The sequence below is a fragment of the Helianthus annuus genome, chromosome 12 (genome assembly GCF_002127325.2).
Source record: "Helianthus annuus cultivar XRQ/B chromosome 12, HanXRQr2.0-SUNRISE, whole genome shotgun sequence".
NCBI lineage: Eukaryota > Viridiplantae > Streptophyta > Magnoliopsida > Asterales > Asteraceae > Helianthus > Helianthus annuus.
The window spans coordinates 6,283,968-6,356,056 of record NC_035444.2 but is presented as its reverse complement, the minus strand read 5'-3'; the positions used below and the strand labels follow the sequence as shown (position 1 = coordinate 6,356,056).

Below are 72,089 nucleotides of genomic sequence, written 5' to 3'. Positions count from 1 at the left end.
AATGAATATTGATTCTATGAGTGTTATTATGATTATATCTTGGTTTAGAAACAAACCCTAGTAGAAAATTTGATGAATTGTTGTCAAAACTAGGGATTTGATAATTACCCTATTATGTGCTAAATGGGTTTTTGTATGTTATGATGAACACTCGGATCGGAGTGTTAATTTGATGAATATTGATTGTTATGATATAAGCTCTTGATGTAGTCCATGAACACTAGATATAGAGGGTTGAAATTTGATATTAATCTTGCTAAAAATGACTAATTACGGACTAGTTAGCAAAAGTGTAGAATGATGCCCATTAGGTGTTTGTTAAAATGCCTAAATGAGAAGTAAAGTGTTGAAATTCAAGTGAAACGCGTAATTGACAAGCTTGACTAATTACATGAGACATGGGATAAAACGGGTTCTAATCATAATGTTGATTTGCCTTAATCGTGCATATTATATGATTAAATGTAGTTGACTTTAGAAAGTCAAACTAACTAGTGACGAAGTCGAATAAGTGGTTTCGGCTAAGAAAATAAGTAAAGTGGTATAGTCGTGATTGTTAATGACTAATCTAACCACCTTGTAAATGATAAACAATAGTTGGCGCTTAAACAAGCTAGGTGAAGCTTGGAGTGAAAGCGGGTCAAACGAGTCAAGCATAGAAGAAAAGCGTTGCTCGGATGCAAGGTAAGTGTAATTTACACACTTGTGTAGAATGCTTGTTATTTCGATACTTATGAACGTGAAAACAATAATATTGGAAATTTAAAAAATTGTCAAGTGTTGACTTATGTAAATCACGGTTAAAAAAGATACCCATGGCGTAAGCCGAAATGGGTTGAAACGGCAAGAAAAGAGTGTAAAAGAAAAAGGGTATGGTTATAAAACCCGGGATGGGATGATGTACAAATTGGAAATCAAAAACGGTGTTTTTGATTTAAATAGACAATGTTGGGCATATAGTCCAAACGGGTCGAATGGTGGTTGTCACACCCTCAAAATCCACACGCGGAGTATCACCGCTTGGGAGCGTGACTGACCAGGATCAAGCCACCAATCATATAGAACGATACATATAGTAAAAGTAATTGTCATTTAAACCAAACCAAATCCATATGAAGGGTGTTCCAAATCATAAGTAAGTTATCATTGTTTAGCGGAAGCGTATAACTAAAACCCATCGTAATAAAGTATCAAGTATCATAAGTGTTTAACAAGATAATCACGATCCAAGCCCACAACGACCTGCTCCTCCCTGTGCAAGCTCCATGTACCTAACGACCTGCAAGGCATGTAACAGAGGATCAACAACTAGTTGAGCGAGTTCACAGAAAGTAAACGCGTAATAGTAAGTCCGTATGTAACATGTGGCTCTACTGGGCCGATAGTGCGTTCTATTGGTGGGGGCTTCCCATGTTGTATAACCACTAGACTACTCGTAACCATATGTGTTCTTCACAATCCGAGAACAGTAGTAAGTATAAGTTCACGTAGGTCTTACGTGAGTATCCTTCACATCCGAGGATAGTAATTAAGTATAAGTATCCTTCACAACCGAGGATAGTAGTACGTATAAGTATCCTTCACAACCGAGGATAGTAGTATGTATAAGTATCCTTCACAACCGAGGATAGTAGTATGTATAAGTATCCTTCACAACCGAGGATAGTAGTATGTATAAGTATCCTTCACAACCGAGGATAGTAGTATGTATAAGTATCCTTCACAACCGAGGATAGTAGTAAGTATATGTGTACGTAGATTGCACGTATGTGTCCTGCACAACCGAGGACGATGGTATGGTAGTCTAGTAATAGTGTCAGTACGAATCTATTCAACCTTATTCCTTTAAAACCCATTCCCACGCCCCGGGAATCCCATGCCTTAGTAAGGGTGTGAACTCACCTTGGTTTGCTCGGTATGCTATGCTCTAGGGTTTATCAAATGTCTAAGTCCGTTACACACGACCTAGGATATGTTGCACATGATACGATGTAAGTGTTTGCATCAAATTAGGGTTTGCAAATCATTGACATTCAAGCAGCTGTGTCTTGTGTGTTTATTGTGTACATGATGATATCTCATAGAATGTTCACGCATGTAGAATCATACAGTTGCATTCAGTATCATACGATTATACACATATAGAATCCTACATCATGTAATCAGTTCATCGTATTCACATAATTCATGCGTCACGCCTTTGCTTTCACATCTCATTCTAACGTGAAGGTTAATCTAATTGTCACCGTTAAGTTACTCAGTACATTAGCAGCGTTGTTAAACTTCACAAGTTTAACGAAGTCAAGGATTTAACAAAGTGTCATACACAGCTTAACAGATTAATCATCATCAATCATGCAGTTCATTGTTTCAAATTGAACATCACACAACATCAGACAGGGCCTTGCCATTCCAAAACTCAGACAAGTGGGGGGGGGGGGGGTTTCCCCTGTTTAAAAGTCGGATAGCACATGAGGGTTTCAAAACTTGGACAACTTCCACACATGAAATTCGGACTAGGGGGTATGGGGGTTAAAAAGTCGGACCAAAGGTTGGGGGATTAAAACTCGGACTACCACTCCCCTATATGCAAAACTCGGACAACCCATCTTATATATTCAAAAACTCGGACCAGGAAGATGTAAAACAAACTCGGGCTAAGTGTGGCATGTAAGTAAGTCGGACTAGGGTTTCAATTGACAAAAAGGTCGGACCAATCACTTTAAACTCGGACCAATGCCCTCTCTTTTAATAAAATTCGGACCAATGAGAAGACAAGCAAAACTCAGACAACACGTATTCATTACAAAGAAACTCGGACATCATAATCATTGAAAGTTCGGACTTACATCTACAATAATAAAACTCGGACTCAAGGCTCCACACAAAACTCGGGCCTTTTTGTGGTGTTAAAGTTCGGACCAAGGCTCTTAAGCCTAAAACTCGGATGATGCAACATACAAGAGGTCGGACATTGTTTATATTAGAAAATCGGACCCTTTGCATTCATTAAAAAGGTCGGACCCCATCATGTATTGATTCCAAAGTTACTATCAATCATGCGAATGGAACAGTTACGTTATTTGTTTTCACGATCTGAAACCCTAACTCATACAGTTCATAGCAGAAATCAAATCACAGTTAACATTTCTAACATACCATGAATCTAAATCATCAGGCAATTGATTGTATGACTAATCAACATTATTATCACAATAATCAGGATACAAACAATAATCACAGAATATCATATAAGAACTAGGGTTTTCATAAACACACGATCAAGAATCAGGGATAGATAACAATCAAATAATCAACAAACCATTACCTTGTATTGATTCTACAGAAAGAGAGGAATCAAACTTGTGATGTCTTGCCAATGATTTGGTGATGATTGCTAGGAGATTAGAGATTGTAGTACGTGCTTTGGTTTTGTGAAAATGATTAGTGAACAAAGGATTAGGGTTAAGTATAGCTTAAGTTTCACTAATAGCTCTCTACACCCTTAATTAATATATATTACAATAGTACACCATCTCAAATAGTTTCACAGTTTCACCACCAAGTTTATGCATTTGACAAGTCTATCACAATTAACACATAACCATGCATAATCACACAATACGATTCATTGCATCAAAACGTATATAATTCCATAGCAATTAATTGTGCAAATAATCAACTAAACAATACAAGAACGTGCAATAAATGCGAAATAGAAATCTTGGAAATTCGAGTTGTCACATTATCCCCAACTTAAAAGAAATTTCGTCCCGAAATTTAGCATGTTGTTACTGAGGAAGCTAGGTAAGTTGTATCGTTTACTAGTTTTCCTGGGGTGTCACATCATCCCCCCGTTGATTTGGAATTTCGTCCCGAAATTCAGTAGTAGTAGCTTCAGCCTCAGTAGTGGTTGCATTGGTTTCGAATAATTGGGGGTACTTTTCTGTCATCTGGTCTTCGCGTTCCCAGGTGTACTCTGGGCCACGTTTGGAGTTCCAATGAACTCGAACAAGAGGGATTCTCTTGCTTTTGAGGACCTTAACATCCCGGTCCGTGATTTCAACTGGCTCCTCGACGAACTGCAACCGCTCGTCGATAGTGAGTTCCTTAGAAGGAACTATGAGGGTCTCATCTGACAGGCACTTCTTCAGATTCGACACGTGAAATACATTGTGAACTGCACCGAGTTCAGCTGGTAAGTTCAGTCTGTACGCTACTGGGCCTATTCTTTCAGTGATTTCGAACGGTCCAACATACCGTGGATTGAGTTTGCCTCGTTTAACAAATCGAACCACACCCTTCCAGGGTGAGACTTTAAGTAAAACCCGGTCCCCGACCTGAAATTCCAATGGCTTCCTACGCTTATCCGCGTAGGCTTTCTGACGGTCGCGTGCTGCCGCCATGCGTAAATTACGGTGCCACCGTAATTTACGGTGGAGGTCAGGTTGAAACTTTTGTTTTTGTTATCAATTGTTTCTCGGACTTGTCTAGACATGTTTTAAGTCCTGTATGACTAAAGCATTTCATGTTTACGAAATGTAGTACACCTTGGATGCCGGAAGACGATCAAGCTCAACGAAGAACCGAACACGTTATAGATACACGCTTCCGCACTTTGCCATGTTGTAAATCACCTAGGGTCAAAACCATTAAAACATTAGTTATGACTTTGATACATAAGGATTAAACTTATGATCACGTGATGTAGAATAACTCATGATTTGTAAAAGTTTTAATAAACCCGTATTTTTATAGCATGTGTAGTCTTAACTACACAGCTAATCGTTGGTAATTACATACAAAATCATTAATTAGTAACCAGGGTGTTACAATGAGGATGGGTTTAATGTCATCATCCGAGATAACTTCCGGGTGCCTGCTGAGGCTGCGTTGGCAGTTGACTTGCCGCGAGACAAAGGTACATTTAGGAATTCTCTTTACTTGTGATAACGAAAATGGTTTCACCGACCCACCTTTTGGATGGTTTCCATGCAGGTGATCTTGGGGCCTTAGGGGATCCTGACGCGAAGGGTGTGCCAAAGAAACAGGTGGTGAAAGGCGTGCGCTTTCGCCAGAAGAAAATACCAGAGGTTACTGTTGTGCCTCATCTGGTGCCGCAGGCGGCAGGTATCTCTCATTCTTCTTTCCGTAGACACATGGATTACGTGATAGTATCTGATACCCTTGAGGGTTTGGGTGCAGCTGTGGGTGGAACCGCTGCGGGTTCGCAGTCTGCCGGTGGGAAGAGGCAAGTAGAGGAGACGGCCGCTGGTGCCTGTGAACCGAAACGTCGGAGGTTGCAGTCTAAAAGGACTGGTCCGACACCAAAGAAACCTGCGGTTACTGTTGGTAAGTGTTTTGTAGCTTGTCTCAAGTGTTATGCACAACTTGTTTTTTGATAGCTATTGACTTTGTTTGGTAGAGCTTCAAGATAAAGATTTTTCTATCTTTGATGCTCCTTCGTCTCCCCCGCACACCACGGGTGCGGGTGCGGGGGTGTCTGAGGAACCTTCGGCGCCTTTTGTCAAGGTGGTGCCTGATTCTACCGTGCAAGCGGAGGGTACTGTGGAGAAGGTCGCGACCCAGATTTTCGATACCGTTGATTCCTCCAACAATCTGATCTCTCCCAATGAGGGTGATAATTTGGGTCTACGGTTTTCGGATTCTGGGAAACAAAAGTCTGATGCAGAGCCGCAAAAATCTGATGCTGAGCCGCAGACATCTTCTGCTGGTGAGAAGGTTACCGGTTCGTCTGCCGGTGGTGCGGGTTATGATGGGCCTCCAATTCAGCCTGGGGAGTCTGAATTGGAGTATTATTACCGCACCTATACCCAGGGTCGAAGTACCGTTTATCACCGACCCCCCTGGACTGTTATGCAGGGGGATGATATTTCCAACGACCCCTCTGCGTGCAAAGAGATTCTGGGTGGTCTGGGCACCGCATTTGAAGTTGACCGTGCCTGTTCTGCACCCCGTGAGCTACGCATCAACCAACTTTCTACCATGCTAGTAGGAAGCTCCATAGTGGCGAACGGCATTTTGGAAGATTACAAGGTGTTAGGCCGCAGAGAGGAGGAAACTGCTCGCTTGCGGGCCGAAGCAGAAGAGTTGGTCAAGGGTGCTCGTGCGGGTGCGGAGCAGCTTGAGAGGGATAGGGCTGCTTTTGAGAAGCAGAAACAGACGGCAGAGTGGGCTGCAACTGCTGAGTTAAAACAGGTTCGTACTCTTGCCAAGTTACTTTCTGAAGAGCGCAAGAGTTGGCAAGAATCTCTTTCTAGTGAGCGTAAGTCGTGGAAAGAATCTTGGGCCAAGGTGAATGAATCACTGTTTCGTGTTCGTCAGGAGTTGACGAATGCCAAAGCAGCGAACGCTGTTTTGGGCAAGGAGAAGGCTGCGGCTGAGGTGATTGCGGTTAAAGCGTAGCAGGCGGAGGCCCGGGCTGTAAAGGCGCTTGAAGAGGCCAAGGAAGCGGGGGCTCGTGCAAAGGCCCTTGAGGAGGCCAAAGAGAGTGAGAGTCGCTCTTCTAAGGCTCTTGAGGTGGCGAATGCTGAGCGCACCCGTTTGGATCAAGTTGTTGCCAGCCTTCAGGTATGATTTGTTATTTCTGTTTGTATATTTTGTTTCCGCCTTTTGAGAATGTTTACTGACTTTGTGAACTGTTGATTGCTCTTTAAAAGGCTGAAGTTCATACCCGGGAGGTCGCGGTTACTGACCTCACAGCCCGCGTTAGTGTTGCGGAAGAGCGGGCTAATGTTGCCGTTGAAGCCAGAGATGCTCTGACTTCTTCGCTCCAACAACTGGAGGCTGATCGTGAGTGGATGCGGAGTCAAGGCATTGCACATGTAAGTATTTTGTGACTTTGTATCAAAGGTTGACCATATGATGACCTTATTATCCTTTTGTTGCAGATTGTTCAGGCCATCATGGATGCTCCTGAAACCGCAACTGGTTTGGACTTGGTCAAGGAACGTGCCCGGGATGCCGGTTTTAAAGCTGGTTACAGCCGCTGTATCGGTCACATAAACGTCATGTCTGAAGGCGGTTTCACTGAAGAGCGATCCGGGTTTCGTGACGTGGACACCGAAGGGCGCCTTAACGCGGCTGTTGCCTCCTTCTATGATACGTCCCTCTCTTGTGTGGAGAAGTTGGACGAATGTTTAGAGGCTGCGGATTACGTTGACCGGTTGCAGATGCTGTATACCGATGGAGAAGAGGAAAATCTCGCTGGTGGTGGCCAAGATGGCGCGGGTACCAGTGGTACAAAATAGGGTTTAGGTTGGCTAGTGTGCCCCCTTTTTTTGTTTTCCTTTGTAAATGTTGGAAACTTTATGTAAATCCATTAAGCACCGCGTGGGTGTTTGAATTTTTTGAATATAAAGTTTTGTTGTTCAATTTGTACAAGTGTTTTTACTTCTTGCAAGTTTGAACGTATGTATGCGGAACTCTACCCATTGGTGAATGGGGTCAAGTATACTCCATACCTTTGTCGTATGAGTACGCGTCAATTCGTGTTTTGCCCCGTTAGGGTTCAGAATTGTGTAAGTTTTGTAAAAACTTGTATATCCGGAACTCTACCCATTTGTGAATGGGGTCAAGTATACTCCATACCTTTGTCGTATGAGTATGCGTCAATTCCATAGTTTACCTTTTTAGGGTTTAGGAATTGTGTAAGATTTGTAAAAACTTATCTACCCGGCCGGATAAAGAATATGACTGATCATCAAAACAACTTATCTACCCCACGGTGGGCGCCAATGATGAAACAATGGTTAACCGGGCAGGGTTAACTCATTGGTCTCGTCAAGAAGGGTTAATCCCTTCCTCCCGAGGATCGTTGACTGGATCACCGGTGGGTTGATCTCCTGCACAAGTAAACAAACCGTGACTCGTAACAAGGAGGATGGGGTGGGGGGTGCTCCTTGTTACCACTCTCCGGCGTGAGAATCAGTAATCTGCTTGGGAAGCAAAGTATGATAGTAGTAGTAGTAGTAGTGAGAGAGTTGTGAAGAGATACCTCAAACCTGGTTTGGGGTTGGTATTTATAGCCGAGGAGTGATGGAGGAGGATGAGGACAGACTGACGACGTGCTGCACCTTTGCAGGTGTGTCAGGCTTGTCGGGTGTGGAGGTTGCTCCACGTCAGTCTGTTGCTTACGTAGTCCTGACAGATGACTGTCATTGGCGCTACTTGCACTGGTGTGTCAGTCCCACTTGTTAGCACTTTTCCAACCATCCTTTTCCCTCTCTCATAATCATGACTGATCACCAAAACAACACTGGAGATAACCAAAATCCCACAAATCTAAGTCCGGTTGGGGTCAATCCCTCAACATCGCAACCCGGACACGTCGGCACATCAACGCAACGGGGTCCATCCCTAACGTTCGGACACGACTTATCACAATACGCATCTGTGATCCCCCCGAACATGGACCCCCACGCCTGGTATGACCAACAGGCCACCCTACTGGCCGCAACATACAACCGCGCTTGTGCGGAAGCGCAAATACAAGCTGGGCCGACCCCAGCACCGCACACCCCTGCCGATCGTATTTTACAATACGAAGGCAGGGCACATTCACGTCCAGCTTCGAGAAGCAGACGTGAAGACCGCGGATCATCCTACTGTTCGGTCCACACAATCAACGAGGACGATTCCGCATACGGGTCCCACACCAGGGGACCAGTGCATACTCGCCTAGGTCCTTACGTCGAGGACAGGCAACGATCCACATCCCGACATGGCTCTGGAATTCAGAGCCGGTTGGGCCTACAACCATACACCGAAGGGTATGGTCGTACCGACCCGGACGACCGTACATATTGTGGGGATTCGCATGACACCTGCAGCAGACCGGAAGGACGCAACTATGTTCCTCCCACTCACCCCCGCAGTACATACCTCCGTGCTGCAAAGCGCCCTGAGAATAAACCTTACAGACCAAAGGCTGCGGCCGAAAACTCTAAATTCGCCCCGCGAATAGCCCACGCCCATGTCACCACAACAAAATTCCCATTCAACGTTGGGAAATACAGTGGTCCATCCGACCCGGACGACCACATGAACATTTTCATAGGCGCAGGGTGCAATGGCCAGTGGGACGAACCCACTTGGTGTAATTTTTTCCCCCAGACCCTTACGGTTCTGGCCAGGGCTTGGTTCGATTCTTTGCCAGTGGCATCACTGGCCTCATTCGTGGACTTTCATGCAAAGTTCCTCGCTCATTTCAGCCAGCAACGACGTCACGCGCGTGACTCGTTGGACGTTATGAATATCTGGCGCAGAGACAACGAATCCCTAAAAGCATTCGTTGTCCGATACAATAAAGAGTGCCTAGAAATAGGCTACGTGGCAGATCAAATGGCACGGAACCATTTCATTAAGGCCGTGAAAGATAAGCAGATGGTTATGACCATCTCCGGCAAAGAAGGCTTGCCTAAAAAATGGGAAGATGTCATGGCCGCAGTCAAGACATATGCCCAGACACAGCGGTCCCTCGAGCCGCATATGGCAAAGGCAGAACACCAGGCCGAAACTTCCAACCAAGGGTCCAAGCGTAACAATAAACGCAACCGGGACGTAGGGAATAGCGATATTTCCAAACCATATGTCCCGCGGACCAACCCGTTTGACCTGAGGAAACGCAGTCCTCAACAGGACAACCGGACACCAAAGAAAGATTCTCGGGACCGCAACTGGACCGAGATCACCATGTCGCCAAGTGAGGTCCTTCTTACAGACCCGCAATTCTTGCGACCGGCCCAACCAATGAAGTCCAAGAAAAATCAGGACCTCACACTCTACTGTGAGTATCACAAGGACTCGGGCCACACCACCAACAACTGCATCAGTCTCCGGCTGGAGATTGAGCGGGCCTTAAAAGAGGGGAAGCTGCAACATCTTTTGCCAGGTGGACAAAAACCCACCAAGCGCATCACCCCTCATGGCGAAGGTACCTCCTCCGGGAAGAGAACCATGTACGTGGCTTCCACCCACATGATCAACGGAGGCAAAGGTAGGCCGCACAAAGCGGCGAGAAGGCCGGACAATGACTGGAAAGACGAGCAAGTCGTCTTCCCAAAAGTCCGAGGCGGACCGCGCGATAGGCGCGCCGTCGTTATTTCAGGCCAACTGGCACACTACTGCACCGAGCGTCTATTCATCGACCCGGGCAGTACTTCTGATATAATCTACGAACAATGTTTCAACCAGTTCGACCAGGAGGACAAAGATCGGTTGCAAGTAGTAGATTATCCATTGGCCGGGTTCGCAGGGGAAACCGTCTTTCCCCTAGGCCAGATCACTTTTCCTGTGCGTCTTACCAGCGGAAGGCACACAAGAACAGAAGAGGTAAACTTCATGGTTTTACCTCACACCTCCAGATATGACGTACTCCTTGGGAGAGAATCCCAAGGAGATTTCAATTTGATTACATTCGTCCCCCACTCTGCTGTCGGTTTCCCAACCGAATCGGGGGTCGCGATAATCTATGCCCGCAGAGACGTCATGATGACGGACGAAGTACGTCCGACCAAGGTCGCAAGGCCTACTCCCAATGACCAACCAGAAAAATGGGTTCTCAATGCGAGATACCCAGAACAAAAGGTCACATTGGGTCACGCCTTGTCCCCGACCACCAAAGCGCACCTGAAGCAGCTTCTCTTCAGGAACCAAGACATCTTCGCGTGGACACCCGCGGACATGACCGGGGTCCCACGTGATATAGCGTAACATCACTTGAATACCTTACCAGGTATTAAGCCGGTGATCCAAGGCCAACGCCACCTTGGGTCCGCTAAAAATCAGGCGATGCAAGAGCAGGTCGAAGAACTGCTCTCCGCAGGCATCCTGCGGGAAGTTAAATACCGGACTTGGTTATCCAACCCAGTCATGGTAGAAAAACCGTCCGGGGGCTGGCGCATGTGCGTCGATTACAAAGACCTTAACAAAGCCTGCCTCAAGGATTGTTACGCGCTTCCAGAAATCGACGAAAAAGTCGATAATCTCGCACCATTCAGATGGAAGTGCTTCCTCGATTGCTACAAAGGGTACCATCAGGTACAAATGGCAGTCAAGGATGAGGACAAAACGGCATTCCGCACTCCCACCGGGAATTACTGTTATACAAAAATGCCGTTTGGGTTGCGCAACGCGGGCGCAACTTATCAAAAGCTGATGAACGACACTTTCCGCGGCCAAATAAGCAAAAGTGTCGAAATCTACATGGACGACCTAGTCGTCATGAGCATGGAGGAAGATACCATGCTCACAGACATTGAAAGAACATTCCAGACTCTGCGAAGCGTTAACATAAAGCTCAATCCAGGGAAATGCTCGTTTAGAATGGAAGAAGGCAAATTCCTTGGGTTCATCGTGACTAAAGATGGATTCAAGGTAAATCCGGAGAAAGTTCAGGCGATTGAGCGCATGACATCGCCTTCATCGATGAAAGAGATGCAACGACTAGCCGGCAGGCTAGCAGCACTCAACAGATTCTTAGCCAACCATGCAGCTAAGTCTTATCCTTTCATCAAAACCCTGCAGAACTGTTTAAAGAAAGAACAATTCCAGTGGACCGCAGAGGCTGAAAACGCTTTCCGGGAAATGAAGGAGTGTTTGATACAACTCCCAACCTTAACCGCACCACGCAAGGATGAGCCACTCATATTATACCTATCCGCCGCGGACAATGCGGTGGGTGCGGTATTGATAGTGGAACGGGAGGGGGTTCAAACACCCATCTATTACATCAGCAAGATGCTCAACGACCCAGAGACAAGGTACTCAATAATGGAGAAGTTGGTGCTAGCATTGGTACACGCTTCAAGACGGTTGCGACGCTACTTCGCAAATCACGTCATCACAGTGCTAACCAATTACAGGATCGGCCCGATCCTATCCAAACCGGACATCTCTGGGAGATTAGCAAAATGGGCAATAGAGCTAGGCGCACACATGCTACACTACAAACCGCGCCCCGCAATTAAAGGCCAAGTCTTAGCTGATTTCGCCGCCGAAGTACCGGTGAATCGCATCCAAGAATGCGAAGAAGCACAAAATCCTGCACCAACGCCATCTTCCTCAGAAACATGGGCACTATTTACCGATGGTGTCTCCAACGAGGAAGGTGCGGGCGCAAGTCTGCGACTCGTCAGCCCTGACGGCCAAGAGCTTACATATGCAATCCGCCTCGATATCAAAAGCACAAACAACGAGGCAGAATATGAGGCCCTGTTAGCAGGACTACGCTTAGCAGTCAAACTCGGCGTGCAACACCTGGAAGCACACGTCGACTCTTTATTGGTTGCAGGACAAATACGCGGTGACTATGCCGCAAAAGGGGACATCATGATCCTCTACCTCGAGCAAGCCCTGCAACTCACATCCAAATTCGCTTCATTCAATATCCGACATATTAATCGAAGTGAAAACAAGTCAGCGGATGCACTATCAAAACTCGCATCCACCAGTTTCCAACACTTGGCAAAGGAGATACGCATCGAAATTCTGCAAAATCCTTCGGTACCCCTGCGCCAAGTCAACGTCATTCAATACGGTACAACATCATGGATGACACCTATAATCGCATATCTGTAATCAGGTGTGACTCCCGAAAGCAAGTCAGAGGCACGCAAGTTACAACACAAAGCGTGCCACTATCAAATGGGAGACGGTATCTTATACCGAAAATCATACCTAGGGCCGCTCCTGCGATGCGTCAACCCGCAGGATGCCCCATACCTCATCCGAGAGATACACGAGGGCATATGTGGCATACATGCCGGACCACGCATGGTAGTGGCCAAAATCATGAATGCCGGGTATTACTGGCCCGGCATGCACCTAGACGCCGTCAAAGAGTTGCGCAAATGCATCGACTGTCAACGTCATGCTCCAAAAACTTTGCGGCCAAAGAACAACTTAGTCCCCGTCACAACCGCATGGCCTTTTCAGAAATGGGCAATTGACGTTGTGGGACCTTTCCCTGACGCTCCGGGTGCGGTCAAATTTATCATAGTAGCGGTTGATTACTTCACAAAATGGGTAGAAGTAAAACCGCTCGCCTCAACCACTGCTATGATAACAAGAAAATTCATTTGGGAACACATCATCTGCCGTTTCGGTTTACCAATGTGCATTGTCACCGATAACGGCACCAACTTCGCTGCCGACGAATTCCAAAAATGGCTAGAAGAAATACATATTGAGCACATATTCTCATCAGTAGCACACCCGCAAGGGAATGGCCAAGTCGAGAGTATCAATAAAAGTATAGTCGAAGGCATCAAGGCACGGTTGGGAACGGCCAGGCGTGGCTGGGTCGATGAACTCCCAAGTATCTTATGGGCTCACCGTACAAGCCCAAAAACGAGCAACGGAGAAACACCCTTCAGCCTAGTCTATGGTTCAGAAGCGGTGATCCCCATGGAAGTAGGTCTCCCCTCTCCTAGAATGTTGGCTATTGAAAAACTAGACAACAACACGGAACGCAGGATTGATTTGGACCTTTTGGAAGAAAGGCGTGAAAACGCTGCCATCAACGAGGCCAAATACAAATCCAAACTGGAAAAGTACTACAACACCCGCGTCCGCGTTTGTACTTTCAATCCAGGAGACTACGTCCTACGCGACAACGAAGCATCTAATGCTGAGCGCCCAGGCAAACTTGCCCCCAAGTGGGAAGGACCCTACCTCATCAAAGAGGTCTTAGGGAAAGGCGCATACAAATTACAAACATTAGAAGGCGAACCTATCGCACGAACATGGAACGCACAACAGCTTCGACGCTGTTATATGTAAGCCATGTTCCTATATTTTCTATGTAACAGATCGGGCCGCAGGCCATTGACAAATAAATAAATAAGCAATTTTATATATTATTGTTTGTTACTACTATTACAAATGCGTGTTCCACTTTGCGGTATCCCAAAAACAGATTGGCAAAATCTTCATTCGCGATACCCATACAAAGTGGTAACCACACACAAATATTGTAATAGGCCAGCAAAAGGCAAAAAGACAAGCATATTTATCCGGCCGGATAAACAAGTTTTTGTTAACACTAACACAATTCCTGAGCCCAAAAAGGCAAACAATGGAATTGACGCGTACTCATACGACAAAGGTATGGAGTATACTTGACCCCATTCACAAATGGGTAGAGTTCCGGATATATAAGTTTTTACAAAGCTCACACAATTCTAAAACCCTAACGGGGTAAATAACGGAATTGACGCGTACTCATACGACAAAGGTATGGAGTATACTTGACCCCATTCACAAATGGGTAGAGTTCCGGATATATAAGTTTTTACAAAGCTTACACAATTCTAAAACCTTAACGGGGTAAATAACGGAATTGACGCGTACTCATACCGCAACAGTATGGAGTACACTCGACCCCACTCACAATGGGTAGAGATTCGCATACATACGTTCAAACATGCAAGAATTAAAAACACTTGTACAAATTGAACAAAAAACTTTATATTCAAAAAATTCAAGCACCCACGCGATGCTTAATGGATTTACATAAAGTTCCTATCATATATAAGAGGAAGACAAAAAGAGGGCACACTAGCCAACCTAAACCCTATTTTGTACCACTGGTTCCAGCACCACCAGCAGGATCTTCCTCTTCCGCATCGGCATAGAGCATCCGCAGCCGATCTACATGATCCGCAGCCTCTAAACAGTCGTCCAATTCCTCCACGCAAGAAAGGGACGTATCGTAAAAGGAGGCTACGGCCGCGTCAAGAAGCGACTCGGTATCCACACCATGGAACCCAGACCGCTCTTCAGTATAACCGCCCTTGGACATAATATTCATATGACCAATGCAGCGGCTATAACCAGCCTTAAAACCAGCGTCACGAGCACGCTGCTTGACCAAGTCCAAACCAGCTGCGGTTTCAGGAGCATCCATAATGGCCTGAACAATCTGCAACACAAGGATGATAAAGTCAGCGTATGGTCAACTTTTGGCACAAACATCACAACATACTTACATGCGCGATACCATGCCTCCGCATCCATTCACGGTCAGCCTCCAGTTGGTTAAACGAAGAGGTCAGAGCATCTCTGGCCTCAACGGAAACATTGGCCCGCTCTTTCGCTGCAGTCACGCGGGCTGTAAGGTCCGTAACCGCAACCTCCCGGGCCTGAACTTCAGCCTGTCAAAGAGCAGAAAACAGTTTACTCAGTAAACATTCTCAAAAAGCAGGGAAATATAAAACAAAGGTAACAAGTCATACCTGAAGGCTGGCAACAACTTTATCCAAACGAATGCGCTCAGCATTCGCCTCTTCAAGAGCCTTGGAAGAACGACTCTCCCTCTCTTCGGCCTCCTCCAGGGCCTTCGCAGCACGCGCCCCGGCTTCCTTGGCCTCTTCAAACGCCTTTATGGCCCCGGCCTCTGCCTGCTGCGCTTTAACCGCAATCGCCTCAGCTGCAGCTTTCTCTTTGCCCAAGGCAACGTTCGCTGCCTTGGCGTTCGTCAACTCCTGCCGAGCACGAAACAGATTGTCATTCTGCTTAGCCCAAGATTCATTCCACTTCTTGCGCTCATTGGACAACTTTTCGTTCCAACTCTTGCGTTCATCAGAAAGGAGTTTGGCAAGAGTACGAACCTGTTTCAGCTGAGCAGTGGCAGCCCACTCCGAGGTCTGTTTCTGCTTCTCAAACGCAGCTCTATCCTTCTCAAGCTGCTCCGCACCCGCACGAGCAGCCTTGACCAACTCTTCCGCTTCGGCCCGCATGCGAGCAGCTTCCTCCTCTCTGCGGCCTAACACCTTGTAGTCTTCCAAAATGGCGTTCGCCACTATGGAACTTCCTACTAGCATGGTGGAAAGTTGATTGATGCGCAGCTCACGGGGGGCGGCACGGGCACGTTCAACTTCAAAGGGGGTGCCCAGACCACCCAGAATCTCCTTACACGCAGAAGGGTCATTGGAAATATCATCCCCCTGCATAACAGTCCAGGGGGGTCGGTGATACACAGTACTTCGACCCTGGGTATACGTGCGGTAATAATACTCCAATTCAGACTCCCCAGGCTGAATCGGAGGCCCATCATAACCCGCACCACCGGTACCCGAACCGGTAACCTTCACACCAGCAGAAGACTTCTGCGGCTCATCATCAGTCTTCTGCGCCTCCGCATCAGATTTTTGTTTCCCAGAATCCGAAAACCGTAGATCCATATTATCACCCTCATTGGGAGAGATCAGATTGTTGGAGGAATCAACGGTATCGAAAATCTGGGTCGCGGATTTGTCCGCAGTACCCTCCGCGTGCGCGGTTGAATCTGGCACCACCTTGACAAAAGGCGTCGAAGGTTCCTTAGACACCCCCGCACCTGCACCCATATCCCTGGTATGCGGGGGAGACAAAGGAGCATCAAAGATAGAAAAATCATCATCTTGAGGCTCTGCAAAAAACAAAGTCAATTGCTATCAAAAAACAAGTTGTACATAACACTTGAGACAAGCTATACAACACTTACCAACAGTAACCGCAGGCTTCTTTGGTGTTGGACCAGTCCTCTTAGACTGCAACCTCCGACGTTTCGGCCCACCGGCACCAGCGGCCGTCTCTTCTACTTGCCTCTTCCCAGCACCAGACTGCGAGCCCGCAGCTGTACCCAAACCCTCAAGGGTATCAGATACTATCACATAATCCAAGTATCTACGGAAAGAAGAGTGAGAGATACCTGCCGCCTGCGGCACCAGATGAGGCACAATAGTGACCTCCGGTATTTTCTTCTGGCGAAAGCGCACGCCTTTCACCGTTTGCCTCTTAGGCACATGTAACACCCTAACACGCTTTAACTGAAAAGACGCAGCGGAATTACGTACCATAAAATTTCTTTCATTAAAAACGTTTTGTCTTACTTGAAACTTCATTATATAATAACCTTTTTACAATATACGCATCCTTCGTACTCATTTACAAAATGAAAGTTTAACTTATGTCTAACATTTTACATACTCCAGGATCCCCGTACAATCTATCTTGCAACTCGGACCTTGATCGCTACACCTCAAGATGATAATTTGCCATTCGTACAACCTGCACCCACCACATACATTCACAGCATTAGTATTCATCATATACAAACAAGATTCTTAATCATGTAGTCTCGCTACGTTCTATTCACATATACTTTTCGTCCCGTTTTCTTTCTAGATCTAGTCATTCCATCCGGGCGTCTAATCCTTGACGAACTTCAATATAGTACCTGCACCATATTCCATTCTCGAGGCACACTGTTAATAACGTCAATACTTAATTGTATTGAAACTACGCATACATTACATACCTGACTGTGTACATACATCCCTACCCACATACATGCCTACATACATACATAACTACATACAATCATAATTACATGCATACTTAACTACATACAGACATACCCTTTTCACATACATACATACATACACACATACATACCTACATACATACATAACTACATACAAACATACATTCATAATACGGATCGTAACTACACTTGTGCATACCTTCGCTCACACGTACATGTACTTACATGATTACATAAATACATTCATACATACATACATACTACCTCATATTCATGATTACTTATTAGCTTAAGCGTATTGGGAAGAAGTTAGACCTATACATACTGACCCACATACTTAATTCGTTTCCCGCACACACGCTTACCCTTTTCCATTCTTACTCATGCTTCCTAAACGCTCTTTAGGTGACTTTCGGGTACACATCGGATCTTAAAGACGAGTTCCATACTTAACCGTAGCTTACCAAGCCATTTGGTAGGGTTAAGGTGCATTATAGAGGCTTATCGGGGCTTGGGACGAATTCACGAGGCCCGAAATTAAGGGAAAACAAAGAAAAACATAATTTACAATTTGCACCTGACCTCCACCGTAAGCTACGGTGGCTACCGTAGCTTACGGTGGCCCCCAAAGTCCTACGGCAGTCATATACTGCCTTACGGCAGAAATCAAATCCCCAGCACCCACCGTAGCTTACGGTGGGCACCGTAAGCTACGGTGAAGCCCAGATCAGCCTTCCTTTTTCACACTAAAACTCGCATAACTCGTTCGTTTTGCGTCCGAATCACTTGGAACTTGTTTCTAATTGTCCGTAAAACATTTCCCTACATCTTATACTAAGAATCCTTACCCTGGGTCCTTAATCTTTACAAACTTCATCATTGCTACCTTACTTATACACGATTATTCGACCCGTTTAATACTATCAAATTTCCTTTGTTATAACAATTCCTTCATTATACTAAAATAACACTTAACTTAAAAACTCACAATCATTACATATCCCTTGCATGATTCTTATGCACACATATAAATATCAAAATTCTACATTTACACTAAGAAGTGAGTCGGGATCACTTACCTTTTTGCGTCCGTATTCGCGTTCGCTTTCTTGTGTCCTTTTGACTCTTGAGCCTTCCGTGCTTACGTCCCTTTGACTAAACGCTTATCCATACATGTCACCACATTTACATTCTTATTAGCATACGAGATATTACATATAAATGATCATGTCGAATGCATAACTCGCAATTAGCTTTCATAGTTAAGTCTAACAAACATAAGGCATACGCCCAAATCATATCTTTTCAAACTCATACAATCCATCATGTTAACACATAAAACGCATATTAATTTAACACATACCATATGACGTTCCAAGATCTTATAATTGTGTCAAAATCTAGTTATGTCCCTTATGTGCAGTTGACTTCCAAAAGTCAACGGTTTAATGTATAAACTTCCGACTTAACTTCATATAATCGCCACATCATATTAGGCTATACATACGACACTATATGCATTTCCTACTTATGATGCAAACGTACTTACAACCACATAATCACATAATCATACACGCATACATATTTACTCACACATACATTCGTTTCATTACACACACGTTCTTGTTAGCATATGAAATTATACAAGAGAACAACCATATTAATTCACAATTCACATTCGACTTCCATTAATCATATCAATAGCAAGTGGTACACTATGGTGAGATACTCATTTAATCGCATGATCACTTGTTTACATATACACACCATACTAGAAACCTCATTAATTCTACAATTACACCATAATCCATACTTAGCAATGAACTATATCTAAACTCAATTCTCATGTTAATTTACTATCAAACATCCCTTTATCACCTTCCATATCTAATTACCACTTTCTTGCATACTATTTCACCTTCTAAATTCACCTAGTCATTTCATCGAACACTTGGCATGCGTACAAGTTTCTAAACATAATGTACAAGTAATCTTCATTCTTTTCTTCCTAGTTCTTGTTTTCAATCATCCAAACTACCAATAACAATTCAATTTCATACCATGTTCAATATAACTAACAATTTGGTCACATGCAACATATCATATCAAGAATCAAACAAAGGTTGGACATGGGTGACATACCCATGTCGCCATTTCTACTAACCCCAAGTGGGTTTCATCTCCAAATCTCAATTAACATCAAATCTTGTATAATTCACATTCCAAATGATAATTCTAACATATATTCATACTTAATTTCAGTAAATTTTGTGGATTGATCCTAAGCCACTTCATACAAAAATCATCAAACTCAAAATTAAAACTTACCATATGTTTGTTAGGGTTAGATTATGAGAAATCTTCATCCATGCACAGCTTTCCATTCGATTTTGGCTTTGATTGGGCTGAATTTGTGTTGTTCTTGAGAGCTAGGGTTCACACCCCCTCTGCTCTTCTCCTGGACGATCCCCCACGCACACACACCTTGTGTGTGTGTGATATTTTGTTTTAATAACTTGAGTTTCCATCTTGGCACCCTTAGTCCCTCAAGTTTAACATATTATCTTATTTGCCAAAAGTCCTCATTCTTTTATTTATTTATTAGACACTTAACTAGGCCTAGTAACTTAGTTACTGTACTTCATCTAATTACATAAGGTAACCTACTAACGAATTTAATAATTCGAGTTTTGGGGTGTTACAAATCTACCCCCCTTAAAGAAGGTTTCGTCCCCGAAACCTTTTTCTCATTCCTACTAAACCCATTCCACTCTTACCTTTTTCGCCTTATTCATTCGCGAGGCTTATTACAACTTAAATACATTCAGGATCTTGCCAGTAGTCCTATTCAAGCATAAACATAATTTTACACATTGCCCCTACATTCTTAAATTAAGCCACATAAAAAGGTCGGGACTTGTCCAGAGCTCTTATTAGTGTCTTTTACTTATAAGACTAGCTCTTAGCACATATCATTACTAGCGTCTCATTCATCGTATTTATTCCAAATGTATAAAATTACAATCACTAATCGTACAAACCTAAGTCTGCGGCTTGTATCTAACATCCTATATAAGCGTATTACATTCATATATTGCTGATCGAAATAAATCGATTTATTTCATTCTACTCATACATCATATGCTATCTTTCATTTTGTTCATTACGAGCCATCCTAAACATTCCATTACTATCGTTACTTCCGATTATCCTTAAGCTCATAGGAGGGGCCGATATATTATCGTACACATGCTATAATCACTCAAAGACTTATTATTACAACCAAAATCACACTTCTTTTATCCGTACTTATCATGCAGACTAAGCATTATTTCCGTGGTTACTATTGTCAATTATGCCATGCGTATCTTTTCTACAAGGTCTTGTTCAAATGAACATGGCCAACAAGCCGAGCATCAAGGTTAGCATTTCTTAACGATACTCGCCGTCTCGTATATTCTATCATAATTTCCACAGTTATGATCGTTCAAGTTCAGTACCACCAGTTCACATAGAAACATCATTCAATATGTAACTTTCTATTTAACATCCACAAGTTAAACCATTTACTAACCTTGCTAATTTGGCACCGACCAACGTGTAACAACCCGAGTTGACTCGCTCCTTCACGAATCCGTATCTTAACAGGGTTGATCTTGTCCATCTGGTATCATGAGCTTTCATTCATGAGCATTCTTTCACCGTCCTCGGTAGATTCATTGCATCATGATTTCTGCCAATCTCATTATAAAATTTGGGGTTTACACACTTCATTCGATTTTATTTAAACATGATGTTTATCACATGACCTCGTTTATACATCAATACTTTATCAATTCCTTCTTAAGACATTAGTGTGTTAGACCTATTCATAACAGGTCAATACATGGCCATTTCTTAATATATCATTCTTGTTATTTATATATGTATACGTATCGAGGTACATGTTTAAATCCGTCCCACGGATTTAAATGTAACATCCATACCCTTCATTCCTTCTATGTTTGAATCCATCTAGCGGCTTCAAACATATCATTTGTACATTTTCTTCCTTACATGTGTTTTAACAAAAACTTAAAGTTTTACCTACCTTCAGCAACAAGATTTTAAAGTTAGTCATCTCAGTTGTCGAATCATAATCACTTCATTTTAGTTCCATCCACATGTGAGCTTTCTTCTTTCTTACACATTCGACTACCCAAGTAATTGGGTTCGGCATAAACACTCTCAAAGAGAGTTAAGCATACACATTCGACCACCCAAGTAATTGGGTTTTTCGCTTTTAACATAAATTCTTCTTTCTATCCGTATAACGGATTAAGCTTCTAGCATCCATGAGAGCATTCAAAGTCACCCGTTCAAAACGGATGGTAGCTTATTCTTGCTCGACTTGTTTGCTAGAACCGGTCGGCTCGCATAGTTTATCATAACCTTCGTTAGCATAACCAAATCCGCAATGGTTTGCTATTTCGCATTCGCTACAACATAGCGCCCACCTGCTACCCAGTTCTACCGGGCATACCTGCAATAATTACCACGGTCTCACGAACGTCATATGCTTCTTGCGTACTGGCCAGGTGCGCAATCCACACACTAGTTTCGTGCCTTCGTGTAATCATCGCCTTACGCCCGAGAGATGGGTTTCAGTTTCGTGCATATTTCTAAAACTTCCCCAAGACCACATCATGGTCTTTCGTTTAATAATTACCCTCCCAAGGAGACCCTTTCCTTTTTATTTTGACATCGGTACTCATACATATTAGTATTGTGTACCTGGGGTTAATTTGCCTAGTTGCACCTTCGCCCGCCTTGGCGTTCATCCTATTCTGCATTCACGGATCTCCTTCTTCAAACTCTTAAGCTTACCTTGCACATAACATACTATTAGTTTCCTTCAAATACATAATCTAGTACATACTTACATTCGCTTTTGCATTTAGGCCTCGATCGAGTCTTAGATTGTACGGGTTCTTGGTCACGAGAGCACACCGGTTTGAGTTCAAGTATTTACCTCCTGTTACTTGATTCTCTCAAACCAGGGCTCTGATACCAACTTGTAACACCCTAACACGCTTTAACTGAAAAGACGCAGCGGAATTACGTACCATAAAATTTCTTTCATTAAAAACGTTTTGTCTTACTTGAAACTTCATTATATAATAACCTTTTTACAATATACGCATCCTTCGTACTCATTTACAAAATGAAAGTTTAACTTATGTCTAACATTTTACATACTCCAGGATCCCCGTACAATCTATCTTGCAACTCGGACCTTGATCGCTACACCTCAAGATGATAATTTGCCATTCGTACAACCTGCACCCACCACATACATTCACAGCATTAGTATTCATCATATACAAACAAGATTCTTAATCATGTAGTCTCGCTACGTTCTATTCACATATACTTTTCGTCCCGTTTTCTTTCTAGATCTAGTCATTCCATCCGGGCGTCTAATCCTTGACGAACTTCAATATAGTACCTGCACCATATTCCATTCTCGAGGCACACTGTTAATAACGTCAATACTTAATTGTATTGAAACTACGCATACATTACATACCTGACTGTGTACATACATCCCTACCCACATACATGCCTACATACATACATAACTACATACAATCATAATTACATGCATACTTAACTACATACAGACATACCCTTTTCACATACATACATACATACACACATACATACCTACATACATACATAACTACATACAAACATACATTCATAATACGGATCGTAACTACACTTGTGCATACCTTCGCTCACACGTACATGTACTTACATGATTACATAAATACATTCATACATACATACATACTACCTCATATTCATGATTACTTATTAGCTTAAGCGTATTGGGAAGAAGTTAGACCTATACATACTGACCCACATACTTAATTCGTTTCCCGCACACACGCTTACCCTTTTCCATTCTTACTCATGCTTCCTAAACGCTCTTTAGGTGACTTTCGGGTACACATCGGATCTTAAAGACGAGTTCCATACTTAACCGTAGCTTACCAAGCCATTTGGTAGGGTTAAGGTGCATTATAGAGGCTTATCGGGGCTTGGGACGAATTCACGAAATTAAGGGAAAACAAAGAAAAACATAATTTACAATTTGCACCTGACCTCCACCGTAAGCTACGGTGGCTACCGTAGCTTACGGTGGCCCCCAAAGTCCTACGTCAGTCATATACTGCCTTACAGCAGAAATCAAATCCCCAGCACCCACCGTGGTGAAGCCCAGATCAGCCTTCCTTTTTCACACTAAAACTCGCATAACTCGTTCGTTTTGCGTCCGAATCACTTGGAACTTGTTTCTAATTGTCCGTAAAACATTTCCCTACATCTTATACTAAGAATCCTTACCCCAAGGACACCGTCATTTGATAAAACCGTCGGAAATCTCCAACGGTAGGCTCTATGCTAAGAGCACGAAAGGTTGATTCAAAATTTCGAATCCGGATCATACCAAACGGACTCAGTTGAGAAATGTGGACCTTGTACCACTCCAAAACCTCAACAACAAAAACAGTCAAAGGTAACCGGAGATTACAGTCACCAAAAAAGTCTGCCCACATGGTCACATAACCGGCCGGAGCATCGGCACCGGTGTCACCCTCCGATGGGTACAAGGCCCCATATTCAGGGGGCATTTGGACATCAAGAATCAGACGATCAAAGGACTTCTTGGTCCACTTTAACACCGGTAAACCACCACCGGCGGCTCCCCCCTTTTCTTCCTCCGCCACCACCGGCGATGAAGACTCCGGGTTGTCACCTTCCACATTATGTGGACTTGATGGTTCAGCCATCAGAAATGTCGAAGAAACGAAAGAACGTGAGTAGAAACACTAAACTCAACCTCACCGGAAGTTCAAGAAGTATCGTCGGAGAAGACAAAGAAATGTTCTCTCACCGGCAAATTTTTGAAATTTCGAACAAGTGAGGGGAAACCACGAACGGTTTCCCCTTATATACCCATCGCAATTAATGCGGAGGGAGAAAACGAATCATCACGTTCAAAAAGAACGAATTGCGCGACACCACGTGTCAAGCGCCGTTTTCGCTGACAGTTATCACGCGCGCGTGGCCGCCCACGCGCCTGACATAAGAGACGTTTACACTCTTTGCTACAGTGCATTTAATGCCTCGGGCAGTGCAAACGTCCTTTCATTTCAGCACATGCCAGAAAGATCTCACCAACTTCCACCAACTCACACGTGAGATCAGCCACGTATGCAACAAAAAGCGACTACCTTATCCAATTACAAGCGGCATGCGGTTTCTCTGGTATACCGCACCATAACCCATATCGCATGTCGTTTTTTTTTACATACCCCTAAAAATAGGCAAAAATATATATCTCCACACTATAAGGGAGTATAAGACCTTTCCGCACTACCCACGAGCACACGTGGAATATGCGGAAATGACACACACGAGCCCGTTCAAGTGTGTCAGATACTCAGAACCAGCGTTGTTCTTTGGACTGAACCGCATCTCAGATACAGGTAAACCGCATTGCCTTCATTCTCTTCAAGCTTCAAATCCCTCCTGTCCGGTTCACAACCACAGAGGGTGCATGAACCCCTTCTTTAACAAGAAGAAGGAAGGGAATGTACGCGCGCGCCCATCAGCAACCCTGACTCCTGAACCTTCAAGAGCCACATCCGAACAACACACCCGTTTCGAGCGAATATGGGAATGCAAAACCGCAGACACTCATGAGTCGCTCCGGACATAACCATAGCTTCCGCAAATGGTTGTTACGGAAGAGCCACAACTAACTCCACATCGAGGAACGAAACTACTTCAAGGAAAAACTCCTCGGTATTGGAGCGTGAAGGAAGGTGCCTAAGGAAGAGATGCGGACAAGATCCCCAACGATCATACGAGCCCTTGTCGAACAACAAGCGATCGAACAAGCGGTAACAAGTCTGCTTATGACTTTGTTACCCTACTTGTACGTTGGATAGAATAAACAATGATAGGCATTACCATGCCTATGATCATGTTTATTTGACCGTTATCCAGAATCACATTGTTCGACCAAACATGGCCAACAATGTCAAGCAACGAGGTAACCGCAAAGGACGTGCGGTTACTTGAGAGCTAATGGGAAGAACATGAACACCCCACGAAAGGAATCATCATTAGATATCCAATCATGGGAACAGCATGCTCTCTTCTTCATTCACCACTTCAAAGGTTGGTTCGAAGTTTGTGCACACCTTCAACCACCATCTCAAAGATTGGTTCGAAGTTTGTACACTTCCTCCAACTAATTCCTACAGTTGGTTCGGCACACCAACAGGTGGCAACCAGCCAAAGGCTGAGAATTTCGCATCAGACGAAACATTTTCACCGGTACGGAAGAGGCATCAAATGACCCTTCCAGACCTCCAGCTTGATTTACAAACAGAAAAGACCATCCACATGGTCTAGGATCTTCTCCAGACTCCAAACTACCTTCTAAAACACCATAGTCCAGTACTCCTCCCACATACAACTTGTATGTGGCAGCAACACTAGACTGGGGGGACTTGAAGGGGTATGGTCCCAGATCTCGCGTCAGCATCGACCGCGAGTGACCATTACCCTTATCAAAACCCCCACTAGCTAACAACCTACTTGTGCTCACGCGGGAACGCGTCGACACAAGGGTTGAATCCAATCTATCTAGTGATGAAGGAGGACTTACATGGAACATGAGAACGGTAGAGTGATGCGACATAGCATCACATCTGATGTATGAAAACGGAAGTATTCACAGCGATGCGGCCTCGCACCGCGTCCAGTGAACACTTCTATCAATACAAGGAAGCTGGATAACAGCAACAGTCACCACAGGCGATGATGCGGCCAACACCGCATCTCGCGTATTTCTTGATCACAAGCAAGAGACGCGATAACATCAGATGTTACCGCAGGCAGCGATGCGGCTAACACCGCATCCTATACGCTCAACAAGTGGGACTGACACTACAGTGCAAGTGGAACCAATGGCAGTCACCTGTCAGGTCTACGTAAGCGACAGACTGACGTGGCGTCGTCTCCCCGGCCGACATGTCTGACACACCTTCAAAGGTGCAGCATGCCGTCAGTCTATCCTTCCACCTCCTCCTTCACTCCTCGGCTATAAATACCAACCTCAAACCAGGTTTGAGGTATCTCTTCACAACTCTCTCACTACTACTACTATCTTACTTTGCTTCCCAGAGCAAACTACTGATTCTCACGCCGAAGAGTGGTAACAAGGAGCACCCCCCACCCCATCCTCCTTGTTACGAGTCACGGTTTGTTTCCTTGTGCAGGAGACCAACCCACCGGTGATCCAGCCAGCGATCCTCGAGAGGAAGGGATTAACCCTTCTTGACGAGACCAGTGTGTTAACCCTGCCCGGTTAACCATTGTTTCATCAGGCGTATAGGATGCGGTGCGAGCCGCATTTCTGCCTGCGGTAACATCTGATGTTATCGCGTCTCTTGCTTGTGATCAAGAAATACGCGAGATGCGGTGCTAGCCGCGTCGTCGCCTGTGGTGACTGTTGCTGTTATCCAGCTTCCTTGTATTGATAGAAGTGTTCACTGGACGCGGTGCTAGGCCGCATCGCTGTGAATACTTTCGTTTTCATACACCAGATGTGATGCTATGCCGCATCACTCTACCGTTCTAATATTCCAGGTAAGTCCTCCATCACTGGACAGATTGGATTCAACCACTGTGTCGATGCGTTCCCGCATGGACATAAGTAGGTTGTTTAGCTAGTGGGGGTTTTGATAAGGGTAATGGTCACTCGCGGTCGATGCTAACGCGAGATCTGAGACCATACCCCTTCACCACCCTAATCCAGTCTAAATGAATAAATGGTTTGGCGCTTTAACCCTTGACAACAATAAAATACGAGTCAAACCAACATGGTTGTGACCAGTTCCCGTCTGACTAACTGATCCGGATTTTAAACCTTATATAGCAATTTAGAAAACTTGTACTCAAATTTTGTAATATGATATAGAAGCCATTGGTGGAGAAGGAGTGTACTATCAAAAACTAAAAAAAAACAAGAGGTAGATGAATACATAAAATAAAATAAAGGTGGTGTAGTACTCTAAAGAAGTCAGTCAACACTTACAAAATTGGTTACAAATTTGACCAAGCATCACCTTTAATACTTTTTCATTTCACCTTTCAATTTTTCTAGGTGATGATGGGCCACTACTTCCATGTGAACTCCACCTGCCCCTCAGCCCATGAATATACAAATAGTATTAATAAGTGTCTATAGTCTACACTTCAATAATCGAAATTCGAAAACACATGTTAAATTTTTTTTTTTTATGGCACACAAGATTTTATCACTATAATTGTAAAAAAATAAATCACTAGTCACCTTTAGTTTCGTGAATGTGCGAATTGCCTATAACTGTACAAGCCTGACCCACTTTATACTTCTAAAATTTTTAGCATACGCGGAAAGAAAATGCAAAAGGAAGTAAAACATGGATCAGATGTTGTACTTTTCAAAGAGAAATACGACAAAGAGTGAAAATAAACTACATTTGACTAGGGTAAAAACTTGGGTAACATGAACACTAGAGGAAAAACGAGTTTTGGTAAATAGTAAAACTGACACGTTCTTATGGATTCTAGGTGTTTGGCACATTATTACTGATATATGTGTCCTGTCCTTTGAGTATGTTAAAGTAAAGGCCCGTAACGAACCTTTTCGGTTCTGGGTCAACGGGTTGTTACAGAATATTTTGACCCGAAGGACGATGGGGCGGTTTGGGTACATGGTGTTGTCATCACCAACCACAATCATTTTAATATGGACCATGTCCAAACGCCAACTCTTTATGCATGTGACCAAACACAAGGGGTACAGAATATTTGGTATTGCTTTTAAAACGAGAATTAGCTAGTACCGAATTTGTACCAATAAAGATGATGTGTGTATGCATAATACATAAATGTATGTAAAAATGATATGTATGACAGTATGAGCATAATATACACACATGGTTAGGTTCATTAGTAAACTAATCCTAACCCTTGATTATTAATACACAAGTGTATACATAAGTGTAAATCAATGACTAGGATTTGGTGATGAAAATACACTAGTGTATTTTACGATTTGATGATGTAAATCAATTGTCAGAATTTATTCACTCAGTTCACAAATACACCAGTGTTCACTCTAGAACCCTACCCTATACAGAAATATATGTATTATATATGTATGCAAAGGTGGCAAAATAAGTGGGTTAAGGAAGTTTAGTAACATATTAAAAAAGGTTCTTGTTACATGTTAGGTTTTAGTTGTTGGGGTTGGCCAGGAACTTCTTTTTTCAAATACTATTATATATTTTATAAATAATTAATTAGTGTCGTCACGGAATAATACCATTTAAATAGTTATCTATTTTTTAAAGCATAATGATTTTGGAGCTTTTATGACTTTTAAGCCAATTTTCTAATTTATAATTTTAATCTATAAAACATGACTCAAGTTAACCCATTTATAAGTAAATGTCCATTTAAAGTAAAGGAGTGGCTAATTTTTTTTTCTTTGGCAAACAAAATAAAAAAATGTGGAATTTAATAGTATAACACTTGCGTGCGTTTAAACTATTAAACTCGATGCTCATTTATCTTTATACTTTAAAATTTTGGCATAAAATAACAAGTTCAAGTTGAAATAAACACATTTTTACTAAGTAGGAAATAAGCGAGTTAAGACTATACGGTGTGGAGAGACTTGAAAAATGGATGTTTTGTAACATGTGGATGACACGTAAGCACGTGTCAGAAAAATGGCGTGGAGGAAAAAAAGAGGGCGTGGAAGAGAGCGTTATTCGACACGACTACACGAGGCACCTATTTAATATTATTATTTTCTATTTAAAAATTATATAAAATCAATTAAATTTAATTTAAGAACATTAATATTAAGTGAATAAAAAACATAAATAAAAAAAACCACATAAAATTTAAGTTACATAAACTTTAAGTTAAAAAAAATTACATAAACTTAAATATATATATACACACACACAAGAAATGATATATAAAAAAATTACGACGACGAAGAAGATGAAGGTGAAGAATTTGAGCCTTCCATTTTTAAAAAGTTTTGTAAAAAATGGGAGAGAATAGGTTATTGGGAAGAGATGAATGGATGATTAAGTGTGTGGTTTTTAAAAAATGGCGTGAAATATGTTAGTATATGTAGTTTTTTTTTTGTATTTTTTAAAGGTCAACCAAGTTCTATGGACTTGTGTTAGCGAATATCTCTCGCTCAAACAACAACGCCGTGCACAACGCGGGGGACGGTGTGGGAAGGTGGACGTTGACTGGCAACAACACCGAGGAACCACGCACACATCGTGTGGTCCAAGAGGATCAACCTGCAAGCTTGCCAGATCGACCATAACATAACCTGTTTAGCTAAACGCGTTCGTAGATTCGGCCCAAAACTGACCACCCCCATTTTACGTTAGGTTTGTTTCATGTTTTCATGTCATTTCATAATTAAATTCACACCCTTGGGGAGCTATAAACACTTTAAATGTTAAGATAGAGAAAAGTTACTTTGGTCAAAAACTTATCTATGAATTGTAGTGGGGCATGGAATGTCTGTTACATTACAGTGGGAGAGTAAGAATTGTACCACCTCTGTCCTCAAAAATAAAGGGCACGTTAGCTTCCAAGAGTCAAACAACTAAATCAGTTATACTTCATTTTCAATCTCATTTATATTTTATTATGTAGAATATGCTGGTAACTAGTCTTAGGTCCTCGGGTTGTGGTGAGAGGGTGTAAAATCGTGCTACCAGCGTTGCAGGTGGGGCGTAAAACCATGTGAAGTATCAATTGAACGACGACTAAAATCCGGGAAAAACGTATAATTAGAACACGAATTTCTAACACCAAACGACTCACGTGACGTAAAGCGTAGACGAAACTGAATTTATACCGACGCGTATTAGAAAGTCGAGGGGGTAAAAAAACGTGAGAGACCAAATGTAACCACCAAACACCATGCTAAGTAGCAATCGAACGACGGCCAAAACCAGGAAAAAGCGTTAAACAAAACAATAAACTCATATAACTTTTGTGGCAAAATAATTTAAAAAAAAAACCCGAAGTTTTATTACAAAAATTAAATCCTTAAAATCTACTATGCAAAAAAAGACAACTAAAAATGACAAAAGACAAAACTAAAGAAAAACAGATCACTATTCCTCCCAACGTTATGAATTAATACATATACGTAATTACTAGATGAGTCAATTCGGGGTTATGTTTTTATTATATAGTGGGTAGAATTAAAATTGAGCTATAAAAGGGAACATGTCAAACTGGCTGAAAGTTGTTCAAGTCTTAATTTAAGTTCCTATAACCTCGTAAACCATTTGTATTCAAGGATTTCGAACATTACATTGTGTAAACATGATTAACGCATTCATATTCTACGGAAAATAAAACTGGACAATGAGCGTGAACGGGTCAACTAGAAAATATAACAATATAACAAAATAAATAATAAACCACCTAATAATACAACGTATAGGTAGCAAGTTTGATCCTTCTACATATGTATGCGTTAATTTGGGTTGTGTTTTATCTCTTACTTACGTATCAAGTGGGTAAAACAAAAAGGTATGGTGGGTCGAATGGATCAAAAGTGGATATTCAATGCATAGAATCTACAAAACCTTTTGATAATCATATATAACACAAATTATTTATAAAAGAAAAAACTGAACCAATTCTTATGAGTTTTGACATGAACCCGCTCGCTACCTTTTAAATATAACAACTAACACACATACCCTTTAACATACTCCTAAGTTTGCGCCAATGTCTAAACTGGGACCCGAACCCTCAAAATCGCGGGTTGGTATTGCAAGTTGACAATCAAATAATACAATCAACTCCTGGATACAGAACATATGACTTGTTGCTTTCTTGCTTTTTGTTGTTGGACTTGATTCCTCCTAGGTTTCTTCTTGTTAGTGATTGTTAATTGTTACACCAATTTCTTAGGCTTGTTACGCGGCTAATTTGTTAACATATTAGCTTATGATTTGTTAGCAACTGTTCTTAGATTGATTCATTAGACAACTGGGATGAAGCGTGAATCATAGTCACAAAATCGATTACTCCAAACCATCCCCACGCGATATGTATTCATGAACCAACATCCGATAAAAAAAAAAGCGATATTATCTGCATTTGAAATTATATTTCCTTTAAGCTCAACAATTTTAAAAGATGTTATGAGCCAACATTCAAAAGGGGTGTCATTTAACACCGAGCATAATCTTGCAAAACAGTATCTTTCTCATTTATCAGCAAAATTGACGTTTGTAAGCAAAAACATTGTATATGAATCCTGCCAAAAGAAAATACCCGAGTCAGATTTAAACTGCAATGATCAAATACAAATCGAGTTTATAGCAGTTACCTTGTATAGCCGTAGAATGGGGGTGGGTCCCAGATCAAGTTTATGCTCATGCGAACTTTTCTTCTCTCAACCAGACAACAAAATTGTCGAGAATTATAGGCCATGCTAGACCATCATCATAGTTCTTAAAATCTGGAAAATCTATCTGCATATACGCAAAAGTATCAAATGAGTAAATGACAAAATTGCCCATAATCATATAAATTGTAAAACTTGTGAGCAAAATACATTACCTCTTGACAAAAACGGTAGAAGTTAGTCCACTGATCCATGTTTATCACCTTATATTCTTTCTGAATCTAACAAATCCAAACCAAAATGCTTGACAGTTGAATATCAACTCCTTAATAAAATAAGGTTATTAAAGTAAAGAGTTAATTGCCATTTTAGTCTCTGTGGTTTGGGCCATTTTGCCAGTTTAGTCCAAAGGTTTCATTTTTAACATCTGGGTCCAAAAAGGTTTCATCGTTGCCATTTTGGTCCAACTGATTTAACTCCATCCATATATGTTAAGTCTGCCAAGGGCATTTTTATCATTTCATTTAAAAGAAAATACAATAAAGAAAAAAGGGTTAATAAAAAGAAAAATGAAATGACAAAAATGTCCTTGGCAGACTTAATAGATATGGATGGAGTTAAGTCAGTTGGACCAAAATGGCAACGATGAAACCTTTTTGGATCCAGATGTTAAAAATGAAACCTTTGGACTAAACTGGCAAAATGACCCAAACCACAAGGACTAAAATGGCAATTAACTCTAAAGTAAATGTTTAATTAGCTACCAACCTTTAAGAACTCGATGAATGAATCAACTTGTTGATCGTAAGTTGAGTGTAAAAGAAGTTTCAACAATTCGCAGGTGGTCTCAATATCTAAGTTCTTTTGTTTATCTTCTGAAATATATAAAATCCAATGTATATATTAGAGCTAGAATGCTACTAAGATGGTATATAGATACCTGAAAATCATGAAGTTTACCGGTTAAGCAGTAACGAAAGGAAAAGTGGTAGAAATCCTCAAATTTTTCTTTCTTAAACGCCTTATCAAAGAAAACAAAATTAGATGTAAATTTAATGTTTACGTTTTACATGAAATTATATATGGAGAAATTAGAAATATTACCTCTTTCACCAACTCGGGTAGTTGTTTTTGTAGCTTTTTAAGAGTGTCGACATGCAGTGATTTCAGGCCCGTCCTCCACTCATCCTATAAAAATAATAAATAATAATAAATAGCACAAGTATAGTGACAACAAATAATAATAAAAATAATAGCGATTAAACATGGGCAATGAAAATACTAGAGCCACCTCATCTGTAACAAATACAAAGAATTAAATACTAACACACCTGTGGCATACCTGTGTAAAATATCCCTGCTTCTTAGCATTCAATTTCCTGAAATATTCCAACCAGTACCATGTGAATATCAACCAACTTTGGCATTAACCAACTTTAGTCCCTCAACTTTGGTAATGTCAGGTTTAGCCCCTTTGGTAATGTGTATATGTTTAGGCTCTTAACTAAAACAACTTACACCCCTCAACTTCAATAGAAAAATAACTTAAGCCCCTCAATTAAAACAACTTAAGCCCCTTAACTTTAATAAAAAACAACTTTAGCCCCTCAACTTTAATATAAAACAACTTTAGCCCCTCAACTTTAATAATGACATGTTTAGCCCCTCAACTTTAATGACATGTTTAGCCCCTTAACTAAAACAACTTTAGCCCCTCAACTTTAATAATAAACAACGTTATCCCCTCAACTTTAATAATGACATGTTAGCCCCTTAACTAAAACATCAAACAACTTCAGCTCTCGTGATTTTCTTATTTCTATCTATGTTTCGAACCTGCTGCGGAGCGTGGGTGGTAACCCACTAGTTTACATTTAAAATTCAAGTTAATAGCATATAGCCGATAACATACCAAGCTAGCACCAACACTTTGATATCAGTGTACTCAATATTTAGATCAGCACAAAGTTTCTCCACACCTTCTGGACTGTAACAGACAAAAGAAAAGAATTTAAGAGAAAAATAATACAAATGAGCTTTGCGAAATAAGTATATACTTACTCGATCATGTCTATTGAAGTATTAGCATATGTTGCAAAGAAGCTGTCTATTCGTTCAACTTCCTTTGCGGTTTTCTTCGCGGCTGAAGAATAATATAGCAAAATAAGAATATATTATATCGAACAAATAAGCCTACTAGTAGGCTGTGTGCAGAAGTTATAGTATTATATTATAAAATCAGCAATATTCTCAAATAATCAGCATCATAAAAATCAGCAAAATTCTCAAATAATCAGCATCATAAAATCCCAAGATATATATGCAACTGCATAAACTAAAGTAAGAAACCTAAACTGGCATTATACACAATATACTCATCTTGTCACACCTTAGTTGAACCAACATACAACACTAATTGATAATTCATACAAACTATGAGACAGACGAAGTAAACAGCTTAACTCATGTCCCTTATGTTAAAAATAATTTGATAATGCACACAGCAACACAATATTTTGTGAGAACTCCTTACGACTCTTTTGATATTATTAATAAACAACAAAGCAAACAACTAAAGAATTACATAACCTAACCCATCTGTTTATACTAAACTAATTACTTAGAAAACAAACTATCCTAAACCAATACCAAAACTCTAATACTTAATTAACCAATAAATAAAACAAATAGATAAACTTATTGATTCACACTAGTAATTATCTCTGAACATTTGAAGATCACCTGATGATCAACTCACCCAACCAACATCATCCGATTAACACCTTCCTAATCAAAGATTAATCAATCCTTCACCCTAATCCCTGAAGGATCAGTTCACTTTTCACACAGCTATTTATGATCACATACCTCTAATCTTTCTTGAGTCCAGTATTAACTTACAGCCTCCACACAAAACACAGTAAAAAACTTACTATTATGGGCAACATATGTATACGTGTTAGGTTTTGAGGAATCTTGGCCCAGATTGAGGCAGCTTAAGCCCGTTCCTAGTATGAAGCCCAGTTTACTTTTCTTGTTGGTTATGTTAAGCCGTTAAGGATTTTAAACTCTAAATGTATCTCTCTGTATATCTGTCTTGTACTTGTAATTCCTTGAGCACCTAATAATAAAAAGAACCCCTAGTTGCAGCCTTGGTTTAAAAAAGCTTGAAGCGCACAAAAGCGACGAGGTCTAAAACCGAGGCGCAAAGCGCAAAAGCGGTGAGCTTTTCGTACGCAAGGCGCAAAGTGATTTTATAATTAATTTTATATATCCCATAGGTTTTTAGCATCCCCTACCTATGATTTAGCTATAATTAAGCTTTATATATGTTTTAAAACGAAAAAAAAAAACATAAATGTACAACATAAAAAGCCTGTTGTACAACACTCAGATGCACAAAAAGAAGCCATGTACAAAAGGCGCGCACCTCGGGTCAATTTTTACCCTAAAAAGTGTGCCACGCCTGCGCCTTTTGTGCAATGTGCGCCTTAGGTCCTTTCGCGCCTAGGTGCGCTTTTTAAACCAAGGTCGCAGCCGTGGACATAGGTCAGCTTTAGACCAAACCGCATTATATTCGTGTGTTCGTTTATTTCTACAGACTGATTGTTCGTGTATGTGCACGTGTTCCTGTTTCACTTCCTTAACACTAGGCCCCTACCAAACAGATTTTATCAAAACACTGAAATCATATTTAACTCGCCTAACTAGTAATCTAAACTGGATCAATCACACTTTTGGCACAAAACCTAAGTCACATTCTCAATCAACATACAACTCTAACACTGTCAAAATTCTTGATGTCTGCAAATTGTAACACCTGTGTATATATATATATATATATATATATATATATGTATATTATATATATATAACATACATCCTAACAAACAATTATAAATTCTTCCAATATTGTAGTATAATCAACATAATTAGGTTTCACAATAGCTAAGCATCTGATTCACAACTTAACAAGTAACAACACATATATTTGCAATCAAACAGCCAATAGAATATCAAATTGTGATTAGCATACATATCAAATATCGGAAACATACAATTTCAGTAACGAAACATTACATGCAATAAACAATCGAACGAATTAAACAATCGAGAATACTAACCAGGCTCGGATGATCGTACGGGCTCCGATTTCCGCTTCGAAACACGAGGCATTGTTGATTTGATGAATGAATTTAGAATGAAATTGAAAATTAGGGCAGATGTTAGGGTTTTGAGTGTTTTGGGGGTTTTTAATTTGATGTTGTAACAAGAATGCGGGTTTATAATTTTTTATTTAATCCTTTGATAATCTTTTATTAAGGTTTTACAACTTAAAATGATAGGGTGTTTGATTTAATCCTTTTGGGTGTTTGATTTAATCTTTTGATAATCTTTTATTAAGGTTTTACAACTTAACGAATGATAGGGTGTTTGGATAATTGGATATGAGTCAAATTTTTGGTGAGATAATTGAGATTGAATTAGTAAAATTTTGAAACGAGTCAGAACATAAATGAGTTGATGTTGATGTTGGATGTCGACATTGAGAGAGTTTCGTATGTTTGTCGAGTTTATGTGGCTGTTGGAGTGAAGTTGTCGATGGGTTGATGTTGTTAAAGAAATCATCTGTTGATCGTTGGTTTGTTCCAGCGAAGTCAATCTTGACACGTTCGTGTTTTGGCTATGTTTTTTTTTTCCAAACAACTCAACACGTGTGCTATTCAGGTTTGTGTTTTCACCTTGTTTTCATTATTTAGAGAATGTTGCTAGGGAGTAGGGTGTTTATGATTTGCTAAACGGTAGTGATAAGGCAAACGAATAAACACGAGTCGAGCTTTCACTCATTTAGACTAACAAATGACACAAGACCAATATGCTACATAATATGTTATGAGTTGAGCTCAACTTTGAAACATTATATGAAGGCAAGCTTTTAATATTACCAATTTAACATGTTAAAACGATTGAAACGTGTTAGGAAAATTGGCATGTTAAATCTCATGTTTTTATTGATACACAACTGCTGACTACTCAAATACATACATACATATATACATACATACGTATATACATACATACATACAAAATAACTTAAAATTAACAAACAAGCATACATTATCTTACATGTTTGTTTTTAGAGGCCTTGCTCTTCCTATTGAGAGCGGAGGGGATGTTTAGCAACTTCTGAATAGTTAAGTACTGAACCAGTAAGAGGTTTGAACCATTAAGTGTTGAACCGGTAAAATGTCTAAATGTCTGAACCATTAAGAGCCAGTAATTTAGGGGTGTGCAATAACCGAACCGTTAACCGAAACCGAACCGAAAACCGACAAAACCGAACCGAAATTAACCGAAACCGAATTAACCGAAAGTCGGTTAACGAATATTTTTTTTACCATCTGTTAACCGAAATTAACCGAACCAAACCAAACCGAACCATTTATTTCTTTATATATTTATATTTTTTATACCTCTATTTCATGTTTTATATTTTCATTTCATGCAATAATATCTCTATTTCATTTATTTATGTCTTCATTTCATTTATTTATACATCCATTTTATGTATTTAAAAATCTATTCATGCATTTATACCTCAATTTCATTTATTTATACATCTATTTCATGTATTTGTACATTTATTTCATGTATTTGTACTACGTTACATGTAATTATAAGCAAAAAAAATTAACCCTTGTTTGAATTGGTTATTAACCGAACCGAACCAAAAACCGACAAATTAACCGAACCGGTTAACCGATGACTTCGGTTACGGTTACGGATAATGCTAATAACCAAACCGAACCGAACCGTGCACACCCCTAGCCAATATAATGTTTAACCATTCAGAGACAAATGTCGGACCAATTCAAATTAGAAGTTTTAACCATTCAGACTCAGTATAATGTTTAACCATTCAGAGTCAAATGTCTGAACCATTTAGACATCTGCTCGCGAAACAAACAGTCTGAACCATTAAGTGCTGAACCATTAAAAACTTTAAAATTTTATATGTTTTTTTAGTCTCTGAGTCTCAACGTACTTTGAGATCAACGTGAACAAAAAGACTAAATTCTAAAATACACTAACTGGGCCTGAAGAAAACCCTAATTGGGCTTCATGAGTAGCCCACTCACAGCCTTACAGTCAAACCCTAGATATATAAAACCACCATCACAACGGCTGCCATTGTAGCACACCAGAGAAGAAGAAGAAGCTGCTTCCGTGCTCTCACCATGGTAATTCTTCTTTTCTTTTCCGTATATCGCTTCGTAAATCATCGCATTTTGAATTCACAAATCATATATTTACCTTTGTTTTTTTGGATCGATTATTTTTAATAAATCACCAATTTAGGGCTCATCATGCCAGAAATGCAATTCCTATGATACCTTTTGTGGCTTTTCTGTGTTTTGTTTAGGGGAATTTTTAGGTTTTGTTAATGCTGGTGATATTAGGGCTATTTTGTACGGTTTTTGAATTTAGGATCTGTAGATACTATGATTCTTTAATATGAATTGTTGTAGACAGCTTGTAGATATTATGATTATAGGAAAGATGTATTGTTGTTGTTAGTATAAGATTTGTCTTAATTGATGCTTTATCATGGTTGTGGTGTTATATGTAGCGATTAATCGGGGTTAATAGGGAGTAATTAGTAGTGCTGCAAACAAACCGAACAAACACGAACAAGTTCTTTTGTGTTTGTTTGTTAATTGTCGTCAACGAATGAAAACAAACGTTGATAAACACAAATGAGTACAAACTAATGTTCACGAACACAAAACAAATGTTCATGAACATAATATATAGTACACTGACGCTTATTAAATATACAATCGATTGGAATTTTACATGTAATTTTTTAAACTTTTTACATATATACAAAAATTACAATTTTTATATGTAATTCAAACCTATTAATCGGATTGGATTAAGAAGTATAATTTTTAAAATATTTCAAAGATTTTGACCGTTTTTATTGATTTTGACCAATTTTGATCCCCTTTGACCGATTTATGGTCCGACTAGGTGAAATTTATTCTTGATTTTAAAACAATGTGTTATATAAAAAACAAAACTTGTGATGTTTTGGTTATGTTTTTGCAATGATGCAGCCGTCTCACAAGACTTTTATGATCAAGAAGAAGCTCGCGAAGAAGATGAGGCAGAACAGGCCTATTCCTCACTGGATTCGCATGAGGACCGACAACACAATTAGGTCAAAACAGTTTTAATCTGTGTAGCTTTTTTCAAATGTAACGAAAGATTATCGACTTTGGTTAACTTTTTGTTTGTGTCTTTCAGGTACAACGCAAAGCGCAGGCACTGGCGCAGAACCAAGCTTGGATTCTGAGGTAGTTTTGAAGATTCTATCGAGAGTCGATGTTTTGTTTTCGTTTATGTTGGATTTAATGTTATGAATTTGATGATACATTTGTTTGATCAGATCATGGTTTTGTTTGTCATGTACCTTAAATGATGCTAAACTACTTGATATCATTTATTCAACCAGATGGTCATGGCTGCTTTTTTAGTATCATTATTTATATATGAACCGAGCCAAACAAGCCGTTTGACCATTGGTTGATCATAAACCTGCAAAACTGTGAATCACGAGATTAATATCTTGCGTGGCAAAACGTGACCTAAACCATCATCCACATTGTCGAATCCCACACCAACAAATGCCATGCCCGTTGCTGGAGATCCACGGTTCACTACTTTTCATAAATATCCTAAATAAAGAACACCGTTAACATCGCCACGGAGGACCCGGGGGTAATCCGTGAGCAAGCTCCAACATGAGAATAGGTCTCGTATCCTTGTATGGATCTAGGGTAGTAATGAATTGGTAGGATTGTAGTTATGATCTCTGAATTGAATGTGAGAATTCAATGCTATGGACCCGGGGGTAATCCGTTAACATCGCCACGGAGGACCCGGGGGTAATCCCTTGCTTATATGAACGAGGCTCCTCACCCAAGGTGGTCCAGCTCTCTAAGGGTTGCTGAATGTCCAGGCACTGCACAAGAGGTTGTTCTCCTTTAAGGATAATATGAGATCTTTCTCATTAATGCATAATTTCCCATCAAGTAAATTAGCCACCAGTCGGCCATCATGACCTTTAATTTCTCTTACCTCCGACGCCGTTTTGAGGCACTAAATGTCAGTGAGAGGTCACATCGTACAAGCCTTTGCCGGAACAGTGACTCGGGAACGTTGGACATGGGCGGGAAGCCGGGAAGGTGAGCATCTTTGACCAAGTCTTCACTTTGCAGGATTATCATGAAGGGAAACATCACGTTGGTCCTTGTTCCCCTTCAATTGCATGTTCCTAGCCAATTTCCATTCCACTTTTCCAAAATGGATTGATGGAGGAAAATGAGGTGGTGGTGGAGTGGTAAGGAAGAGACTTGGTGTTCTAAGGGACCCAATTTCGATTCCTGCTCTCCCCATTATTTTCTGCTGCACCTGGTGATAATGGGAGACTAGATGAATAAGTGGAGATCGCTAGTTCGATCCTTGAACTGAGTGGGTTTTACCTCACCGCACTGTCGTGCCCTCGGGCGAGTGTTCACGGGCTTCGGCCCTAGGTGAGGGTTTTCCCCGGTTCGTATCCCGATGTGGTGAATTTCGCCAGTAGCCCATTTGGAGGATTCGTTGACCGTTCAAAAAAGATGGACCAATGGTTATAAAACCTGAAATGGACTAATGGACCGAAGACATATAAAACAGGTTGGACTCAACTTATTAGCATTTGTTAGTAATAAATTTATTTGAATGAATATGTAAAAAACGCCATAGAAATCGAAATAGAAATAGAAATAGAAATAGAAATAGAAAGATGTAATAAAGAACATAAAAGCTCGACCATAAACAAACGTGACATGTGTTTATGTTTCTTCGTCTATTTAAGTTAAAATAAATTTAATAAGATCATCTCAAATTATGTTATATATGGCGTCTCGTGCCCCTAAGCATGGTGATGGAGCCTCTTCTATAGAGAATTGTCAAGAGTCCTGATTTTATCTTTACTATGATCATCTCTAGTTCTAGAAACTTAAAAAGAAAAAATATAAGAACTTTCTAGGCTCAAGCGATCGCAATGCCTGATAATTCTGATAGGGAATGATAGAGAATTGAAGCTTAAATCTATAACAATGGTAGAAAACTGTATATTAAAGTAGAAATGATGCTGATAATGATCTAAAGGATCTACAAGAAAAGGAAATAACCACCTAGTGGTCCCTGGGCTATGCCCTTCTCAATGTATAAGCATGAGCCAAACAAACTAATTAAATTCTCTCCTCTCATTCTATAATGACTAATGCCTTATTTATAGAAGTAGCAATTACACTAATCCCCCTTACACTATTACAATATACTATTACGTATGCAATTTCTATCAATACTCCCTCCATAAGTCAAGACTTGTCCTCGAGGCTTGCGAATAGAGCCCATAACTTTTTGAACACCCTGATCCGAATGCATAGTCAGCTCGTCCCTTTCATCCCATTCATCATCCCCAAGTAATAAGACATGAAGACTACCCGCCGGACACTTGTGGCTAGGATTGTAAACCTGTCCACACTTAAAACACAACCCCTTCTTCTTTCGATCCTCCTACTCGACACGAGATAAGGAACGAATGCCTCGATCATGGACACCCGCTTGAACATTTGCAGCCATGTCATTGCCAACAATTTTAGAGCCCGTAGTACCCCACACACGATGGTCGATCCCCGAATCCATAAAAGGCAGCCCGGTGTAACACCCCGAAAATATTAATGTTACATTTTAAACTAAATATCAGTAGTAAGTTAAGATAAAAGACTAGGAAAAATAACCTAGTTAGTAAGAAATCTTAACATAATATGACAAAGTATAATTAAATGCCCTTTTCTATAGCTTATGTGTAATTGAGGGACCAAACTTGTCAAATCTGGAACTTCAATTATTACTAGTAAAATAACACACCAAACAGACACCTAAGTATGTGTTTGATCGATCAGAACGCAGGCAACAAGGGGATTCCCCTCAAACCCTAACATTCATAGAATCCATCAATTGAAGGTTCAAATCGAGTCCGAATTGAAATCTGAATATAGATTTGTGATCACCTTGACTAAGGGATCGTAAGGTATGCAAAATTTCATGATTTGGTTCTACCTTAAATTTTAGATAAAATCATGAGATTCAAATCTGAGCATGTATGATGTTTGTATTGATTGAAATAGTGTATAGGGATGAACCCTAGTAGATTTCTTGTTGAAATTTGGCCTAATTCTTGTAAAGTTCATAATCACCATTAGAGGTGATATGTGGGTTTTTGTAGATCAGTGTGAGACATTAGGATTATGATGTATCTTAGAGTAATTCAAGTTCTATGAACAAGGTTCAGAAATTATTGATGTGAAAATTTATGAAATTGCCTAAGTTGATGTTTATCATGGCTAAATGATGAATGTTAAACTTAGTTACAAATTGTAAGAAATCATGCACATAAGATGCTTGATAAAATGCCTAAAAGACATTAATCGACACAAATGTGGTGTTGGTAAAGTAACAAGCTTAGTCATGAGCCGAATGGTTCTAATGATAATTGGCTTGTATGTTTTAGGCAATACGGGTGAGGCGTCGGGAAGTCAAGCCGGTGCGGACGCTCGTCTAAAGGGAAAGCTTTAAGGTACGTGGTTAACGCTACTATAATGTTGATGATCTAGTTTTCATTTTTAATGGTTTACTAGTTATGAACAATAGAGAGTCGTGTTGGTTTGGTTGCTTAAAATGAGGGACTTCATAATGGCAAACCAAAAAGAGCTAACAATGGTGGGTACAAACCGGGTAACGGAAGTACCTCATCCGTAGACCATAAACCCGTGTGTCGGGTAATGGGAAGAATATTATTAACACGCAAACCGGTAATGGGAGCGTGTGTGTTGAAGCAAGGGATCCAAAACGGGTCATACTTGTTGTAAAGAAATGCCCCGTACTGCGCTTTGATGACTTAAAAGTGCAGAAATTGGTATAAACGGGTCAAAACAGCAAAACAGGAAAGATATGCAGATGCTACCGTAAATTACGGTACCACCGTAATTTACGGTGGAGGGTAAATCTTTACGGTGGTTCTCTACTGATTTACGGTAGAACCATAAATGTCCAGCGCCCACCGTAAATTACGGTGACCACCGTAATTTACGGTGGAGCCCAGTTAAAATTGTCAAGTTTTGTGTAATTTCATATTTCGAATCCGTTTTAAGCGTACACTTAATTATATGAAATTTGAAGGATTCTAACATTATTATCTTGTTAAATTTCCAGCTTTCAAGTAAGTCAATCAAGCGGATGGTGATCAACACAAGGCTTTCGAACCGAACACATTCAAGAAGTAGTTCTTCACTTTTGTCTTAGATGCTCATTAGTGATAATTTTGTAATGGAAGGAATACTTATGTATCCTTTTTGTGTTGTGTTTTTTTTAAACACTTATGTGCTAAACTAGGATTAATATTAGTGTTTGTGTTTTTAAATGATTATGATCTTTCTTATCTAGTCGGTAAAAATATTGTGTAATTTACGGTAGAGTGTTACAAGTTGGTATTCAGAGCTAAGGTTAAGGAGAATTGTGTTCGGTTCAAGGCTTGATCAACATCCGGTAAGAATTTATTTAAAGCAAAAAATTTAATTTAAAAAGATTAAAAGGGTAACGATTTATAGTGTATGGGAGGAGTATAGTAATATACTCGAACCCGGGAAGTACACTTAGTATAAACGAGTAAGGCAAAGTTATACACTTGGCCGAATAATGAGTATGAAGTCTCATATAAAGGCATGAGAGTGATGGAACAAGATTATTTATCGAATTATTTCAATATTTCAGTAAGAAGATGTCGGGAGGTGCTAGTGACAACGTCCTATCCCTCACTACCGACGAGTTGAAAGAGAAGATTGCCGAGGAAGTCGGAAGGGCAATCGAAGTTAGCCTACCAAGATTTATAGAGAGGATGCAAAACACCCTACTTTCGACTATGGAGGAAAGGATTGGTGAATTAAGAGAAGACCTTACCAATGATAGAGGCAAGGCTAAAGAAAAGAAGGGTTGTTCTTACAACAAGTTTATGGCATGTAAACCCCCGATTTTCAATGGAGAGGTAGATCCAATTGCTTGTCAAAGGTGGATAAGCGATATTGAGGGTGTTTTCGAACGAACGCATTGTGATGAAAGTGACTTCGTGGCTTATGGAACTGGCCAACTTAGAGGCCAAGCCAAGGATTGGTGGGACAACCTCAGAAACGAAAGGGGTGTTGAAGCAATAAGGGCAATGACTTGGGAAGATTTCAAAGTACCATGCCTCAAACATCATAGCCCCAAGGCAGTGATAAATAAGATAAAGGAGGAATTCATGCAATTGAGGCAAAAGGGTGAAACCGTTGATAAAATTACGGGGATGTTCATGGATAAGCTCAAGTTTTGTGATGACTTGGTCAAAACTGAAGAACAAAAAATCTATTATTATCACACCATGCTTAGGGCTGAATATAGGGAGTTCATGCCCCCTCACATTATGAAAGCCTCACCGATATAATCAATGCGGCGCGGGAACGCGAGATTGAACTAAAAAGGCAAGTTGAAAGAGGTGAGAGGAGGGCCTTGGATGAAAACCAGAGTCCCGCAAAGAAGCCAAAGGTAGCTGAATCTTCAAAGAAGGGAAGTGCAAAAGGAGGTTCTCCGAGTTGCAAAACATGTGGACGCACTCATAAGGGTGAATGCTACTTCAAGAACAAACCTTGTGTGGCATGTGGCAAGATAGGGCATGGGGTTGCAAATTGCCCAGACAAAGTAACGGTGTGCTATAAATGTTACCAACCGGGTCATAAAAAGTCAGGATGTCCGGAATTGGTGGGAAAGAAAGAGAGTGCCGACTCTAGGGATGAAACCCCAAAAGCTAAGGCAAGGTCGTTCCAAATCACTGCTGCTGAAGCAAAACTGGAACCCGACGTGGTTACAGGTATATTTACTGTAAATTCGATCCCTGCACGTGTTTTATTTGATACAGGTGCGAATAAGTCTTTTGTTTCACATAGATTTACTCAAAACCCCATGTTTATATTAACGAAATTACCTATGCCAATGGAAGTAGAAGTAGGTAATAACAAAAGTTTTCTTGTTTGTGATGTATGTCGGGAATGCAAATTGAATATCGATGGCGAGGAATACTCCATTGATTTAATACCCATGTCCATGGGTGAATTTCAAGTGGTCGTCGGAATGAATTGGCTATCCCGCTACCATGCTAAGGTGATATGCTTACGTAAGGAGATACACCTAACGTCTCCGAGCGGAAGGCGTGTCATCATTTATGGGGAGAAGGCTTGTAATCCCATGATATGCTCGATGGTAGAAGCCCGCAAGTTTATACTACACGGGTGTAAGGCATATTTAACTCACGTACGTGACGTCGAAAAAGGAACGCCAAGGATTGAAGACGTACCTGTGGTGCGTGAATTTGAAGATGTCTTTCCCGAGGATCTTCCGGGAATCCCACCAGAGCGCGAAATAGAGTTCGGGATTGAACTGACCCCGGGTGCTAAACCGGTTGCTAAGGCACCGTATAGATTGGCACCGTCGGAACTGCAAGAATTAATGTCTCAGTTACAAGAGTTACTTGAAAAAGGATTCATCCGGCCTAGCGTGTCTCCTTGGGGAGCTCCCGTGCTATTTGTAAAGAAGAAGGACGGGAGCATGCGGATGTGTATTGATTACCGGGAGTTAAACAAACTTACGGTAAAGAATCGATACCCACTTCCGAGAATCGACGACTTATTCGATCAATTACAAGGCGCTAGATGGTTTTCAAAAATCGATTTGAGATCGGGTTACCACCAATTAAGGGTAAAGGAAAATGATGTACCAACAACGGCATTCCGAACACGATACGGACATTTCGAATTGCTCGTGATGTCTTTCGGATTAACGAATGCGCCCGCGGCTTTCATGGACCTCATGAACCGGGTTTGCAAACCGATGCTCGATAGATCGGTGATTGTTTTTATAGACGACATCCTCGTTTATTCAAGAAACGAGGCGGAGCACACTAACCACTTACGAGAAGTATTGGAGGTGTTAAGGCGAGAAAGATTATATGCTAAATTCTCAAAATGCGCCTTCTGGTTACGAGAGGTGCAATTCCTAGGGCACGTCATAAGTGCCGAGGGAATATTGGTGGATCCGTCGAAGGTGGAAGCGGTGTCAAAATGGCCTTAACATAATATGACAAAGTATAATTAAATGCCCTTTTCTATAGCTTATGTGTAATTGAGGGACCAAACTTCTCAAATCTGGAACTTCAATTATTACTAGTAAAATAACACACCAAACACACACCTAAGTGTGTGTTTGATTGATCAGAACGCAGGCAACAAGGGGATTCCCCTCAAACCCTAACATTCATAGAATCCATCAATTGAAGGTTCAAATCGAGTCCGAATTGAAATCTGAATATAGATTTGTGATCACCTTGACTAAGGGATCGTAAGGTATGCAAAATTTCATGATTTGGTTCTACCTTAAATTTTAGATAAAATCATGAGATTCAAATCTGAGCATGCATGATGTTTGTTTTGATTGAAATAGTGTATAGGGATGAACCCTAGTAGATTTCTTGTTGAAATTTGGCCTAATTCTTGTAAAGTTCATAATCACCATTAGAGGTGATATGTGGGTTTTTGTAGAAAAGTGTGAGACATTAGGATTATGATGTATCTTAGAGTAATTCAAGTTCTATGAACAAGGTTCAGAAATTATTGATGTGAAAATTTAGTGAAATTGCCTAAGTTGATGTTTATCATGGCTAAATGATGAATGTTAAACTTAGTTACAAATTGTAAGCAATCATGCACATAAGATGCTTGATAAAATGCCTAAAAGACATTAATCGACACAAATGTGGTGTTGGTAAAGTAACAAGCTTAGTCATGAGCCGAATGGTTCTAATGATAATTGGCTTGTATGTTTTAGGCAATACGGGTGAGGCGTCGGGAAGTCAAGCCGGTGCGGACGCTCGTCTAAAGGGAAAGCTTTAAGGTACGTGGTTAACGCTACTATAATGTTGATGATCTAGTTTTCATTTTTAATGGTTTACTAGTTATGAACAATAGAGAGTCGTGTTGGTTTGGTTGCTTAAAATGAGGGACTTCATAATGGCAAACCAAAAAGAGCTAACAATGGTGGGTACAAACCGGGTAACGGAAGTACCTCATCCGTAGACCATAAACCCGTGTGTCGGGTAATGGGAAGAATATTATTAACACGCAAACCGGTAATGGGAGCGTGTGTGTTGAAGCAAGGGATCCAAAACGGGTCATACTTGTTGTAAAGAAATGCCCCGTACTGCGCTTTGATGACTTAAAAGTGCAGAAATTGGTATAAACGGGTCAAAACAGCAAAACAGGAAAGATATGCAGATGCTACCGTAAATTACGGTACCACCGTAATTTACGGTGGAGGGTAAATCTTTACGGTGGTTCTCTACTGATTTACGGTAGAACCATAAATGTCCAGCGCCCACCGTAAATTACGGTGACCACCGTAATTTACGGTGGAGCCCAGTTAAAATTGTCAAGTTTTGTGTAATTTCATATTTCGAATCCGTTTTAAGCGTACACTTAATTATATGAAATTTGAAGGATTCTAACATTATTATCTTGTTAAATTTCCAGCTTTCAAGTAAGTCAATCAAGCGGATGGTGATCAACACAAGGCTTTTGAACCGAACACATTCAAGAAGTAGTTCTTCACTTTTGTCTTAGATGCTCATTAGTGATAATTTTGTAATGGAAGGAATACTTATGTATCCTTTTTGTGTTGTGTTTTTTTTTTAAACACTTATGTGCTAAACTAGGATTAATATTAGTGTTTGTGTTTTTAAATGATTATGATCTTTCTTATCTAGTCGGTAAAAATATTGTGTAATTTACGGTAGAGTGTTACACCCGGTATGTGACAAATACCGAAAACGAGATACCAACGAACCGGATTTCGATGGCCGAAGCATCAACTCCACATCTTTAGCCAAGTACATATCATCCATATAAGAGTTTGAGACTCCGGTAAATGAGGGACCAAGGATAACACATACTCGAAATCATCAATATAATCAAAGATGGAATCCGATTGCCTAATAGTAGCTAACTGTTCATACGGATTCTAAATTGAGAGACTAGTAAAACGTTGCAGCAATTCGAACTGAAATTGGAGCCAAGTCAAGGACGGATGAACCTGATTGATGATTGTGAACCAATGTTAAGCAGCACCGATCATACTCAGTTGAGCAAGCTGTAAGCGGGAAGCATCAGGAGTCTGATTGAGATCGAAGAACAGGTTCGCCTTCTGGATCCAGCCTTGTGGATCAAAACCAGAGAATTCAGGCAAGTGCACCTTCTTCACAGACCATGGTAAGCCAGACGGAGAATTAGAAGAGCCAGATTTGGGACCGAACGACGAGAACACCAGATCGGAAGGTCCAGGTCCAGATGAATCATCCATATGTTTCTTCTCCTGCGATTTCATCCACGCTAACACAACCTTACGAAATTCAGAGGATTCCAAACGATCCTCTTCCAAAACCTGCAAGGAAGCCTTAATTTCGGTAACGTCGGCTTGTAACTGTTGAATCTTTTGATCATGAGCATCCAAACGAGCATTATGATTCACCATAATTGAATCGGAAAATAGATCAAAAATTGAATCGGAAATCTGAATCGGAAATTGAAACGAACTGGAGAGATCTGAGAATCGGAATTCGAACAGGAACAAATATTTGAAACCAACGATTGAAAAGAAATCGGAAATTAAATCCGAGAAGGAACCTGTAAATGGATTGTAGAAATCGAAAGATGTTTTAGTGGGAATTGAAGCAGGCCGAGCAGATCTGAAACGAATTGGATCTAAGATCCGACTGTGAAACAGATCCGAAAAATGAAGAGAGATCTAATTGAATATGTGAACGCACAGAATTGAAGTAGAGAATTGTAGAGCAGAAGTGGCAGGTCGGACCAATGATAGAGAATTGAAGCTCAAATCTATAACAATGGTAGAAAACCTTATATTAAAGTAGAAATGATGCTGATAATGATCCAAAGGATCTACAGGAAAAGGAAATAACCACCTAGTGGTCCCAGGGCTATGGCCTTCTCAATGCATAAGCATGAGCCTAACAAACTAACTAAATTCTCTCCTCTCATTCTATAATGACTAATGCCTTATTTATACGCAATTACACTATTACAATATAATACTATTACGTATGCAATTTCTATCAAATTCCTTCTAAGAAGTTAAAAATAACCAAATTGATCTCGAGAATATCTTTATTGAAGAAATGTTCACGATCTTAAATTGTACGCCTGATGGGTTTAATTGGCAAATCTAAAATATATTACAAAATTTTATAATAAGACTAAATAAGTTGGAACATTATTAATAGTGTAGGGGCGGAACCAAGGGAGGTTTACCCCCCCCACCCCACCCCACCCACCCCCACCTACACACACCAAAATTCCTCAATTTTTTCCTATAAACTCTAAAGTTTTTTATAAGTAAAACATAAGTTGGATTCATAGTTGTAGCCGGTATTGAAGACAACTTTATGATGGCCTCCTGACCAATAAGTTATCGTTCCGCCCCTGATAATGTGTTACATTGTGAACACTTTTAATATAAAATAAACTAAGGTAGCGTCCGTTTTATGGAATGGAATGGGATGGAATTGGGAAGCTTTTCTTTGTAAAATTGATCTTGGTTTGGGGAGGGAGGAATTCGAAATCCAATGAATTTCTTTAATCAATGAAATTTGTGACTATTTCAACATTCCATTCCATTCCTTCATTAAAGTGAAGGATTTCTAAGGAATGTTGAAATAGTCACAGATTTCATTAGAGTGAAGGATTTCAAATTCCTCCCTCTCCCAACCAAGATCAATTTTACAAAGAAAAACTTCCTAATTCCATTCCATTTCATTCCATGAAACGAACGCTACCTAAAATGTTCCTAAAATGAATTTGGACCCGGAAAATAAAATTTTCAAACTTTTAGCGTTCATGTGGAATCCTCTTTCATGGATCATGGTGGCCGGTCACCGGACTGGCCGGATTCTGTGGGCATAGTTGTACCTCTGATCATCTCAACCATTTGTTTCACCAAAGAAAACAATGCCGACAATGCTGCCTCAACCCTAATGGCGAGCCTATCCCCGAAGTCCAAGATTTTGAGGAACGGAAAATGAAGCGAGCAAGATGCCGCCTCCAGGCGATATGATTAACATCAAACTAGGAGATAGATACTTTGAAAATTGACCAATCTGCCTTACCAGGGGTCCCTCCCTGTGACCAAAAGCCCTGGCGAGCCGGTATACTATCTTTACTAGATATTGACCGCGATAAGTAACTTCTGCATATGCTCGATTGTGATTGGCACGGTGATCAAGATCGTGGTGATTTATGCGGTTCAACGAAGAGCGTATCCAGCCGTATATGCAGACTGGCCTTTCGCTGAGATGCAAGGGATCAGGTGGCGATGGAGTATTACAAGGCATGGGCGTAGGATAGTAGGGGCGGGAGGCCCCCCCCCCCCGAACTTTTCGCTCAGTAGCGGAGAATATGTAGTTTTCGTATAGAAATTTTTGGGTATTTACGTTTTTGACCCTCTGGTTTTATAGAAATATTTTGGCATATACGTTTTCGACCCCCCGATCGGAAATCTCAAGCTTCGCCACTGTTACAGGGTCAGAGATATTTACAGGAGTATTAACATTCATAATCCAAGCTTCACAAAACAGATAAACCAATCAAGCTCGAAAGAAAATTGCTTATAATGCGCAAAGATAACACGCCACATCGTCTTCTAAAGATTAGACATACAACCTCGCTATATGCTACAGATGCCCTTTCCTTCAATGTTATATATATACTACCAAAACGGGAATAATAATACGCATATGGTGATTAAAATAACTACCGAATTCTAGTTCTTTAAATGCCCCGCTTGCTTTAAGTACCAAATCGCTCCTTGAGCCGCAAACTCGGCTGCATCTTTCTTTTTCGCCCGATGATCTCCAATGCATTCCAAAACCGTATTCGAGGCGTCTTCGATTGTAAGAGACACTTTGAACGCAAACCTAAAGAAGCACAAAGGGTATAAAAGAGTTAATTACTGTTTTCGTCCCTGTGGTTTGTCAAAAATCACTATTCCAGTCCATCAGTTTAAAAATTGCGATTTCAGTCCCTGTGGTTTCACTTTCGTAATCATTTCAGTCCACCTCGTAACCATTTCAGTCCCTGTACTTAACAGAATAATGGATTGAAATGGTTACGAAAGTGAAACCACAGGGACTGAAATGGTTACGAAAGTGAAACTACAGGGACTGAAATCGCAATTTTTAAACTAATGGACTGAAATAGTGATTTTTGACAAACCACAGGGACGAAAATAGTAATTAACTCGGTATAAAATCAGAATCAGATAATCAAAACTAATAAAACAAGTTGTGTCCGCCTGTTCGGGTCTGTTTAAGGGTTTCGTTCGGGTTGACTTGTTAAATCCATTTAATTAACTAGCTCAACCCGCCAACCCATTGAATTAAACAAGTCAAACACGTCAAACCGCCGACACGTTTAACTCATTTACAGCCTGACTATAACCCGCTAACCTGTTTGAACATTAAAAACTCGTTATTGCGACTAGAGATCTGAACTTACTGTTTGAGGTGGGCCGGCCCTATCTCGTGAAAACATTCAAACAACGGTGGTTTCCAACAGTTAATCGCACAGATTTCATACAAATATGATTTCGCTGATGACCTGTGCACGACATCACCACCTGAAATTCACGTTTTTTGTAAGCATACGCCCTCAGAGAAAAAATAGATTAACAAACAACAAATCTTGAACATAACCCGAACCGATCCACTCATACGTGAACGGGTCAAATTTGTCAGCTCTACTTACCCGCTGCGGGTTGTGAATTGCTACTACTAGCATCCGAATGACTGCGTTGAGGTGTGGGATCCACCATTCGTCTAATGCCGTTACTGCTTCTCACAGGTTTTACAGAACCGGAATGCGTTTCTTGCGATCTACTTTCGAATTCATCAGCGTTCATATATTTATGTAAAATATTTTTATCCATCGGTATTTCATCGTTTCCGATCAATAGAGCTTCCATCTTTTCGCTCGTTTTCAAGATTTCCTCTAACGTTTTCACCTTTGTTTTGTAACCTTTATCCTGTAAACAAAATAAAAATTATTGTAATGTGTTAATCGATAATATATTTAAAGTAATAATACAAAGCTCTGAATAAAACGATCTTTTACGGTTTTACCTTCAATGATAAATACAATTTATGACACGCGATTCTCTTGGCGGTTTTTTTACTGAAATTGGTAGCACTTGCAGACTCGCAAACTCCTCTTCCGTTAACAAGCGCGTCAACGAAAAATGTCCTATCTTTTTTTACCGATGGAAACGTTAATTCCCAATTATAAAACTGACAAAGTTCTTGAAGTTCTCTAACGGGATTAAGCTGCATTGCCGAAAATTTCATCACGGGATCCAAAAACGAGATCATTATCTTCCAAACAACGTCTAAATTGAATCCGGAATCAAGAAGAATGGCACCGACACACGACTCTACCAAATCACCAAGAGCCTGAAAATCGAAAATTACAAAAATGTAGAAGATAATAAAAAACGGAGTGAAATGCCATTTTTGACCCTGAGGTTTGGCCAATTCTGCGACTTTCGTGATTCTTCCGAAGGTTTGTTTTTCCGCATCTGGATCCAAAAGGTTTGAAATCTTGCCATTTTCACCCGGCTCGTTAACTCCATCCATTTTTCTTTGTTAAGTCAAGATATTTTCGTCTTTTTTGCTAACTTAAAGGGCAATTCGGTCTTTTTCACTTTATGTAAAACGACAGAATGCCCCTGAAAAAGACTGAGTTGCCCTTCAAGTTAACAAAAAAGACGGAAATACCTGTGACTTAACGGAGAAAAATGGATGGAGTTAACGAGCCGGATGAAAATGACAAGATTTCAAACCTTTTAGATCCAGATGCGGAAAAACAAACCTTTAGACGAAAGTCGCAAACTTGGCGAAACCTTAAGGACGAAAATGGCATTTTACTCTAAAAAATGATATAATTATAGAAAGTTACCTTAGGACATGGGACGGTTTCACCCAAAACGTTGTTCGACGAAGAGGTTTTAAAGAACTCAGCATACTTGTTCATTGACTGGGTCAAACTAGTGGAATCACACAGCATATACTTGTAGAAAGATCGATTTACAGCAATACCCGCAAAAGAATTATTGTTGACCGAATACGATCTTAAGTCAGTCAACTGACCCGGTTTCAGTTTTGGATATACCGAATAAAGATAAGACGTAATCAGGTAATCCAACACCGCGTCTCCAAGAAATTCCAATCTCTGTTTTCATTCATATGCAAAAGTTATCGTAAAATAAGTTTGCAAGTATTATTGAACTGCTTAACGAGTAATTTTTAACATGGATCAAAATGAACTAAGTTTGACTAGTCAAGACTTTGTCCTTTTTGTTTAAAAAAGAGTGAAATGCCATTCTCGTCCCTGAGGTTTGGTCAGTTTTGCAACTTTCGTCCAAAGGTAAGTTTTTCCGCACCTGGATCCAAAAGGTTTAAAATCTTGCCATTTTCATCCGACTCGTTAACTCCATCTATTTTTCTCCGTTAAGTCAAGGGTATTCCCGTCTCTTTTGTTAACTTAAAGAGCAATTCGGTTTTTTTGGTCTTTTTACATAAAGTGAAAACGACAACAAAAAAGACGGAAATACCCCTAACTTAACGGAGGAAAATGGATGGAGTTAACGAGCTGGATGAAAATGGCAAGACTTCAAACCTTTTGGATCCAGGTGCGGAAAAACAAACCTTTGGACGAAAGTCGCAAATGGCATTTTACTCTAACAGAATTTTTAGTAATTAATGAATTAAGTACCATAACACAATTATTTTCTAAATAATATTCTAATGATGTTAAGCGGTTACCTGATAACAGCCACCATAGTTATTATGGTAAGACGGATGTAACAGCGCCTGTAAAAGAAGACCTTTATGTTGAAACCGATATCCCAAAAGGTCTTCAAGGGCAGAAATGTCAATTAGACCACTCAAAGCGGTAAAGATTCGGCTTGAAGCACATATCTCCGCAACCTGCGAGTGTGTAAAGTCAACAGGAATCCCGATCCACTTGAGAAATGCGATTGCTGCCTTAAAACCGCTATCAACTAAAAACGCTCCAACAAGGGCTTCCACAATGTCTGCAATGGTTTTCTTTTGTATCCAATGATGACCTTTATTGCATCTAACTTCCGTATTTTCACCCGTCTTTAAATTACTCTCGTGCGATGAATGAATTTCAACTTGTGTGTTGTCGGTGCATATCACGGTACATCGTCGACCAAAAGGGTAAAAATGAGAAGGCTCAAACGGTTGATCACGTATATATACCTACAAAAAATATCAATTAATTTATATTTTTTGTATTTAAAAAATGAACTAGTATTTTGACCCGCCGCCGCAATGTCGAACCTTAAAGTAACTCGAATTTATACGGTCAAAAATCTGACCTGACTCGTTTATGCACAAAATTTAAGTCAAAGCGTAGACCAACTGAAAACGCACATAAACATAAGCAGGAAAACGTATTATATTTAACCTGACTCATTACCGAGAAAAAAATTACGTCGAAACGTAAACCAACTTGGATTTATAACGGAACTTACTTAAAGAATGGTACCACGCGTTGCGGCAGCGTTGAAACGTAAATTAAATCGAATTTATACCGCTCGTTGAAAACATATTATATTTTACCCAACTCGTTTCCGAACAAAAATTATGTCAAAATGAAGAACCGAAACACACATAAAAATAGGCACAAAACGTATTATATTCATCTCACGTACATAAAAATAAGCTCGGAAAACTCGAGGGGGGTCAAAATGACATTTTACAAAGTTTTTAGAAAGTTGAGGGAGTATAAGTGACAATGCTGAAAGTTGAGGGACAGAGGTATAAAAAAAACCAAAAAAAGAAACTCAAAGAAAAAAAAGTGATGTGACAGTCGCTACAGTAACTTATTGTCCTATAATTGTTATATTTATAAATCGGCAAACGCAAATTATCAAAAAAAAATATTTTTATATATACTCACAAGAAAAGAACTTACATGCAAGTTGTTTGATAACGCGACCTTCAATAAATGTGAATTGTTGACCATGTTTGACCGTTTCCGAGTTAGTATTCCTTCATCAAGAGAGTTATTTACTAGAAAAACGTGTCGACCAACTGCAAATTTAAGAAACGCGTCACCCAAAACCTCTAGTCTCTCAAGAGAAAACCGTTCGTTGCATCTCTCAGTCGTAAGCGCTTCAAGAATCTGACGATATTAAAAAAGTTAGAAACTTTTTACTCAATTTAAAAAAAGAAACACTAAAAAAGAGCAAATAACTATAGGCTTACGCGATCCGCGGAAACTTCTGACCCTTGAGAGAATGATGCGCATAACCTGTGTCTCAGTTCGATTGCAACAAGAAAGCTTTCTAATCGGTGTACGATTGAGGGCAATAACGACAATGTACTTCCGATGTCCCGTGAAAATCCGATGATTTTCAGAACACATATTTCGGGAGGTAGTTCGACAAAGTGCTCCTCCTTTTCACGTGGTTCTGTTACAGTATCACACAAATAAATGAAAAACAGACAAAAAAAGAGTAAATTACGTTTTTGGCCCCTGTGGTTATATCACTTTTACTATATTAGCCCAAAATAAGAATTTTTAACATATTTGGCCCCTAAGTCTAGAGATCATGGGGGCCAAAATGGTTAGTTATAGAGACCATGGGGGCCAAAATGGTTAGTTATAGAGACCATGGGGGCAGATATGTTAAAAATTCTTATTTTGGGCTAATATAGTAAAAGTGATATAACCACAGGGGCCAAAATCGTAATTTACTCGACAAAAAAAACTATGATTAAACGATAACTATGATTACAAAAGCATAATTACAAGTCTAAATTTTGAGCAGCTTTCAACCTGTTTGACCCGATCCTCATTTAGCTAATTTTTATAGTAGAATGGTTTGAGATAAAACGAAACCCAATTCGACCCGTTCACAAGCAAATGGGTCGAATTGCCTCCTCTAAATCTATAACAAACTTCTTTCAAGAGACCCAATGGATGCCATCAATCATAAAGATAATAATATGAGTAAAGTACACGCATGGTCCTTGTGGTTTACCCTAAACCCTAAACCCTAAAACCCTAGCTTTCCAAAAGTACGCGGATGGTCATGTTGGTTTGCATCTTGTAATGCATTTAGTCCCCAACTTTGCCAAAAGTCACATCGATGGTCCCTGTGGGTGGCACTTTGTAATGCATTTAGTACATAACTTGGACCTTCTGGAACCTTTAGATTTGTTGGTTGGGGACTAAATGTGTTACAAAGTGCAAACCACAAGGACCATCTATGTACTTGGAAAGCTAGGGACCAAATCCAAATTTTGGTAAACCACAGGGACTGCCTGTGTAGTTTACTCTAATAAAAGAGTAAACTGCCATTTTGGTCCCTGTGGTTTGGTCACTTTTGCCACTTTAGTCCAAAACTCAAACTTTTTGCATCTGGGTCCCTGTGGTTTCAGTTTTATTCCCATTTTGGTCCAAAAATGAAATCAGGTCATATTTGTCTTATAAAATCCTGCTATTTTGTCATTTTCCGCAGGTGCAAAATGATCATTTCTTTTTTATAAATAAATACCATATTTTATAAGACAAATATGACCTGATTTGCCCCTAAGAAAAATTACAAAATTGCAGGATTTTATAAGACAAATATGACCTGTTTTCATTTTTGGACCAAAATGGCAATAAAACTGAAACCACAGGGACCTAGATGCAAAAAGTTTGAGTTTTGGACTAAAGTGGCAAAAGTGACCAAACCACAGGGACCAAAATGGCAGTTTACTCCTAATAAAATTTAACGCTAACTATTCGCTTTATATATAGATACAAAAAAGTTACCTCCACTTCCTCTCTTCCTTAGCAGGTTGTCAAGACGAAAGAGTTGTTTCGCTTTTAAAAGAGGCTGCTTCGGGTGCAAAAACTTGCTTCCAAATCTGTTCATAAACGCAAAGGAAAAACGTACCCAATAAATCAACTTTTTTGAAAATGGCGATATTACGTAAATCAATAAAAACTTACACTTCAGCGTAGTGATCGACATAGCTTGTTCCTTCTTTAAAAATACTAAACGAATCCTTATCCGGAAGATAAGCAGAGACGAAGTAAAACGTATCCTTGCAAGGAACATACACCAAACTATTCACTATGTCTTTGATTTGTGTGGGCCCATCGGCAAGATGTAAACAAACATTCGTATTTGACGTTTGAGTTTGATTACACGCAGTAATAATTTCTTCTGGATTTTTGAAAATCGGTGACGATAAACATTTTTTAATGAGCTGCCAATCTACAGTCATTGATCCTCGGTGCACATCCACACGCACGGGTAGCATTAAGTAGAAAGTCAACGCTGAATTGCTGAAATCATGTTTGCCTAACTCGACAAAATCCGTAACGAATTCTGACTTGTCGATTATTGCCTTCAGCCACATTTCTTGAAACCTTTCCGCTAGCAAAATCTGCATAAATTATTTGTTTTTTATGATTTAGATTACATGTCACTTCTGGTTATCAAAAACTAGTTAATATCGTCAAAACGTATTATATTCGACCCAACTTTCTAAAAACTAGTTAATATCGTCAAAAAGTATTATAATTTGAAACATAAAATAATTCAAATTAATATCGTCTAGTAAAAACATATTATATTTGACCCAACTCGTTTCTAAACAAAATTTTCGTCAAAACGTAAACCAACTGAGAACGTACAAAAAAATAAGCACGAAAATGAATTACATTTGACCTGACTCGTTTCCGAAAAAAAAAAATTACATCGAAACATAAACCAACGTTTGATACTAACACGTAAATAAGAAGAAGCACGTAAAAAAATAGTTTTTTTTAAAGTAGAATTGAAAACTTGAAACTTTAGAAACCAGAGAGTATTAAAAGGATACTTTACAATGTTTTTACAAATTGAGGGGTGTAGATGTCAATTCTAAAAAAGTGAGGGGGTAAGATACACAAAAAATACTCACTAAAAGACAAAAAGCTACTATTGCTTCTGTTTATAGAATTGTTATATATATAAATATAAATATATATAAATTTGCAAAAGAACGCGTAAAACCGTAAACAGTAGAGGCGCATTCAAACAATATTTTCTACCGCAATATTAATTCTTATTAATTAAAATCACATAATCATTTTCAAAACACCCGAAACGCCTAAAAAGTTATCGTACTAAATGAGAAAAAAATCAAGATTCAATTACCTCATTGTCCGTAAATTCTAAAGCACCACAGGGGACGATCTTAGTCAATACAGATCGACCACGAGCTAACTGGAGATCAAGTTCCATTCTTAGTGCCTCTTGTGGGATAGGTTTTTTAAGAAATAGCCCAAAATCTTTATATAATCTATCGGCAGGCGTAGGGTTGAGCTCGAAGAAATACGAGTTAAGAGAGAGTGTTGCGTTTTCCCCTTTAATCCATGGTTCTTGAAGAACGGATGGTACAAGCATTTCATGAAGCTCTCTGCGCGAGCTTTCATCTAGAGAGTGTAGATAAATAGCAACAATTAAAATAAGTAACTATTGTAGCATATATGTTACACAAATAATAATGTATTTTTAATAGGTTTATTTATTAAAAAAAATTACTTCGGGCGGTTTTTTACCCATTTGACCCATTTCATATTTAGCTAGTTTATTTTATTTTACCGGTTTGACCCATCTCCTTTTGTCCAAAACAACTCTTAATAAATAATTAGTTAAGTAAATAGGATTACAAAAATTATATAACCATACCAATTCAACTTTTAGAATAAAATTATTTCAGAAGTTTTACGTATCGGAAATACCTTTTAACATAATTTTTTTATTCTATCTGCGTGACCCAAAACATTTGTCCAAGTTTTTATCTTTCAAATAAGGAAAATTACAAGTTTTGTCCTTTATCTTAATACCACTTATCAGGCGGTGTCCTTTTTAACGAATTTTGACAAGTTTTGCCCTTTACAAGGAATTTTGTTGCACATTTTGTCCTTTAGGCTTAACCCAGTTAGATTTCTTGTTAAATCTTGTCACCCAAGGGTATTTTAGCCTTTTACCCATTTATTTCAAGAGTCAACCCTAAAATATTTTGTTTTATTCTTTTAAAAAATATTAAATAAATGGGTAAAAAGACTAAAACACCCTTGGGTGACAAGATTTAACAAGAAAATCTAACTGGGTTAAGCCTAAAGGACAAAACGTGCAACAAAATTCCTTGTAAAGGGCAAAACTTGTAAAGGGCAAAACTTGTCAAGATTCGTTAAAAAGGACACCGTCTGATAAGTGGTATAAAGATAAAGGACAAAACTTGTAATTTTTCCTTCAAATAATTTGCAACAAATATGATTAAAAAACGATATCCTTTTTATAATCATATATAATATTCTGAATAAAATGATTTAGGAGGTTTACGTGTAAAAAATACACTCTGGGTGTCTTTCGACCCTTTGACCCATTAGATTTATTCATCTTTTTATTTGACCCGTTATAAGAGATAAGACATGACGCAAATCAACCCATTTGCAAGAAAATGGGTCAAAATTGGCACACTTATAAAAATTCAAATGGGAAGCGAATTTACCATCATCACAGTCTGAATCAGAAGAATCTTGATTTTCATCGTCAACTTCATCGTCAGGTAAGAGATAATGCGTCAAAGCACCCAATTCATGCAATTGTTGACACGCTTTCAAACACGCATCTTTTTTTGCCGCTTCCCTTGACGGTTGAGGCGAACTTTTGATTTGGTGAATCGGAGCATTAGCGGGAAGTTTTATGTAGCAAATTACGGCGTCAGCTTCATGTGTAGAGTAAGATAGTAGTGGTTTAGGGTTAAAGAATCTGCAAAATCATATAACCAATTAAGTCAAGTTAATAAGTTTAGCTAGAAAAGAAACAGGTTGAAAGTAGGGCTGTAATCGAGCCGAGCCACGTTGAGCTCGAGCTTTAACAAGCCAGCTCGGTTCGTAAAATGTTCGAGCCAGCTCGTTATTTTTTTGTGATTTTTTTACAAATATTGACAACATAGAAAACAAAAGTAAAATTTCACATATCTATATATATTATTTTAGTTTTTATAATATTTTTAAGGCCGAAAGGCATATTATAAGTATTATATGTATAATTTTTATTTATTTTCCCATATTTTTGTATGTTATTGATTAATTAAACTTAAAATGTTAACACTTCAAGTCTTCAATCCCCTCCACATATACTTTATTTTATTACATTAAAAATTTAAATTAATCTATATAACATAAAATATTTGAGCCGGCTTGCGAGCCCGCGAGCCGAGCCAGGCCTAGCTCGGCTCGTTTACAAATCAAGCCGAGTTGAGCCGGCTCGTTTACAATGGAGCTTTTTTCGAGCTTTTTGAACACCCCTTGTTGAAAGTCAGCAAACGAACTAAAACGACCCATATCTACAGGAAACCGTCCGTTCTGACCCGTTACCCAACCCGCCTAACACGCCCACATTGGAAACCGGAACTTACTCATCATGCGGAAGCTTTGAGCAATATCGATGAAGTAACGAAACACTCGATCCGGAACTAATAATGGCACCTGTTGAATCTACTTTATATGTTTTCTCCTCAAAATCATTATACACCGACGTACTTTTTCTTGAAGATATTTCGTTATTCATCTGGGCTTCGTCCTTATGAAAATTCTTTATCAATTCCATCTCCTTTGGGTTCCCACTGTAGTAGCATATAATAGTCTATAATTAACGGTTTGTGTTAAAACTTTTTATGGAAAAAGTAAAAGGCGAAAGCAGTGCACCTGTCCACCAAAAATGCGTATTCAGATTGCGGCATGCGGGCACGACCTCTTGATTGTATGAAACTGGCAACAGTTTCCGGAAGATCGAATCGTATTACAAGGCAGCATGTTTGGATATCGAGACCTTCTTCTCCCACTTTCGTTGCTACTAACAAATTCAGCTGCCAGACAAGAAAATTTTACAAAAAAAAAAAAAAAAAAAAAAACTAGATGTTCTCTTTATACACAAAAGAGTTTGTGAAATATAGGCAAAAGATCAAATACAAATAATCTTAACATACTAAACATACAAATTGAAGGAAAACCCAAAAAGACAAGGTGGCATTTTTGTAATTACCACCAACTATCAAAGTTACAACCAAAAATACCTAAAAAAACACAAATTTTTTGACCCATTACCAAACCCATCTAACCTGCCCATTTTGCTACCTATAAAATAAAGTTGCATATTACATACCTCACCCGAACGAAACTTCTCAAGAATGGCGTTCGTCGTTTTACGCGACATACTCTTGAGCCCAGAGTGGACGCCTACTAAGTAACTACACCTCCATGCCGACAAAAACCTAACTTGTTGAAGGATATACGCCAACGATCTAGCGGTTACGATTCTATTCACAAATATAATACATTTCATATCCGACTGTGCCCTGCGATAATCAACACGCAAAGATCGTGCAATGGTGAAAAGTTTGAAACTTTTGTAGTTAGAGTTAATTACTATTTTCGTCCCTGTGGTTTGTCAAAAATCACTATTTCAGTCCATTAGTTTAAAATTTGCGATTTCAGTCGTCCCTGTGGTTCCACTATCGTAACCATTTCAGTCCACGTCGTAACCATTTCAGTCCCTGTACTAACAGAATAAATGGATTGAAATGGTTACGAAAGTGAAACCACAGGGACTGAAATGGTTACGAAAGCGAAACCATAGGGACTGAAATCGCAATTTTTAAACTAATGGACTGAAATAGTGATTTTTGACAAACCACAGGGACGAAAACAGTAATTAACTCTTTGTAGTTATTTATTCAAATGCATTACTAACCTAAAGTTGGAAAGAATTTGCAGGAGTTGCAACAGCTTCAATGAGAAAAACGGAAACCCCAAATTATCGAGGGATGATAAACTGGCTTCGGTGTCATTTGCTTCAATCGGGTAATCTAAAAAACAATAATTTGCGGTTTGAGACCGATAATTAGTGTTCAGAAATTCTTATCGGTTAAGGAACTAATAGATAAAATGACATCTTTACGTATTTTTGAAATATTCAAATTTAACTATGATGGTTACATTTCTATCAACTATAATAATACTTTATATAAATTATTAACTAGTAAATTTCCCCGGCGCATTGCGACAGGAATCCAATCGGTATCGGTTCAATTCGTTACGGTATCGATATAGTATCGACACTCGGTCTACCAACCGAAAGGAAAAACTTCAAAAGTACAACACCGACAATCGATATAATTAACGAACGCACGGTGTTTAAAGTATAAATGTGAGATTGATAGTTTAAAAAACACAAAAACAAAAAAACAAAAACCACAAAAAGGGGCTCATTTTAGCTTAGATAGGCATGCTCATTTTAGCAAAGGGAGATGGTGCATTTTAGCACTGCATAACTTTTCACAAGCATGAACTTTGTTATATATAAAATTAACTCTTCCTAAAACATGTGTCATCCATAATTTCAAGACTTATCTTTTTTCCTAATATAACAATTAGAAAATGATTAAAGTGAGTAAAAAGCTTTTTAAAAAGGGTAAAAAAAACAAAAACCACAAAAAGGGGCTCATTTTAGCTTTTAGATAGGCATGCTCATTTTAGCAAAGGGAGATGGTGCATTTTAGCACCGCATCACTATTCACAAGCATGAGCTTTGTTATATATAAAATTAACTCTTCCTAAAACATGTGTCATCCATAATTTCAAGACTTATCTTTTTTCCTAATATAACAATTAGAAAATGATTAAAGTGAGTAAAAAGCTTTTTAAAAAGGGTAAAAAAAACAAAAACCACAAAAAGGGGCTCATTTTAGCTTAGATAGGCATGCTCATTTTAGCAAAGGGAGATGGTGCATTTTAGCACTGCATAACTATTCACAAGTATGAGCTTTGTTATATATAAAATTAACTCTTCCTAAAACATGTGTCATCCATAATTTCAAGACTTATCTTTTTTCCTAATATAACAATTAGAAAATGATTAAAGTGAGTAAAAAGCTTTTTAAAAAGGGTAAAAAAAACAAAAACCACAAAAAGGGGCTCATTTTAGCTTAGATAGGCATGCTCATTTTAGCAAAGGGAGATGGTGCATTTTAGCACTGCATAACTATTCACAAGCATGAGCTTTGTTATATATAAAATTAACTCTTCCTAAAACATGTGTCATCCATAATTTCAAGACTTATCTTTTTTCCTAATATAACAATTAGAAAATGATTAAAGTGAGTAAAAAGCTTTTTAAAAAGGGTAAAAAAAACAAAAACCACAAAAAGGGGCTCATTTTAGCTTAGATAGGCATGCTCATTTTAGCAAAGGGAGATGGTGCATTTTAGCACTGCATAACTATTCACAAGCATGAGCTTTGTTATATATAAAATTAACTCTTCCTAAAACATGTGTCATCCATAATTTCAAGACTTATCTTTTTTCCTAATATAACAATTAGAAAATGATTAAAGTGAGTAAAAAGCTTTTTAAAAAGGGTAAAAAAAAACAAAAACCACAAAAAGGGGCTCATTTTAGCTTAGATAGGCATGCTCATTTTAGCAAAGGGAGATGGTGCATTTTAGCACCGCATCACTATTCACAAGCATGAGCTTTGTTATATATAAAATTAACTCTTCCTAAAACATGTGTCATCCATAATTTCAAGACTTATCTTTTTTCCTAATATAACAATTAGAAAATGATTAAAGTGAGTAAAAAGCTTTTCAAAAAGGGTAAAAAGAGGGATAAACAAGTAATTTTAGTTTTTAATGTTTTCTTATATTAGAAAAAAAATGATGATTAAGTGGTAAAAAAGTTTTTAAAAGGGTAAAAAGAGGGATAAACAAGTAATTTTAGATTTTAGCTTTTTTTTAAATTATAAGAATCAAAATCAACACAAACACTAAAAACTAATTATTGTTACATTACCTTTTTGGCATTCAGAGGCAAAGTAGGCAGAAACTTTCGATAGATAACTGCCGCATAAAATATCGTCATTGCATTGCTCATTTGCCTCGATAACCGCATTTCTCTCAACGAGGTCGCCTTTCAATAGAATTCTACAAGCCTTCACAGGTCAAAGAATAACTAAATTATCCCAGAATTTATTAAAAAGAAGTGATTTTTTGCAAATGTTCAAAACGTTGCAAATGTACATAACTATATATATGAGCAAAAAGGTAATGAACTATGTAGTTATAGCGGTCCAAAATCAAATAGCAGTCAAGGGCCGATATTTGAGATATCGGTTATCGCGGTGGGATATCAGTAATCTTATATAATTATATCATGCAGAATATATATATATATATACACATATATAATATTAATACTAATATCAAAAGTCAAAACTCAAAAGTGCCGACATCTAAAATAACGGTCAATATTCCTTTTGAGTCCACATCAACCACGGCATCTAAAATAACGGTCAATATCGGTCAATAGCGCCGATATAGCGGTTCCGCTAATTGACACTGCTTATTTTGGAAGGCCCGATAACCGCTATCCCACCGCTATTGACTGCCTAGGTAATGAATGCTAAGAAAACTTACTTGCAATGCACCCCAAAGGCCAAGATTTTGGAGACAAAACTCGATATTGCAATGAAGCCGTAGGAGGGCCTTTTTCGTGTTTTTAAGAATAGAAGGATCCTCGCTATTCTTGATCAACGTAAACATACTCTATTTCCACAAAATTAAATATTAATTAATAACATAAGTACATAACTAGTAATGGACCGATAGTATAATCAAACAAGATAGTTACTCTTACAGTCTTACCTCGACCTTTATTGTTTCAAGTCTCCCTAAATAAGTTATATGGGGGTCAGGGGTATCATGTGTGGCGGTACCGTAATAATAGCAGTTAACTTTAGGGGATGATACAAATTGGTCTAGCTCCTCCCTTGTGTCAACGGTATAAACCTATAAACCATTCAATCATTAAAAAAACCGGGAAAATATAATTTAATTCATTTATCACTTGCGTATATGTTGTAAAAACAGACCTTGGCATTAAGTAAGGTCTCGAGACTACTAATGGAAGCACCTAAAACGATAAACGGCAAGCGTAAGTCAAATGAAGTGTTTCACTATTGGTCAAATGTCTAACATACCCCTTGATAGATGGAAAATAAAAGAAGCACGCTCGCATTACCTTTCCCAAATATTGGCGATGCGGTCATGCCGAATATACGCGGGAGCTTAGGAACATCCGGTTTATAAAATATCTGCATTATCACACAAAGGTGCTACCGGTCAACAATCATATCTCATAAGCATGAAATAATTTGTTAGAAATAAGTAAATAACCAACAAGTACAGGTGGCAATTTCGACTCATTTACTCATACGTGTGTCACTTTGTAGGGCTGCAAACGAACCGAACAAACATGAACAAGACCTTGTTCGTGTTTGTTTGTTAAGAAATATATGTGTTCGCGAACCGTTCACGAACACTTATCGAACAAGATTTTATGTTCGTGTTCGTTTGTTAAGGAAAGAAACTTGTTCGTGTTCGTTTGTGTTTGTTTGTTAATTTTAGGCAACGAATAAAAACGAACGTTGACGAACACGTTACCAAACGTTCACGAACATAAACGAACGAACACGACCTCTGTTCATATTTGTTCATTTAACTAAACGAACGAAATTTCTTGTTCGTGTTCGTTTGTTTAATAAACGAACGAACACAAACGAACTTCCCGCCGAACGGTTCACGAACTGTTTGCCAAACGTTTGGTTCGTTTGCAGCCCTATCGATTTGTGTTGTGTTTTTATCTACCTTCATAATTTCAGCATACGGATGATTGCTTTCAGCTTGTGCATAATGACACTCGTCAAATATCAAAAGAGCGATATGTTGAATCCTGATGAAGCAATGCGATAAATTATGCAACAGAATTTGAGGGGTCATCACAAGGACCTGCACAGCAATGTACATAAGTTCGAAATGGATCATCACGGGCTTTTCTATAACGATGACAGTGACCAAATGGTTCACTGTAACTTTGAAATATTATTATGTTCGATAAATATTAAAACCATCGTAAGGAAGTAACAAACCTCGAATTGTTCGATTTCCTTCTCCCAATCACGACGACCCTTCAAATTTTTTGAACTACCACAATAGATTCCAACTTTTACGTCTATAGAAGCTTGTATAACCTTAGCTTGCTGCATTAACAAAGTACGTTAAATAAAGAAATATCCGTCACAATCGATTTTATTATAAAAGATTTGTCTCTTTATATCATGTTTGGGATACGCATTTACGAATTCCCAATTACGTATAACTTCAAACGTTCAAATAAATAATTAAATGGCATTTAGCTAACCGTTAATTGTTAAAGTAACTAATTTTTTTCTTATAAACATAATCCTTATTTATGATCAAGTTCACCAAACACTCGATCATTTGTTTATTTAATTATTACGACTTCAAGCAACATAAGCACATCTAAACACCATATCCCACAGCCATTTTTTGTTAAACGTCAAGTAAAAACAATATGAAACAAAAAAAAAAAGATTGACAATCATGGAAGGGGGCTCACTTGTTCGACTAGAGCTACGGTTGGAGCAAGGAAAACACATATATCCTTTTTGGACTTCTTCGTTCGGCATATCATCTCATAAATAAGCAAAACCGCAATGTGTGTTTTACCGCAACCGGTTTCCAAATACACAATGATGTTCTCCAATAAAGCCTTTTGACATAACTCAATTTGGTACCTTCACAAAAGGAACAAACCAAAGTTATATCAAAATCTAAACAATTCTTGTTACAATTACACACAAAAAAAAAAAGCAACCCAATTAAAAAAAAAAAAAAAAAAAAAAAAAAAAGCACACACACACACACACATCAATTACAGTTTGCCTCTGTATGAACAAATATAAATATTTAATTACACATAACTAGAAAGAATCCCAACATATAACTCAAGAAAATAAACAAGAACCCAATAAAATAAAAAATAAAAAAGCACATTAAATATAAAGGATTAGAGCTAAATTTCCAGAACCCCTTTCTAACACAGGGAATTTACTTCTGTATAAACAAATATAACATTAAAAAAAACAACTCAAGAACTATACATATGTAAAACAACTCAAGAAAATAAACAATAACCCAATAAAAATTTAAAAAAAAAAAATCAAATAAAAAAACACATTAAATATAAAGAATTACAGCTAAAATGCCAGACCCCTTTCTTACTCAGGGAGTTTACCTCTGTATGAACAAATATAATATTAAAAAGAAAAATCTCAAGAACTATACACATGTAAAACAACTCAAGAAAATAAACAATAACCCAATAAAATTTAAAAAAAAATCAAATAAAAAAAACACATTAAATATAAAGAATTACATCCAAAATGCCAGAAACCCTTTCTTACACAGGGAATTTGGCTCTGTATTAACAAAAATTATTAAAAAAAAAAAAAAACCAAACAATTTCATAACAAAATCAAAAGGGGGAAAAACTATTTACACAAAAAAAATTCATAAAACCAACAATGTAGTGTCGTTAAAGATGATCAAGATTCAAGAAGAAGCATAAAAATGCAAACTTTTTTCAAGTTTCAAGAATCTTTGAACAAAAAAACTGACATACCCTCTTGCAATTGTTCTGGGATCCTTTTCAATTTTGTGAAATTCATCATTATCTTCATCATCGTGGCTGATCGCGAGAGCTTCAAGGGCTCTTGCGACGGTAATTTCGTCGCTGATGTTGCCCATGTTGACTCGGGGGGTTGACCGGAGACTTAATGAGTAAGATATAGAGTGAAGAAGAAGAAGAAGAAAGTAGTACTTGATGATCAATCAATCTTAGAGAGAGAAAGAGGGGGATGAGAGAGAGAGAGAGAGGGAGTGGGTTTTTGGTTTGGTGTGTGACTGTGAAGTGGTGGGGTTGAAGGTTTGTAGAGATGACGACGACTGATTTTTGAGGTTATGTGGGTGGGTTATTGGTCAAGGTTGCTAGTGCACATCTTATATAGGGCAAAAAAGGGTTAAGGGTTGGTATTTTTGTACCATGTTTTTTCTTTAATTTTTTTTTATTTTTAATAAATATATTGGATATATATATGATATTTATATATATATATATATGTAAGGCTGGAAGCAGCCTCTCTATTCCTACGGGGTAAAGGTAAGACTGTCTACATCTTATCCTCCTCAGACCCTACCTTTGCTTTGCTATTGGTGGGATTCACTGAGTATTATGATGATGATTTATATATATATGAAGAATGATTTAAAGGTTATATAGGAATTGAATAGAAGAATAATTAAAATTGTGGGGACTTAAAGGTAGAGTAATTTCCAACCTATAAATTACCAATATGTTTTTGCTTTATGTTGTAGTAACATGTGCATTGGGGGATTTTCAAAAAAAATTTGCATTTTGCATTTTTAACCTACAAGTTTCTATCTTTTGCATTTTAATCCCTTAACTTTTTTACTAATAACCCAAAACTTTTCATCTTTTACAATTTAACCACAACACTTTTTTGCTTTCAACTTTGTACCCCCATACTTTTCATCTTTCGCAAGTTTCCCGTTTTACTTTTCGATTTGAGTGGAGTCAAATTGTGGTTTACTTTTTTTCCCTTACGTTTCAATTTGAGTTGAGTCAAACTATGGTTTATTTTTTTTCCCTTTTTTAAAAGCTATAATTAACCTCTTTTGATTATACGTGTCAGCTTTTCCGTTATACCCGTTACGTTTTCTATGTATGACTCGATGTCACATATAATATGTTATGATTGTATGGTATAAATTTGATTTACTTTATGTTTGATCCAATCGCTATGCTTATATAGGTTACATTGAGTTCAATCAGATACAACACAACGAAGCGTGTGTTTTCATATAGTTAATACTAATAACCCAAAAGTTTACATCTTTTACAATTTAACCACAACACTTTTTTGTTTTCAACTTTGTACCCCCATACTTTTCATCTTTCGCAAGTTTCCCGTTTTACGTTTTGAACTGAATGGAGTCAAATTGTAGTTTATTTTTTCCCCTTTTTAAAAGCTCTAATTAACCTCTTTTGATTATACGTGTCAGCTTTTCCGTTATACCCGTTACGTTTTCTATGTATGACTCGAGGTCACATATAATATGTTATGATTGTACGGTATAAATTTGATTTACTTTATGTTTGATCCAATCGCTATGCTTATATAGGTTACATCGAGTTCAATCAGATACAACGAAACGTGTGTTTTCATATAGTTAATGCATCACATAACGTTTGGACTAATCAATTCGATGTTTGCGATGTACCCGCGCCGCAACGCGCGCGGAATCTTATTTCTAGTTTATGTAAATAGGTATCTATGTTTGATAAAAGCTACAAGTTTCGATTTTTTTATTCAAGATTTTGAATTTTTGTTTTAATTACACGAGGTACATAGGGTTAGAATTATTTTCTTAATCTTCATCATTGGCATCACTTTATAAGTGTTTACTCGCAATAAAGACTTTTTTCGTTTACCTTCCTCGTTACGTTTCATTCTTAATAAATAGAAACCATTTTTTCTGACCCCACCTCACCCCACCCCTCAAACTTCTTTTCCCTTCCCTGATACGTTTCATTCTTAATAAATTGAAACCATTTCTCCCGACCCCACCCCACAAACTTCCTTTCCCTTATTTTCAAACTTTACTTTTTATCGTTTTGAAATAGAATATTATTTTTTACAAAAACAATATAATTAAATTATGTGTAGATAGATATTTATAATGTTAAATCGTTAATCTTCAAATACGAGACATCATCTAAAATTGAACCCTATCAACATTAAGCTTTGAGTCATACTTTCCGGTCTCCACCAATGTATGATTGTTTACTAATTGCCAAAGAAGGAACAATGAAAATTTCACCGTAAGAACTAAGAACCTACAATTGAAGTCATCCACCTACCATAATCAAGCGTACTTGTTGCAACTGGTATTATTAGACGTTACATGTATACAATATCTTGTATAAGAGTTCATTTTGATATGCATCCTTGATTATTAAACATTATATAACATATACATAACACATAGCAAACATGTCATGTCATCCTACGAACACGTAATATTCTCAACTACTGTAGTTTCTTTTTTATTTTTTTAAACTAAACTTTGTTTATAAGACCAAATGTAATGATTGAAAGACACATGTCCTAAGTATGTCGTATGACAAATTATGTGAGAACGGAAAAGATAGGAACATGAGGAAGAGGGGGCGTCCAAACACGTTTGTAGGGCAAAATCCAGACATGCGTGATGCGGGTCCAAAATCAAGATTGTTGTTTGTAATCATTATGTATTTAAGAAATCACATTTATAAGAGCATATCCACTTCGTAAACCCAAAATCGTGAATAATGACAGCTGGTAATTAGTTTACAATTAATTAAACCTGGCGTTTTTATGTTATCATATCTATATATATATGTATACATACTAGTAAAGTAAACTCAATGGGAAACACATGACACTAGGACCGTCCAAACCGCTCGTCACTCGTTCGGAAATTGCTCAGAAAATGCTCGTTCGATTTGAGGCTCGGTTGTAAATGAGTCGCTCTGCTCGGTTCAGTTTATAAACAAGCCAAGCATGAGCTGTATGTTCGTTTTCGAATCGAATTCGTAACACCGATGATTGCGAAGATCACGTATCACGTGCGGAATCCGTGTACGTGAGTGGATCAGACACAAGAACGTAGTTATAATGTTGATTCTATTGATGATTTAACAATTACAACACCTTGAATCAACTTGTGTAAAATTTTCTCTCTCTAGCTTCTCCAAAGGAATAAAAGTTCTAAATGCTCAACACTCCTCCCCTGTTTATAGGGTGAGTCCATCCTTGCTAACACATGCACCTGTTTCTAACGATGGACTTATATCTAAGGATGTACACCCAATCAAGCTTAGACTCCTTAACAAAGTTTGTTCCTTATCTAAATATCTATACTTCTATACGATGCCTTGAACATTTATGGCTACGATACGTGATTGCCATAAGCGATAGACATACTGCACTCACATGAGCAAATGTTCGCTCGGTTCGACTCGAACTATTATTTTTAATTAGTATACATATACATATACATATACATATACATATACATATACATATACATATACATATACATATACATATACATATACATACACATAGACATATACATATGCATATGCATATACATGCACATACACATAGACATATACATATACAGAGTAGGGTTCCTACGGAAAGTGTGTTTTTCCTAGAAAGTCTAGGAAGCGATCTTGTCCATCCGATTGGTGTGTTTAAGGGTTGAGATTAAATCAATGGCAATCTTGTAATAATTAACTATATTTAATAGATTGTTTTAAATGAGTAGGGGCAATTTCGTCCTTATGTGTGTTTTAAACCAATCAAAAATAACCGTCAGAGATATCACATCTCCTTAATTCACGCCAATTTCCCTCTCTCTCTCTTTCTCTCTCTAAACCCAAATTCGGAAACCCCCAAAATCATACCAAAAATACTTAAATCATGGATGAAGATAAGAGATTTTCCTTGTTCCATATACGTAAGATCAACCTTTCATTGTACTGCGTGTTTTACAAAACGATTACGGGTGATTCTTGTTTGTAATTGACGGTATCTTGTTGGTTGCAGGGAAGAGATTCAAAAAGCAGGAAACTTTGGAAAGGATAAATAGCAGCAGAACAGTTACCGGAAGCCAATCGAAAGCTGGGGCGAAATCTGCTGGTGTAAAACACATTTGTATGAATCTGCTTGCTGTTAAAACACAACTGTATGAATCTGAATTGCTGTTAAAACACAGCTGTATGAATCTGAATGATAAAACACATTTGTTGAATCTGTTTGCTGTTAAAACACAGCTGTATGAATCTGAATGGTAAAACACATTTGTATGAATCTGCTTGCTGTTAAAACACAGCTGTATGAATCTGAATGCTAAAA

General features: G+C 38.9%; 3 protein-coding genes across 3 annotated transcripts; 1 reads left to right on the top strand and 2 right to left on the bottom strand.

Annotated features, from left to right (window-relative positions):
- Positions 1 to 31,503: 31,503 nt before the first annotated feature.
- On the bottom strand, positions 31,504 to 36,205 carry LOC110893897 (DCN1-like protein 4). Its single transcript, XM_022141051.1, has 10 exons — positions 35,969 to 36,205; positions 33,906 to 33,987; positions 33,757 to 33,831; positions 33,187 to 33,223; positions 32,949 to 33,032; positions 32,805 to 32,865; positions 32,613 to 32,719; positions 32,060 to 32,125; positions 31,827 to 31,971; positions 31,504 to 31,754 (listed from the first exon to the last, which is right to left on the bottom strand). The coding sequence occupies exons 1-9, from the start codon at positions 36,018 to 36,020 to the stop codon at positions 31,873 to 31,875; spliced, it is 663 nt and encodes a 220-aa protein (XP_021996743.1). The 5' UTR covers positions 36,021 to 36,205; the 3' UTR covers positions 31,504 to 31,754; positions 31,827 to 31,872.
- A 1,745-nt stretch (positions 36,206 to 37,950) lies between these two features.
- On the top strand, positions 37,951 to 39,387 carry LOC110893898 (60S ribosomal protein L39-3). Its single transcript, XM_022141052.2, has 3 exons — positions 37,951 to 38,086; positions 38,966 to 39,069; positions 39,156 to 39,387. Exons 1-3 carry the CDS (start codon positions 38,084 to 38,086, stop codon positions 39,202 to 39,204), a joined length of 156 nt encoding a protein of 51 aa, XP_021996744.1. The 5' UTR covers positions 37,951 to 38,083; the 3' UTR covers positions 39,205 to 39,387.
- An 11,299-nt stretch (positions 39,388 to 50,686) lies between these two features.
- LOC110893899 (dicer-like protein 4) lies at positions 50,687 to 68,072 on the bottom strand. Its single transcript, XM_022141053.2, has 25 exons — positions 67,727 to 68,072; positions 66,662 to 66,839; positions 66,171 to 66,281; positions 65,890 to 66,030; positions 65,264 to 65,336; positions 65,115 to 65,155; positions 64,888 to 65,031; positions 64,660 to 64,788; positions 64,037 to 64,175; positions 61,938 to 62,052; positions 61,350 to 61,542; positions 60,893 to 61,053; positions 60,604 to 60,810; positions 59,692 to 59,951; positions 58,332 to 58,609; positions 57,137 to 57,576; positions 56,957 to 57,051; positions 55,399 to 55,604; positions 55,106 to 55,315; positions 53,926 to 54,387; positions 53,060 to 53,332; positions 52,228 to 52,554; positions 51,854 to 52,130; positions 51,605 to 51,725; positions 50,687 to 51,024 (listed from the first exon to the last, which is right to left on the bottom strand). The coding sequence occupies exons 1-25, from the start codon at positions 67,849 to 67,851 to the stop codon at positions 50,871 to 50,873; spliced, it is 4,860 nt and encodes a 1,619-aa protein (XP_021996745.1). The 5' UTR covers positions 67,852 to 68,072; the 3' UTR covers positions 50,687 to 50,870.
- Between the last annotated feature and the right edge of the window lie 4,017 nt (positions 68,073 to 72,089).

Excerpts from the sequence above, each read along its gene's own strand:
- LOC110893898 (XM_022141052.2), top strand. Across the intron at positions 39,070-39,155 it reads AGGACCGACAACACAATTAG|GTACAACGCAAAGCGCAGGC; the intron begins GTCAAAACAGTT and ends TGTGTCTTTCAG.
- LOC110893897 (XM_022141051.1), bottom strand. The coding sequence starts at position 36,020 with ATGCCTCGTGTTTCGAAGCGGAAATCGGAGCCCGTACGATCATCCGAG. Across the intron at positions 33,832-33,905 it reads ACTTCAATAGACATGATCGA|TCCAGAAGGTGTGGAGAAAC; the intron begins GTAAGTATATAC and ends TGTCTGTTACAG. Across the intron at positions 33,033-33,186 it reads AGCAGGGATATTTTACACAG|GATGAGTGGAGGACGGGCCT; the intron begins GTATGCCACAGG and ends TTATTTTTATAG.
- LOC110893899 (XM_022141053.2), bottom strand. The coding sequence starts at position 67,851 with ATGGGCAACATCAGCGACGAAATTACCGTCGCAAGAGCCCTTGAAGCT. Across the intron at positions 61,054-61,349 it reads AGAAGTTTCGTTCGGGTGAG|CTGAATTTGTTAGTAGCAAC; the intron begins GTATGTAATATG and ends CTTGTCTGGCAG. Across the intron at positions 60,811-60,892 it reads TACGCATTTTTGGTGGACAG|TGGGAACCCAAAGGAGATGG; the intron begins GTGCACTGCTTT and ends ATGCTACTACAG.